At 39.3% G+C, this 72,089-nt stretch overlaps 1 pseudogene; it reads right to left on the reverse strand.

Moving 5' to 3' along the window:
* Window positions 1-24,697: 24,697 nt before the first annotated feature.
* On the reverse strand, window positions 24,698-37,755 carry LOC136330013 (small ribosomal subunit protein uS2-like; annotated as a pseudogene).
* Window positions 37,756-72,089: the final 34,334 nt, after the last annotated feature.

Raw genomic sequence — 72,089 nt, forward strand, 5'->3', positions numbered from 1 at the left:
AATACCAGAGCTGACCTCTGAACTCAATCTGCACTTGCCTATTGATGCATAAATATCTATAATATCACAGTAAATTAAATTCTATCTTAAAGGGTTTCTATTTAACAATCTGTCAGAACTTTCACAGCATTTGATTTCTGGTCTCCTCTGTCCAGTGACAGGTTTATCTCAATATGGCTTGATTAATGAGACCTTTTATTTGGTGTAAGCACAACTATTATTACCATAATCTCTTAATGCTTGCTTAGGTAACATTGAGGTCTGGCAGCAGGGATTCTCAAAACTTCCAGCTTCTTCAGCTTCACCAGACATTGGGTGAGATTAACGGGCGGGGAGACTGATGCTTTCCTAATGGGGAGTATGGTAATATTAGTGCCAGCTAAATGATATAGCACTCTGCCTGCCGGGCTTGGCCAAACTCCCTTTCAACCTCCAGGGTTTAAGAAATGTTGCCGACTTGGTGCCAAAAAATACCCCCCCTCCGCCGCCCGCCGCCTTCCTCTTCACTGCTGCCTTGTCCCTGCATGCCAGTCACTGGGGGGCGTGGCTGCCATCTCCCTTAGGAGCCGAGAAATTGCTGTGTGCACTGTGTAGCTGAGAAGTGGGATGAAATCTAAAATAAAAGAATGTATTGTAAAAGGGTGTCTTAATGAAGCCAAGGAGCCAGGCCCTAATAGCTCTTAAGAAATAGAAATGACTTTATGATGGATATTCCACAAGCAACCTTTTCAGAAAAGAAGAGTGCAATTGAATTATGTTTGTTCCTGACAAGTATTTACCCCGGAGAGGAGCTGCCATTACTGTCGGATTACCTCCTCTGCGTCCTGCTGGCTTCCAAAACGCTGGCAAAAAGGATTTCGGATTTCATATAGACTCGACGTTGTCATTCTGTTTTATTTTGCTATTAAATATTTAGTAACGTCAGAAGGGACACATTGAAAATAAAAGTGAAACATTGAAAATAAAATCTGAAACTTGTTTGTGCTGTAGAAGTTGTCTTCTCTACAGTTTTCCTATCTAGTTTTTTTTTCTGCACTGGTAAAATGATAGGCTTCTGCCATATATGATACCGTTCCTTTATTTGTTCCGCTGTCCGCCTCTAATGCTTAAAACGTCTCTCCTTTTTTCTTTCTTTGTTTTTTCAGTTTTGTGGTCACTGTAGTTTTAAGTCCAGTAAAATTCTGGAGAGTTGCTGTTATTTTTAAATTTCCTGAGGTAGGAAAGCAAACAAGATAATATTAATAAATATGGCTCAAGATCCTAACAAATAATAAAATAAAATTATATAAAAGAAACAAGTGAGTATTATTTTAATAAAAGAGCATTTGATCATTAAAATTCTTTATTAACACTTAAATATTCAAAGAGAAAACAACCTGCTGAAAACATTTTAAGAAGTATTTTATCTAGTGGACATGTTAACTTGACTATTAATTTGATGACTTGAATTTGCAATTTATTATTAAATATATGTGCTTATATAGACTTTAAAACACAGAAGTTTTCTTTCTGGAGTTTGAGTAGTGAAAAAGAAAATATTGTAGGAGGTATTTCTTTTAAAGGGATAACATCAGATTTTAATTATCAGCTTAGTTTAACTGGATTCATTATCATCAAACTGAAAAAAAGAAAATATGGTTTAACTGTACTTTCAAAATTAGATATATGGTTCAAGAATATCCATTCAATAAAATAAGAAGTACAAAACCTAGTTTAATTTAAAATAATTGATGGTGAAAGTCAATCAAAGAATTTTTAATAACAAATAATAAGAATCTTATATTCTTTCTGAAAAAAAATATAACATTTATTTGAAAAAATATATAACATTTTTCTTCATTAAAATGTTCTTTTGCAAGAAAATATAGAAACCTCTTAAATGAGATACTGGGTGGGGAAGATTATTGTAATTCTCCAACATGTTTCTCAGTTTTTAGTTTATTTCACATCAAGTTTTTTAACCTCTGACTACAAATATTGTTGTACTATGAAGACAGCAAATCCAAACAATTACATATGTAGTCCAAAGGCATACTCAAGAAAATCAATATTTGACATCTTTGCAACTCCCTCTTTGCAGTAGCGTTCAATAGCTCTTATTCATTATACACTTATATCTCTTTCAGATTCGCCTTTGTCACTAGAAACCCATTTTTTTTTTCTCCTTTGACTTCCACATAACTTCTTTGCCCTGTACTTTTACAGATGCCTTCTGGCTATAAATACTAATGAAATCTCTTTGCTTAATTCAATTTTGCTGGTACACTTACAGTTATGACCTAACTTTCCCACGAGAGAGACTGATTGAACATTCCACTACCTTATGGATGGGAGCAAACATTCTTACAGAACTGGACTGACAATTTCCATAATTATAGAATTCACAGCCTAATGACCTTAAAAAACAATAAAAAGATCTCTTGTTAATTCCATTTCTGTTACTGACATTCAAGATATTTCATTTTTCATGGGACAACAAATTTACTTTTTTATTTTCCAAAGAGCAGTCTCTCCTTTCCCCCCAGATTAAATTTTCTGAATATTGAAGTATTCCATTGAATATTTAGCATTTCCTTGTCTTTTAAAAGTTAGAATATTTATGATCCTTAGAATGCATTTGACTGATTTATAGCAATCAATTATAAGGGTACGTTTTCAAATAGCCCTTTTAAAAATGAAGAATAGAATAATTAAAAAGATCACAAGTCCTCCCTTGCATATAATTATTTCATTATTTCATTACAGTGTAGAAATTATTTTTGCTGACTGTGAGCAATTTTAATTGAGCAAGATCTGTGTTAATATATGATAGCAAGCAGTTCTTCCTAAGAAATAAGATCACTAATTGCCTAAATTTTTATTCACTGCAGTGATTCTTATGAGTCATATTGCAATATAAACCTAATCACTAGGTAGAGTAGGTACAATACCTTTTCTGTAGTGTAGATATCTTAAAAGCATAACCTGCCTGCTAATTTATTCCTTCAACAGGTTTATTGCCTTATTAAGTATTTGTTTTGTAGAAAATTCTTAATCTACTCAGTTATCACAGATAAACTATGAAAATGAAATCATAAAATTTAGACTTGAAGTCTACTAAAGCCAGCATAAATAAGCAAAGCTAAAACAGAGTCTTTGATTCTTCCTAAATACAAAAATGTTCAGGACCTTAGCATATATTCTGAAAGCTTTCAGTTTACAAATAAAGACTGCCCTTCAGGAATGAAAATCTTGAGCGTAGAAGATAGCCTGCTATTAAGTGAGGTTAAAGTAAATGTTATAATAGCCATTTTCTTGCAAATATTTACCATGCATCTTACATGTTGTAGTATGCTCGGCATATCTACATATTTTATACATACATTTTTTCTTTCTAATAAATATTTTACATATATTTATCGCTATGGAAAAATGTATAAATTATAATAAACTGCTTCAGAACTATTATCATAACAACATAGATCATTTTGGTAAAATTTGACTAAACATTTAAAGCATATTTGTGTTATATATATAGTTTATTTTTTTAATTTTTAAAAAGATTTTATTTTATTTTTTTGTATTTCTCTCTCTCTCTCTCTCTCTCTCTCTCTCTCTCTCTCTCTTTTTATTTTTCTGAAGCTGGAAATGGGGAGAGACAGACAAACTCCCGCATGCGCCTGACCGGGATCCACCCGGCATGCCCACCAGGGGCGACGCTCTGCCCACCAGGGGGCGATGCTCTGCCCCTCCGGGGCGTCGCTCTGCCGCGACCAGAGCCACTCTAGCACCTGGGGCAGAGGCCAAGGAGCCATCCCCAGCGCCCAGGCCATCTTTGCTCCAATGGAGCCTTGGCTGCAGGAGGGGAAGAGAGAGACAGATAGGAAGGAGGGGGTGGGGGTGGAGAAGCAAATGGGCGCTTCTCCTATGTGCCCTGGCCAGGAATTGAACCCGGGTCCCCCGCACGCCAGGCCGACGCTCTACTGCTGAGCCAACCAGCCAGGGCCCAGGGCCTTATTTTGAATTTAACTTTTGAAAATAGAAACAAATTATTTGAGAGACTCATATTAATTAATGAATTCATCTATTCATTCAGCAAATATTTATTAATAATTAATTTATTAATAATTCTAAATGTCTTTTTATTAAATATTCTTTTTTCAGATTTATTTATTTATTTTTAGAGAGAGAGAGAGAGAGAGAGAGCAAGAAGGAGGGAAGAGCAGAAAACATCAACTCCTATATGTGCCTTGACCAGGCAAAAGCCCAGGGTTTCAAACTGGTGACCTCAGCATTCCAGGTCGATGTTTTATCCACTGCGCAACTGCAGGTCAGGCTTAAATGTTTTAATACTACTTTCCCAAATTTTTCCAAGAGAAGTGCTAACATTGTTGCCTTCTTTGCTTGGATTTAGGTATATTCACATGCTGGTAAAAGAGGTGACCAGATTTGTCTTTAACTACCCAAAGTAGAACTTACAGAATTGTTTACAATTATAATTCTAGATTTCAACATTTAATGTGTTAGCAATGACTACAACCTTTTTGAAACCTCTAAGAAATAAGTTACTAATGTTAACAGAACAATATTCGTACTTGGAGCTTTTTCACTGGAGGTCAAGAATAATGTGTGTTATGGAGGGTAAATAAATTGTTGGCTATAGAAGGAGTTTCAGCATAGTGAAGTGGGAGGGTGATATGACTTAGAAGAATAAGAACTGTATTGTTCAGAGTCCTGGTTTCTGCTACTCCTTTTAACTGGTGGTAAGACTTTGGGCAAGTCTTAAAACCTTTCTGGACCTTAGTTTCCAGATCTGGAAAATGTGGTTAATAATCTTTACTCCAGTTTGGGCACATACAGGAACAGATCAATGTTTCTGACTGTCTGTCTCTCCCTCCCTTCCTCTCTCTCTAAAATCAATAAAATAAATTTAAAAAGAAAAAAATTAAAAATAAATATACATATTTTTTTATGGGGCAATTTGATTTTGTGCAATTTTTCTAGTTAAAAATGTAGTAGGAGACCTGGTGGAAGAGTTTGCTCATTTCTTGCACATCTACACATTGACTAATAATGATGAAAGATTTGTTGATTATCTAGTTTATCTGAGAGAGAAATGAGCCACACCATAAGAGAGGGTGGGAAATCTGGGCTCAGTGCCCAGGATTTTTCTTTGCTATTTGGATCACTGTGTTTGCTAGAATATTTAATTAATCCCACTCTTGGAATAATGCTTATTGCTGATGGCCATTGCTGAACTGAAATATTAAACCATATGTAATACATCTTCAATAAAATTTAAAAGTCCAGAAATGATGTATGTGTTTGTCTTTAATGAAAACTGACTAAAGGAATTTCAGCAAATGGATAGGCTTAATGGTAACAATTCTTTTCATTCATGTGTAAGGAATTTCAGAATTATAAAATTAAACATAGAGATTAGCACAACATTTACGGTAGGATTGTACCACCTGACCAGGTGGTGCAGTAGATAGAGTGATGGCCTGGGATGCTGAGGACCCAGGTTCAAAACCCCGAGGTCGCTGGCTTGAGCACGGGGTCACAGGCTTGAGCGTGAGATTATAGACATGACCCATGGTCACTGGCCTGAAGCCCAAGGTCACTGGCTTGAGCAAGGGGTCACTGGCTCAGCTGGAGCCCCTTGGTCAAGACACATGAAAGCAATCAGTGAACCACAAAGGTGCGGCAACTTTGAGTTGATACTTTTTATTTCTCTCCCTTCCTGTCTGTTTGTCCCTGTCTGCTCTCTCCCTACTCTCTCACTTAAAAAAAAAAAAGGTAGGATTATACCAATTCTGAAATGTATAGTTTATGTTGTTGATAAAGATTTGACTCTACTACGTCTCTGGTAAAGGCCTTTCCTGAACTTTGTTAAGACCAGTTCTTTTTGGAATACAGTTTAGCCATGGTTAGACCATCAGAGGACTCTTGTGATAGTTCTCTAAAGAGTAATTCAATAAAAGGTATGATTTTCTCTTACTATTAAACTGATACCTCAGCAAAAGGTTAGAGGACTTCTGTTGTTTGTAGTGAAATCTTATGCCAGGAGCATTAACCTTGAAGTTCTATACACTTTTCAGTTCATGCAATTATAAAAGTTATTCTATTTACCTATTTAAGAATGTGGCAAGGAGAACTTACAAATAATGGATTGATAAATATGAATGGAGGGGGAAAATCAATTTCTTTTTTTGAAAGGATAGATCCAGAATTATAATGATGGAAAAGATTCTAAGGTTTAATTATAATGTCTCTTGAGCCCTGGCCTGATGACTTGGTTGGTTAGAGCATTGTCCCAAAGCACAGAGGTTACTGGTTCAATTTCTGGTCAGGGCACAAATAGGAACAGATCGATGTTCCTCTCTCTTTCTCTCTATCCCTCCCTTTATCTCTTTCTAAAATCAATAAAGTAAACATAAAAAAAGTATCTTGAACAGGTTGGAACAGACAAATAGTATTGGAGTGTGTTTGAATAGTCAAGAAGAATAGAATATTTAAAATGAAACAGTACTTAAGAATTTGAACCCAGTGGACTTCAAACTTTGTAAAGCCTTGAGTTTCTTTATTCAAACAAAATCTTATATACAGTGTGTCCGTAAAGTCATGATGCACTTTTGAACAGTCATAGGAAAGTAACAAAAGATGATAGAAATGTGAAATCTGCACCAAATAAAAGGAAAACTCTCCCAGTTTCATACCTATTCAGTGCAGTTCAATGTGGACTCACGCACAGATCTTTTAGGGCTCCTTAGGTAGCTATCCCGTATAGCCTCTACAGACTCGTCACTGACTGATGGCCTACCAGAACGGGGTTTCTCCACCAAACTGCCGGTTTCCTTCAACTGCTTATCCCAAAGAGTAATGTTATTCCTATGTGGTGGCGCTTCGTTATAAACGCGCCGATATTCACGTTGCACTTTGGTCACGGATTCGAATTTAGCGAGCCACAGAACACATTGAACTTTCCTCTGTACCATCCACATCTCGACTGGAATGGCCATGGGCTGCTCCGCTGTATACACAGTGTTATGTCATCATCTGCGCATGTGCACATGCTGCCACATCATCCTACAGAAACTGGGAGGGTTTTCCTTTTATTTGGTGCAGATTTCACATTTCTACCATCTTTTGTTGCTTTCCTGTGACCGGTCAAAAGTGCACCATGACTTTACAGACACACTGTATATGTCATTCACCAGTGATTACCTTATGCTGTCAATTATTCTTTTTAATATACATGCTATCTTCTCAAACAAAAATAAAACAGTGAGCACAAGCAATGTCATATGTTTCTTTTCCTATATCTAGAGTCTAGCCTTGTTTGTACCTTGCAAATAGAAGCCAATCAACAGATATTTGCTAAGTCATGAATTCCACTGTTACTAGCAACATCTCTCAACTTTATTATTATTTTTAAATATTTTATTTATTGATTTTTTTAGAGAGAGAGAGACAGAGAGAGAGAGAGAAGGGGGAGGAGCAGGAAGCATCAACTCCCATATATGCCTTGATCAGGCAAGCCCAAGGTTTCGAACCGGCGATCTCAGTGTTCCAGGTCGAGGCTTTATCCCACTGCGCCACCACAGATCAGGCTCAACTTTATTTTTTATTTTCTAATTTTAAACTGTTAGCCCAAGTATAATATTTTCTTATTTATTTATTATTTTTATTATTTTTATATATTTTTGAAGTTAGAAGTGGAGAGGCAGTCAGAGAGACTCCTGCATGTGCCTGACTGGGATCCACCTGGCATGCCCACCAGGAGGCGATGCTCGGCCCATCTGGGGGGGGGTTGCTCTGTTGCAGCCAGAGCCATACTAGCACCTGAGGTGGAGGCCATGGAGCCATCCTCAGTGCTGGGGCCAACTTTGCTCCAATGGAGCCTTGGCTGCAGGAGGGGAAGAGAGAGACAGAGAGGAAGAAGAGGGGGAAGGGTGGAGAAGCAGATGGGCGCTTCTCCTGTGTGCTCTGGCCGGGAATTGAACCAGGGATTTCCTCACGCCGGGCCAATGCTCTACCACTGAGCCAACTGGCCAGGGCTAGTATAATATTTTCTATACTAATTTTCTTTGTTCTGCTGGATATAGGTTCATAAATTTGTTGAACCATAAAAGCAAAAAGCTAGCACATGTAGGTAAGAGCCATATGCATTGCTTTAATGAATAGTCATGATGACATATGGAGGACTGCCCGATAATTATTAGGTTTGATGGAGTTGCTGCCTGCCTGAATGAGTCTGTCCAGGGGCCAATTTATTGTTGCAAAATTTTGTGATGGGCTGGTCTAACTGATAAACAAAGTATATAAATGAATCAAGTTGATTCAGTAGCCTAGATAATTTGCTAGATCACATGGAAATATATTGCTTTTTAATAAGATTTGTATACTTTTTGTATGTATGTAGATTCTTATGGTACAATCTTATTAACATTTAATAAACTTCTTTTTTTTTTTGGTGTGTGTGAGACAGAGAGAGAAACAGAGAGAGGGACAGATAGGGACAGACAGACAGGAAGGAAGAGAGATGAGCAGCATCAATTAGTTGTCCTTAGTTGTTCATTGACTGCATTCCCATATGTTGCCTTGACTGGGGGGCAGGGGCTACAGCAGATCGAGTGACCCCCTTGCTCAAGCCAGTGACCTTAGACTTTAAGTCAGTGACCTTTGGGCTCAAGCCAGAGACCATGGAGTCATTTCTATAATCCCATGCTCAAGCCAGCGACCCTGTGCTCAAGCCAGATGAACTCGTGCTAAAGCGAGCAACCTCGGGGTTTCAAACCTCGGTCCTCTGCATCCCAGTCCAATGCTCTATCCACTGCGCCACTGCCTGGTCAGGCAATTTAATAAACTTCTTTAGCACAAATAAACAAAGTTATTTTTGTTCCGTTAGAGCCTATGGTACTAATTGAAAGTCATGTTAATAGTGCAATGGTGGGTGTTTTCTGGACTAACTTTTTAAAGTAATAATGTATACTCAGGTAAACAAAACCTCCAAAAATATATATAAAGTGAAAAGTAAGATTTTTTTTTGTGCCATTCGCAACTCCCTAGTACTTCTTCCTTAGCAATAAATAGTGTTATACATTTTTTGGATATTCTCTCAATATTTTTTTTTCTGAAGTTGGAAACAGGGAGGCAGGCAGACAGACTCCCGCATGGGCTCAACCGGGATCTACCCAGCATGCCCACCAGGGAGTGATGCTCTGCCCATCTTGGGGCTTCGCTCTACTGCTATCAGAGCCATTCTAGCACCTGAGGCAGAGGCCACAGAGCCATCCTCAGCACCTGGGCCAACTTTGCTCCAATGGAACGTTGGCTGCGGGAGGGGAAGAGAGAGACAGAGAGGAAGGAGAGGGGGAGGGCTGGAGAAGCAGATGGGTGCTTCTCCTGTGTGCCCTGGCCTGGAATTGAACCCGGGACTCCTGCACGCCAAGCCGATGCTCTACCACTGAGCCAACCGGCCAGGGCCTCTTTCAATAATTTTTATGTAATACACAAGCAATACCACATTTTCTTATTTTTCTGCAATTTGCTTCATTCCCTTTACAAAATGTCATAGACTTCTTTCCATATCATGTTTCCATATCAGAACATATAGTCTACCTCATTAAATATAAGTGTGCAATATTCTTCTCTATTGATATCATTATTTAACAACTTCTATAATAATGGATGTTTACCCTTAAAATCAACGCTGCAATTATCATCCTTTAAATAACATCATTTTTAATTGACTTTAATTTGTTGTGTTTACATAGTTACAAGTGTACCCCCAAATATATCTCCCCCCCTTGTTCTCCTTGATACCCCCTTTGCCCCCTCCTCCCACCGCCTTCCCCCTTCCCTCCATGATTTACTATCCTGCCCTCTATCTCTCTGTGTTATGTGTATATACTTTCAATACTGTCATTCTTCTCTTTGATCCCCTCTTCTCATCCCCTTTCCCTCTGCCTTCTTTCCTTCTGGACTCTTTGACCCCTTCTCTGCCTCTCTTCCATTCCGCAGTTCACATTGTTCATTGGATTCCTCATATGAGTGAGGTCATGTGATATTTTTTCTTCTCTGCCTGGCTTATTTCGCTTAGCATTATAGACTCCGGGTTCATCCATGTTGTTGCAAATGGTAAGATTTCTTCTTTTTCACGGCCATGTAGTATTCCATTGTGTATAGGTACCAGAACTTTTTAATCCACTAGTCCACTGACTGACACTTGGGCTGTTTCCAAATCTTGGCTATAGTAAGCAATGCTGCAATAAACATGGGGGTGCATTTCTTCTTTTGAATCAGTGATTTGTTATTCAAAGGATATATTCCTAGAAGTAGGATAGCTGGGTCAAAAGGCAGTTTGATTTTTAACTTTTTGAGAAATCTCCATACTGTTTTCCACAGTGGTTGCACAAGTCTGCATTCCCACTAGCAGTGCAGGAGAGTTCCCTTTTCTCCACACCGTTGCCAGCACTTGTTATGTGTTGTTTTGTTAATGAGCACCATTCTGACAGGTGTAAGGTGATATCTCATTATGATTTTAATTTAATTTCTCTAATGATTAGTGATGTTGAACATTTTTTCATATGCCCATTGGCCATCTGTATGTCCTCTTTGGAGAAGTGTCTATTCAGTTCTTTTGCCCAATTTTTGATTGGATCGTTTACTTTCCTGGTGTTGAGTTTTACAAGTTCTTTGTAGATTTTGGTTATTAACACCTTATCGGACGTGTTGGTGAATATGTTTTCCTACTGTGTAGGTTGTCTTTTTATTTTGTTTATGTTGTCTTTTGCTGTGCAAAGCTTTTTAGTTTGATATAGTCCCATTTGTTCATCCTGTCCTTTATTTCACTTGCCTGTGGAGATAAATCAGCAAATATATTGCTGCGAGAGATGTCGGAGAGCTTACTGCCTATGTTTTCATTCACAATGTCCATGGTTTTACGACTTACATTCAAGTTTTTTATCCATTTGAGTTTATTTTTGTAAATGGCTTAAGTTGGTGGTCTAGTTTCATTTTATTTCATATATTTGTCCAATTTTTCCAACACCATTTGTTAAAGAGATTGTCTTTACTCCGTTGTATGCTCTTATCTTCTTTGTCAAATATTAATTGACCATAAAAGTGTGGGTTTATTTCTGGGTTCTCTGTACTGTTCTATTGATCTGTATGCCTGTTCTTATGCCGGTTCCAAGCTGTTTTGATTACAATGGTCTTGTAGTGTAACTTGATATTAGGAATATGTAACTTGATATGCCTCCCACTTTGTTCTTTATTTTCAAGATTGCTGAGGCTATTTGGATTTCTTTTTGGTTCCATATAACTTTTTGGAATATTTGTTCTATATCTTTGAAGTATGACATTGGTATTTTAATAGGAATTGCACTGAATATATATTTAGCTTTGGGAAGTAAAGACATTTTAATAATGTTTAATCTTCCTATCCATGAACACAGTATATACTTCTACTTGTTTGTATCTTCCTTGATTTCTTTTATCCATGTTTTATAATTTTTCAAGTACAAGTCTTTAACCCCCTTCATTAAATTTACTCCTAGGTACTTTATTTTTTTTGGTTGCAATAGTGAAGGGAATTGTTTCCTTAATTTCTCTTTCTGACAGTTCATTGTTGGTGTATATAAATGAGACTGATTTCTGCATATTCATTTTATATCCTGCCACCTTGCTGAATTCATTTATCAGTTCCAGTAAGTTTTTTGACTGTGACTTTGGGGTTTTGTATGTACAATATCAAGTCATCAGCAAATAATGAAAATTTTACTTCTTCTTTTCCAATTTGGATGCCTTTTATTTCTTCTTCTTGTCTGATTGCTGTAGCTAAGACTTCCAGAACTATGGTGAATAAGAGCGGTGAAAGGGGGCACCCCTGCCTTGTTCCTGTTCTTAAGGGGATTGCTTTTAATTTTCTTTCATTGAATATGATGTTGGCTGTTGCTATGTCATAGATGGCCTTTCTCATGTTGAGGTATGTTCTCTGTATTTCTACTTTGCTGAGAGTTTTGATCATAAATGGGTGCTGGATTATATCAAGTGCTTTTTCTGCATCTATTGATATTGTCATGTGGTTTTTATCCTTCCTTTTGTTTATGTGATGAATCATGTTGATTGATTTGTGAATATTGTACCAGCCTTACCTCCCCAGAATAAATCCCATTTGATCATGATGTATAATTTTTTTCATGTACTGCTGGATTTGATGTGCTAATATTTTGTTGAGAATCTTAGCATCTAAATTTATTAGAGATATTAGCCTATAGTTTTCTTTCTTTGTAGTGTCTTTGCCTGGTTTTGGAATGAGGATTATGTTTGCTTCATAAAAGGAATTTGGAAGTCTTCCCTCCTCTTGATTTTTCTGAAATAGCTTGAGAAGGATAGAAGTTAGTTCTTCGAATATTTGGTAAAATTCGCCTGTGAAGCCATCAGGCCCAGGACTTTTGTTTGTTGGGAGCTTTAACTGTTTCAATCTCTTTTGGTGTAATCAGTCTATTTAGGTTTTCTGATTCTTCCGGATTGATTTTTGAATGATTATATTTTTCAAGAAAATTATCTGTTTCATCTAGATTGTCCCATTTTTGGGCATACAAAGTTCTTCATAGTATTTTCTTACAATCCTTTGAATTTTTGCTGTTTCAGTTGTTACTTCTCCACTCTCATTTCTAATTTTATTTATTTGTGCCCTCTCTCTTTTTTTCTTGGTGAGTATGGTTAAAGATTCATCAATTTTGTTTACCTTTTCAAAGAACCAGCTCTTGGTTTCATTGATTTTCTGTATTTTTTTTTTTTTGCCTCTATGTCATTTATTTCTGCTCTGATCTTTACTATTTCCTTCCCTCTACTTCCTCTGGGCTTTACTTACTGTTCTTTTTTTAGTTCTTTTAAGTACAGGGTTAAGTTGTTAATTTGAACTTTTTCTTGTTTCTTATATGCCTGTAGTGCTATGAACTTCCCTCTCAAGACTGCTTTTGTTGTGTCCCATAAATTTTGGGTTGTTGTATGTTCATTTTCATTTGTTTCAAGGAATTTTTTAATTTCTTCCTTGATCTCATTGTTAACCCATTCATTATTTAATAGCATGCTATTATTTAGCCTCCAAGTGTTTGAATGTTTTTCAGTTTTTCTATTGTAGTTGATTTCTAGTTTCATGCTGTTGTGATGGTGCTTGATATGATTTCAATTTTTTTTTTTTTTACAGAAAGAATCAGAGAGAGGGATAGACAGGGTCAGACAGGAATGAAGAGAGATGAGAAACATCAATCATTAGTTTTTCATTGTACGTTGCAACACCTTAATTGTTCATTGATTGCTTTCTCATATGTGCCTTGACCGCGGGCCTTCAGCAGACCGAGTAACCCCTTGCTCAAGCCAGCGAGCTTGGGCTCAAGCTGGTGAGCTTTTTGCTCAAATGAGATGAGCCCTCACTCAAGCTGGCGACCTTGGAATCTCAAACCTGGGTTTTCTGCATCCCAGTCTGATGCTCTATCCACTGCGCCACTGCCTGGTCAGGCGATTTCAATCTTTTTAAATTTATTAAGACTTGTTTTGTGTCCTAATATGTGGTCTATCCTAGAGAATGTACCATGAGCATTTAAAAAGAATATATATTCTGCTGTTTTAAGGTGAAAGGTTCTGAAGCTATCTATTAAATCCAATTGATCTAGTGTGTCATATAAGGCCACTGTTTTTTTGTTAATTTTTTGTCTGGAGGTTCTATCCATTGATGTTAGTGGGGTGTTAAAGTCCCTTACTATTATAGTATTTTTGTTAATCTCGCCCTTTTTGTCCATCAGAAACTGTTTTATATATTTAGGTGCTCTTATATTAGGTGCATATATATTTATAGAGTGGTACCTTGATATACAAACAGACCAACATACGAATTTTGTTTAAGATACAAGCTGTGACTCTGTCCATATTTTTGTTCAAGATCCAAGCGAAATTCCGAGATATGAGTTGTGATTTGGAAAGCTGCTGCTAGTTGGTGCGTTGGTGCATGGTCCAGTATCGGCAGTTTGATATACGAGTTGACTGACTTACGAGCTCGGTTACAGAACAAATTAAATTCGTATCTCAAGGAACCACTGTAATAGTTATATCTTCCTGTTGTAATGCAGGAAGTTGATATCTTCCTTTTATCATTATGTAGTGACCTTCTTTATCTCTTACTGTAGTCTTTGTTTTAAAGTTTATTTTGTCAGATATTAGTATTGCTATCCCTGCTTTTTTTCCTTTTGTTTGCGTGAAATATTTTTTCCATCCCTTTACTCTCAGTCTATGTATATCTTTTGTTGTGAGGTGGGTCTCTTGTAGACAGCATATGTACGTGTCCTGTTTTCTTATCCATGCAGCTACCCTATGTCTTTTGACTGGAGCTTTTAAACCATTTACATTTACGGTTATTATTAATATGTAGTTGTTTATTGCCATTTTATGCTTTAAATACATAATCCTCTTTTTCTCAGTTTCTTTTTTCTTTTGCTCTTTTTACAGCAAGCCCCTTAACATTTTCTGCAGTACTGGTTCAGTTGTAATAAATTTCCTGAGTTTTTTTTTTGTTATGTTTAGGAAGCTTTTTATTTCTCCTTCAATTTTAAATGATAATCTTGCTGGATAAAGAAGTCTTGATTGTAGGCTCTTGTTTTGCATTACTTTGACTATTTCTTGCCATTCTCTTCTGGCCTCAAGTGTTTCTGTTGAAAAGTCAGATGTCATCCTTATGGGGACTCTTCTATAGGTAATTGATTTCTTTTTTCTTGTTGCTTTAAGTATTTTTACTTTATCTTTTAACTTTGGTATTTTAATTATGATATGTCTTGATGTAGGCTTCATTGAGTTTCTCTTTACCAGAATTCTCTGTGCTTCTTGAACTTGTGTGACTTTTTCCTTCATCAAATTAGAAAAATTTTCAGCTGTGATTTCTTCAGTCAGGTTCTCTATCTCTTGTTCTTTCTCTTTTCCTCCAAGAACCCTTATGATGCGGATGTTATTTCTCTTCATATTATCACAGAGTTCTCTTATAGTTTTCTCAGACTTTTTGAGCCTCTTTTCTTTTTGCTGCTCTGTTTCTGTGTTTTTATTTATCTTGTCTTCTAAGTTACTGATTCGATCCTCTGCTTCATCCAGCCTGCTGTTGATTCCTTCTAGTGACGTCTTCATTTCTAATATTTTAATTGCCATTTCTGATTGAATCTTTTTTATGATTTCAGTGTCCTTTTTGATGCTTGCAATTTCTTTATTTAGGTGCTCATTAAGTCCATTCATTGTAGCTCTGAGATCCTTAAGCATCCTAACAATTATTTTTGTTTGTTTGTTTGTTTTTTGTTTTTTTAAAGATTATATTTATTCATTATAGAGAGGGGAGAGAGAGAGAGAGAAGGGGGGAGGAGCAGAAAGCATCAACTCCCATATGTGCCTTGACCAGGCAAGCCCAGGGTTTTGAACCAGCAACCTCAGTGTTTCCAGGTTGATGACGCTTTATCCACTGTGCCACCACAGGTCAGAACAATTATTATTTTAAACTCTGCATCTGGTAATTTGGTTTCTTCCATCTTATTTAGTTCTTTTTCTGGGGATTTCTCTTGTTGATTCATATGGATTACATTTCTTTGTCTTCCCATTTTTTCTGTTTGTAGTTTGCCAGCTTGTTAGGGTTGTGGGTCTGAGGTTGTATATGGAATGCAGCTTCTCCTCCAGGTCTTTATCCCTCAAGCCTCTGCTAGTTGCTTGGATTTTAATTCTCCATAACTAGTAGAGAGCTGTTTAAGTCTTAATTCCCCTGCTCTTTGTTTACTGAGTCCAGCAGGGAGCTTCTGTGTTTGCTGATTTGAGCAGGTAGCTTCTGTGTTTCAGACGGGGTGGGGAGTATTGAGAATAACTTTTTCTTTGGCCCCAGTTGAAACTCTATCCAGGAATGCAGTGGGTGTGATCTCTGAGATCCAGAAGGTGTGGTATGCCCAGTTATTCTCTGGGGGTTGGGCGTGTTCTCATATCAGAAGGGGTAGGTGTAGCTCAGGTTTCCCAGGAAACCTGAGTCACTTCCCCTCCCCTTTACTTTCTCTTCTGACTGGCCTCTCATGCTGATTGGAGCTGGAGAACTTTATGGAGGTGGGTCAGCTGGCTCCACGCTAGGCTTGTGCTGGATGGAGGGAGCAACCTCCCCCCCAGCTATGGCTCCCTCAGCACTGGAAAATGACTCAGCTCAGTTATTCTTCTTCTGTCCCCATTTGTGTCACTGTACCTTGATCTCCCTACTCTCCTCATGCAAGAACAGTCCTCTCAGCCCTTCTTGCCCCCAGAGTCCAAGGGAAAGTGGCTATAAGTGGTATTTTCTGTTCTGGCCCTTTAAGGCTGCAACTTCTTTGACAGCTATTTCCCACAGACAGAAATCCCACTCTTCTCCCCAATGAATGCTGTCAGGCTGTCTCCTCCAGTCTCTCGGTTTCTAGGCTGGGGCTCCAGTCCTGGGATTGAGGACCTCCGCCTCTCAAGGTCTCTCTTCTCTCAATGAGAAACCCTCTGGACTCTCAGCCTCTCCTCGCTCCTGGGAGCAGGAAAGCCCCCACCACATCCCCACACTTTCTACCAGGCTTGGTGGGTTTCTTCTGTACTCCTTAGTTTTCTAGTCCTGTTCTTATAGTCCAAAGTTGGTTTTTCATGATGACTATTCTTAAATTAATTTGTAATCCAGTTTGGTCCCAGGAGGTGGCAGTCTGTGTGTCTGCCTACTCTGTTGCCATCTTGGAATCTCTCTTAATAACATCTTTACACAGTGTTGTGATGTATCTGTAGGATAATTTTCTTGAAGTAGAATTTGGCAACAAGAATGTACATTTAAATTTTAGTTAGATATTACTGATGTCTGTTTCCTTATTTGGTGCTTTGCTATTAATTTGGTTAAAAAATGATCATTAAAAATTTTATTTGTTTATTCATTTTAGAGAGGAGAGGAGAGAGGAGAAGAGAGAGGGGGGGGGGAAAGGGGGAGGGGCAGGAAGCATCAACTCCCATATGTGCCTTGACCAGAGAAGGGCAGGATTTTGAACTGGCAACCTCAGCATTCCAGGTTGATGCTTTATCCACTGTGCCACCAACAGGTCAGGAAAAAAGAAAAAAGATCTTTTAATATATATTTATTTTTTCCTCTGCTCATTATTTCTGGAAGCTACCCACATTTCTTTTGCAGAATGATCTTTCCCAAGTTGTTGTTGGGGCTCCACCAGAAATAGACCAAGTGACTCAGTCTTTGCTAACCAGAATAACAGATATTCCTTTTGATAACTGTTTCAATCTCATTTGTTGTAATTGGTCTGCTTCAGTATTCTGGTTCTTCCAGATTGATTTTTGAAAGATTATATATTTCAAGGAATTTGTCCATTTCACCTAGGTTATCTAATATTTTGGCATACAGTTCTTTATAATACAGTGTGTTCGTAAAGGCATGGTGCACTTTTGAACGGTCACAGGAAAGTAACAAAAGACAATAGAAATGTGAAATCTACACCAAATAAAAGGAAAACTCTCCCAGTTTCATACCTATTCAGTGCAGTTTGATGTGGGCTCACGCACAGATATTTTAGGGCTCCTTAGGTAGCTATCCCGTATAGCCTCTACAGACTCTTCACTGACTGATGGCCTACCAGAACGGGGTTTCTCCACCAAACTGCTGGTTTCCTTCAACTGCTTATCCCACCGAGTAATGTTATTCCTATGTGGTGGCGCTTCCTTATAAACGCGCCGATATTCATGTTGCACTTTGGTCATGGCTTCAAATTTAGCAAGACACAGAACACACTGAACTTTCCTCTATACCGTCCACATCTCGACTGGAATGGCCATGGGCTGCTCCGCTGTATAAATGGTGTTACGTCATCATCTGTGCATGTGCACATGCTGCCACATCATCCTACAGAAACTGGGAGAGTTTTCCTTTTATTTGGTGCAAATTTCACATTTCTATCGTCTTTTTGTTGCTTTCCTGTGACCGGTCAAAAGTGCACCATGGCTTTACAGACACACTGTATTTTCTTACAATTCTTTGTATTTTTGCTATGTCAGTTGTTACTTCTTCACTCTCATTTTTAATTTTATTTGAGTCCTCTCTCTTTTTCTCTTGGTGAGTCTGGTTAAAGGTTCATTAATCTTGTTTACCTTTTCAAAGAACCAGCTCTTGGTTTCATTGATCCTCTGTATTAGTTTTTTAGCCTCTATGTCATTTATTTCCACTCTGATCTTTATTATTTCCTTCCATCTACTTCCTCTGTGCTTTACTTGCTGTTCTCTTTTTAGTTTTTTTAGATGCAGGGTTATGTTGTTAATTTGAGCTTTTTCTTGCTTCTTAAGGTATGTCTGTAATGGTATGATCTTCCCTCTCACTACTGCTTTTGCTGTGTCCCATAAATTTTCAGTTGTTGTATGTTCATTTTCATTTGTTTCAAGGACATTTTTTCATTCTTCCTTGATCTTATTGTTAACCCATTCATTATTTAATAACATGCTATTTAGCCTTCAAGTGTTTGACTGTTTTCAGGTTTTTTTAATTGTAATTGATTTCTAGTTTCATGCTATTGTGATCAGAGAAGATGCTTGATATGATTTCAATCTCCTTAAAGTTATTGAGACTTGTTTTGTGTCCTAACATGTGGTCTATCCTAGAGAATGTACCATGAGCACTTGCAAAAAATATATATTCTGCTGCTTTAGGGTGAAAGGTTCTGAAGATTTCTATTTAATCCAGTTTATCTAGTGTGTCCTTTAAGGCTACTGTTTTTTGTTAATTTTGTTTCTTGAGGATCTATCTATTGATGTTAGTGGGGTATTGAAATTCTCTACTATTAAAGTATTGCTGTTGATCTCGTCCTTTATGTCCTTCAAAATCTGCTTTATATACAGTGTGTCTGTAAAGTCATGGTGCACTTTTGACCGGTCTCAGGAAAGCAACAAAAGATGATAGAAATGTGAAATTTGCACCAAATAAAAGGAAAACCCTCCCAGTTTCTGTAGGATGATGTGGCAGCATGTGCACATGCACAGATGATGACATAAAACCGTGTATACAGCGGAGCAGCCCACGGCCATGCCATTCGAGATGTGGATGGTACAGAGGAAAGTTCAGTGTGTTCTGTGGCTTGCTAAATTTGAATCAAGTGCAACGTGAATATCGGTGCATTTATAACGAAGCACCACCACATAGGAATAACATTACTCGGTGGGATAAGCAGTTGAAGGAAACCAGCAGTTTGGTGGAGAAACCCCGTTCTGGTAGGCCATCAGTCAGCGACAAGTCTGTAGAGGCTATACGGGATAGCTACCTAAGGAGCCCTAAAAAATCTGTGCGTGAGCCCACATCGAACTGCACTGAATAGGTATGAAACTGGGAGAGTTTTCCTTTTATTTGGTGCAGATTTCACATTTCTATTGTCTTTTGTTGCCTTCCTGTGACTGGTCAAAAGTGCACCATGACTTTACAGACACACTGTATTTAGGTGCATAGATATTTATAATGGTTATATCTTCCTGTGGATTGCTCCCTTTATCATTATGTAGTGACCTTTAATCCCTTACTATAGCCTTTGTTTTAAAGTCTATTTTGTCAGATATAAGTATTGCTATCTGAGCTTTTTTTTCATTTTCATTTGCATGAAATATTTTTTTCTATCTGTTCACTTTCAGCCTATGTGTATCTTTTGTTTTGAGGTGGGTCTATTGTAGACAGCATATGTACAGGTCCTGTTTTCTTTTCTTTTTTTTCTTTTTTGTATTTTTCTGAAGCTAGAAACTGGGAGAGACAGTCAGACAGACTCCCACATATGCCCGACCGGGATCCACCTGGCACACCCACCAGGGGGCGATGCTCTGCCCATCCGGGGGGTCACTCTGCCGCGGCCAGAGCCACTCTAGCACCCGGAGCAGAAGCCAAGGAGCCATCCCCAGCGCCTGGGCTATCTTTGCTCCAATGGAGCCTCGGCTGCGGGAGGGGAAGAGAGAGACAGAGAGGAAGGAGAGGGGGAGGGGTGGAGAAGCAAATGGGTGCTTCTCCTGTGTGCCCTGGCTGGGAATTGAACCCGGAACTTCTACACGCCAGGCCGATGCTCTACCACTGAGCCAACCGGCCAGGGCCAGGTCTTGTTTTCTTATCCACACAGGTATCTTATGTCTTTTGATTGGAGCATTTAATCCATTTACATTTAAGGTTATTATTGATATGTAGTTGTTCATTGCCATTTTATTCTTTAAATCTGCATTCCTTTTTTTATAGATCTCCCCCCCTTGTTCTGTTTAAAACAGGGCCCTTAACATTTCTTGCAGCATTTGTTTGGTTGTAATGTATTCTTTGAATTGTTTTTTGTCTGGGAAGCTATTTATTTCTTCTTCAATTTTAAACAGTAGCATTGCTGGGTAAATAAGTCTTGGTTGTAGGCTCTTTTTCTGCTTTATTTTGAATATTTCTTGTCATTCCCTTCTGGCCTCAAGTGTTTCTGCTGAAAAGTCAGATGTCATCCTTATGGGTTCTTCTTTGTATGTGATTGACTGCTTTTCTCTCGCAGGTTTTAGTATTCTTTCTTTATCTCTTAGCTTTAGTATTTTAATTATGTTGTGTCTTATGGTAGGTCTCTTTGGTTTTGCCTTAATGGGATTCTCTGTACGTCTTGAAGTTGTGCGACTTTTTCCTTCATCAATTTAGGAAAGTTTTTAGCTATGATTTCTTCAATCAGGTTGTTTATCCCTTGTTCTTTCTCTTCTTTTTCAGGAACCTCTATGATGCTGATGTTGTTTCTCTTCATGTTGTCACAGAGCTCTCTTAGATTTTCCTTAGACTTTTTGATCCTTTTTTCTTTTTTGCTGTTCTGCTTCTGTGCTTTGTTTTATCTTGTCTCTAAATTGCTGATTCAATCCTCTGCTTCATCCAGCGTGGTTTTAATTCCTTTTAGTGTAGTCTTCATTTCTAATATTGTATTTGTCATTGCTGTCTGATTCTTTTTTATGGTTTCAATGTATTTTTTGATGCTTGATATCTCTTTATTTAGATGCTCATTATATCCATCCATTGTTGCTCTAAGATCCTTGAGCCACCTAACAATTATTATTCTAAATTCTGCATCTGGTATCTTGGTTATTTCCATCTCATTCAGTTCTTTTTCTAGGGTTTTCTCTTGTTGATTCATTTGGCTTGCATATTGCTGTCTTCCCATTTTGTCTTTGTATAGACTGCTCCTTTGGATGTGTTGTTTGTGTAGCTGGCTCAGTATAGGGTTGGTGCTGTCTGCCTCCAGCTTTCAGTTGTGCTGTTTCTAGATTTTCTTGGGTTGGCATCAACTGTTGTTTGTAATCTGCTGTGGGCTACTTGTCTGCTGCTACTATACTTTTTGCTATTTGTGTCAGCATTTTTTATACCTCAGCAGGTCAGGTGTGAGGTGCCCTTCCTTAAGATAGCACTTTAACTAGGATTATTAGGTCCTGAGCTGATGCTTTCTGTATCTGGCTGCTGGATGTGCCAGCCTTGGACCTCCCTGGCCAGAACATGGCACAGACCAGTGGGTGTCAGTGCTTATGACTGGCTCTTAGCAGCCTTCTTGGAGCTACAGGTGATACAGAATTTGCAGCTGCCCCTGCTGGGCCCAGATGCCATCATAAATATCAGCTGCACTCCTAGGCTGGACTTTGTCTACTCTTGGCTAGTGTGTGTGGCATGTTTATTCCTGAGGTGTGGCTGGCCTGCCGCTGCTGCCACCATGGCCTTGGGCACTCGGGCTCCTGCACCACTGGGTGCGCTGGCTTGTGAGCTGCCCTTGGGGTGTGCGAGCCACCTCGCTGTGCTCCACCCCCCATGGGCACGGGGGACACCTTGCCTTGCTGGGCTCTGCCCCTCATGGGCCATCTCTCCGGGCTCTGCCCCCCTGTGGGTGTGCAGCATGCCTCACCTGGCTCTGCTCCCCACTGCCCCATGGCTTCCCAGCTGACTACAGTGACCACCACCACCACAACCACACTTTCCCACCCTCCAGAGGCTACTCAGCAGCATGGTGGGGGGCAGTGTAGCCCAGACCTCAGCACTCGAAACCTGTGTCTCTGATGCTCCCCCTGCTTCTAAGCAACTCTTTGCACTGACTGGAGCAGTAGAGCCTCTGGTGGGTGGGGTAATTGCTTCCTTTTGCTGACTTTGGTTCTCCCAGAAAAAATGCCCACTTTAGGTTTGGGGAGTTACACAGAACAGGGGTTAGGGTGGCTGTCCCCCACAGTCTCTCCCTGTGCCTCCAAGACTATCTTCTCCTCTCGCAACTCTAGTCCTCTCGGTGCTCCCCACTTCCGGAGCCCCAGGTAAGTGGTTGTGAGTGATGTTTTCTGTGCGGTCCCTTTAAGATGGAGCCTGGGTCTAAGAGTTCTGTCTCCCTCTCACAAATAGTAACCCAGCTCTTCTTTCAGATATATACTGTCCATTTGCTTCCTCTAGTCTCTGGGGCTCCAGGCTGGGGCTCTGGTCCTGGGGCTGAGGACCCACAAATCTCCAGGCAACCCAACCCACCATGAGAGATCCTCCAGGCCTTCACTTGCTCATGAGAGTGGGGCAGCCCTTTCTGCATCTCCACCCTTCCTACCAGCTCAGTGTGGTTTCTTCAGTGATGCTTGGTTATAGATTCCTCTTAGTTTAGTCTAAAGTTGGTGTTTCAAGATGATTGTTCCTAAGTTAAGTTGTAATCCACTTTGGTTCTGGGAGGTGGGTGTTGTAACATCTGCCTACCCCGTCGCCATTTTCTCTTCCCTCCCCAGATACTCTTACTAACATTTTAAAAATTCCTTTATTATTCTTCCTAGTTGAGGTATAACTGACAAATAAAATTGTATATGTTTAAATTGCACAGTATGATGATTTGATATACATGTACACTGTGACATGATTACTACAATCAATTAAATTAGTTAATCACATCTAGCATCTCACATAGTTACCATTCCTAGTAATATTGTTGACTTAGGGGTGGACCCATGACATAAGTAGTATGAATGCCCAAAACTTGTGTGGGAACCACCATGAAGAGACACTCTCTTATTTGCTGGACAAAACCTGGGAGGATATAGGCATGAAATTGCTGAATAGCACATTGCTTTTTTGTGGTACACTAGTATAAGTAACAGAAAAGCTGAGGTGTAGAGGTAGATGGTGACTCTAAACTAGATCAGCTTTAGATGAAAGTGATGAAAATCTATATCTGGATTTTTCAGTTGCATGAACTAATACATTTTCTTTATTCTCAATGTGATTGGAGTTGGGTTTTTGGTCACTTGCATCTTTAGAGTCCTATTGGATATACATCTGTTTCTCCTAGCTCCAATACACTAGTAATTTTTAGTGATGTTAGAAGTTCCCTTTTATTGAGCATCTTTTATGTGCTAGGTACTGAACTAGATGCATGCATCATCTCATGCCCTATGATTATCTTCCAAAGGCATTATTATCCTTTTACCTTATAGAGGAGGTAAAAGAATTTCAGAGAACTTAATTGTCAAATCTAGTTGTTAAGTAGTGGAGATTTACAGTTAAATCTTCATGATTCCAAAAACCCACCTTTTATCCTCTCTGCCATTTTTTTTGCCAAGTATTAGAAGTCAGAAGCTTGAGAATATGCAGCATCAATGCTATGAATTATTTTTTCAAAGTTTTATGTAGCATGATGCTTTATATACAATATTTCAAAAACTTTTTATACATTTAAAGATCTCCAGATTCCTAAGATCTGCTTATTTTCTCCAAGCACTGTGCTGCTATGCTTGAAATTTAGTAGCTATTTAGTGAATCATGAAGTTGGTTAGGCCTGATAGGACCAAATGCGGTACTGTTTCTGGACTAAGTTAATATGAAGAAAGCAATTCATGTGATTTCTCAGGAAATTATCTTGCTTAGTAGAGTAGGATTATAACTGTATTTGATACTGATTGCTTACACAATATCATTTAGCAAACATATAATTTGAAGAATGAGTTAAAAAAAGACAAAAATCTATGACTATTTGAAATAAGGTTACATGGGCTCTTTTCCTTCAACAAGTTGTACCTAAATAACCCCTACTTAGAACGATTTTTAAATCAGGGTGGTAGTAAACATTTTCAGTTCACTCTGAATTCTCTCATTTTGTGAAGTATGTAGGACACTGCTTTGGTCTATACAGCTGCCTAACGTGCTTTCAGAACTACCCAAGTTCATCTTTATGTTTCACGTTTCAGGGTGTCAGTTGCTGCTGTAGATCCTTTTGTCTGATAGTCATGGAACTCTAGATTAGGGACGAATGCCAGTCAGCACCTAGGCTAGTGTTTTCAAAACTGTTATCTGTTATATCCCTTCTTGAGAATATTAAAAACAGATTCTTTTTTTAAAAAAAATTAAAGGCTCAGAGAGATTAAATGACTCACTTGAGGTGCCATGGATGTTTATTTCATTAGACAAAAGGCAGTAACTTTGCATTGTTCTGATTACTTATCCACAAAATCTTGATTTTTTTTCTTCTACTTAGGCATCTTTCTGCTTTTCCCCACCAACTGATTATTTTACAAAACCAGAATCCCTGAGAAGACTGCAGGGAGTCTGTATGTTCACAAGTGTGAGGGATGTATGCCCTAAATCTGGATTTTTAAAATAATGACTGTTATTAGGAAATGTGTTCTCTTTGGTCCCTCCCTAGTCCATCTCAGTCTGTTTCTTGTTTTAATCAGTAAAGTCTGATTTGCCTAATAACCTAAAGCCAAATTTGTGTCTGTGTTGTGCCTGTTCCTCTTTTTCAATCTCTTCAGGATCCCTGTAGAAGCAGAGATCAAGCATGGCCTCCCATGGGTGTTCCCAGGAGAGGGTACCACGCATGTGCAGAACTTCCTGGGCCAGCATCCACCACATCAGACCCACTGAGTGAGCCCACTTGTTGCAGGGGATGGCAATGCCCACACAGCACAGAGAAGAGTGTGACACACAGACCTGCGGTAGGTAGGCAGGTTAACAGACATAAGACACCTCTGTGAGATGCTGTGGTCAGCCCTGGGATCAGTAACCACCGGAAGACACGCTTCCTGGAACACTGCCTGGGTTCAGTCAGTGAAGGTCCTGGAGGTGAAACGTCCAGCAACAGGAGTGGCTGCACTGACAGCAGCAAACTTCAGCACAGCTCATTGGCCAGTGTTCTAGGCAATATGACCCTGAACAGCAGCCGGGTTTCCAATGGCAACAATGGCATGGGCCACCAGCAGGAGCTTCTCCCAGGTCCCCTTCACATTTATGTTGTAGATGCTGTTACTTTTCCTTTTGTAAATGTACTGTGGCATTTGGAAGTCAGGGCTGCTGCCACCTGAATGGGTTCCTGTTGCAAGGAATTTGAGGACATTCTCCTCCTTCCTGATGAAAGTTTCCCCTCAAGTTATTGTGGGAACCCAGTACAATGCCACATGGACCCCTCTCTAAGTAGTGTGCTGTGATACACCCAGAGTTTGATTATTAGTACGTTCACTCTTTGGAGGCTGGAAATCCTGAAAATTAAAGTGTTAAGGGAGGTATTATGTTGAATAAAACACCCAGGCTTAAGAACTAGTGTGCATAAGACCTCAGATTTCTTTCTGGCTCTCAATATGAGAGTTGTGATTGTTTCCCTTGCGTCATCCTCTGCATGTGGCTTTTCATCTTACATTCTGGCTTTGCTCCAGGAGATGACACTCTGCCTTATGCCAGGGACTTGATGAAAGGTCACACCCAGAATGGCCAGGCTCGGAGGAACTCCATGGTGGGATTCAAATAATTTAACAACCGGGTCTCTGCCCTAATGACCACTTTAAGTATAAAAAAATGATAAACTGAAAGGTAGTTTATTATTTCAGGTATTTAATACTTAAATAAGAACAACAAAAGAGGTACATAGAACTAGATTATGTTCTGAGAAAGAGTTTTAAAATATTAATGAAGAAATATTAAATAATACCTGACAAAAAAACAATACAAGTTGTTACCCCCAGGTTGTTTGGCTCTTTTTCTCTTTACGTCAGTGGTTCTCAAACTTTTTGAAGTCGGGGCACATTAAAATCCTATAAATAATTGTAGGTGCACTATATATAAATTTCTGAGAAATATGTTATAATAATTAAGTCATATATTAAAAAAAATAAAGTCTAAGTGTGCTTTTATGGTAATTAAACAAAATAAATGTGGCAAAATTAAATTTATTCTGACATTAAAAACATTTTTTAATAAGAGTTTTTTTTAAATTTTATTTATTCATATTTTAGAGAGAGGAGACAGAGAAAGAGAAGGGGGGAGGAGCAGAAAGCATCAACTCTCATATGTGCCTTGACCAGGCAAGCCTGGGGATTTGAACTGGTGACCTCAGTGTTCCAGGTTGATGCTTTTACCCACTGTGCCACTGCAGGTCAGGCCTAAAAAACATTCTTATGTTACATTTTTTGAGTTATGATTTTTAGAATTCATAAAAAAGAGGAGTTAAAAAATAAAAATACGACAAAAAAGTTATCTTTTTTATATATAGAGATACATTCTTAGTAAGATTTAGTAAATTCGGCATGTCCTGGCGGGAATGTGTTAAGTTTTTTCATTCTTGTATTTAAGAGAAACATAAGCCTGATGTGTCCTAGCGATTTCTTCAATGTTTGGGTATATATTTGAAAGGGAAACTCTCATTTCCTCATCAAGACATTGAAGAATTCCTCTCTTTTTATTCTTAATTTTGTTGAGGGTAGAAAATCCTAACTCACATAAATAGGATGTTGAAAACTGTAGTCAAGTGTTCAAAGCTTTTTTAGATCTTGCCACATATTCTTTTTTTTAATAGAAATCCAAAAGGCTTCAAGAGACAATTCCTTATGTTTAATCATCAATCCAAAACCCCCACTATACATATCATCTTAACTTTACACCAAACAAAGGATAGAAGAAACTTGCCTCCAGTCTTTCCGGGGAACATGGGGAGTAGTGTGAACAATCTAGCATCACAGCTTAACAGCCTTTTGCAACCTAATCAGGCAAGTGAGGTGGGGGTTGGGCAGACTGTCAGTTTACAGCCAATTCCCCACACCTCTGTTCCCCAAAAATCTAAATTCCAAAAACCCTATTGGTTTTTTGGTCCCCAACAGGCACAATATTTCTCTGGAATACCATAGGGCACACCTGGAAATCTTCTAGGATGCACCAGTGTGCCCTGGCACACACTTTGAGAACCACTGCTTAATGTTATATGTTTGTTTACTTAAGTAACAGATGTGAGGAAATTAAAATGTAGTATTTCATCATGAGTTTTATGAAATGAATAAATAAATGTTATGAGCATAGTTCTGTCAAATTTTTTTTTCATCTATGGGCTGAATGAACATTACTACATCACTTAGAACACACTGTTGAACAGATGAATGTTAACAAAAAGTAAGGAATGTGAATTTGTAATTTCCACATTGGGCAACTGCCCAGGTGCTCGCCTTAGAGAGAACCCTGATTGCAAGTGCCGTTTTAACAACCAGTTTGTGGAACTCAACAAAATGTTAGTTATCGGTTCTGCAGAACTGGTGCGAACCAGCTGAATCCCACCACTAGAAGAACTCACTTAAGAGTGTGAATCCCTAACTATATTTTTAGTGCTCCACCTCTGTGGGGTAAAAGCAAGAGTGGAAAATTGCTGATGGCCTTAAAATTTAGAGTTTGTCCTGATAATATAAGGGCTTTTTTTTTTGCTCTGACTTGCTATAACTAAGAGTGAGTTTTTGTCATTTCTCCACTGGAAAACAAGAAAGGGATTTATGATGAATGATTGTTAAGTAGAGTGATCTGGACTCATTCTTTCAAGCCTAGTGAGACCCATCCTCACCTTTTCTTTTAAATTGATTTTTAGAGAGAGAGGAAGCAGACATTTACTGAGCCTCAGCTCCGTACAAAGCATAAAGGAGCTGTTTTCTAGAGCTTTAATGGAGTCTGTGGAGATGCAGCATCCAATATAATAACCATTATCTGCGAGTGGCAGTTTAAGTTTAAATTAATTAAAATGAAATGAAATAAAGATTTTATTTCCTCAATTGTACTAGCCGTATTCCCAGTGCTCTGTAGCCACATGTGGCTGCTGATTGCTGTATCAGCACAGATATAGAACATTTCCGTCACTGTGGAACATTCTATTGGATAATGCAGTTATAGAGTTTCAATTATTTAGAACTATAACTCTCCACTTGTCTTTCATTTATAAAATAGTCAAAAACTCATGTCTTTCAATGAGAACTTTTTTTTTTAGTGATTCGAACAACATTTATTGAATTTTACTGTTAGGTATACAGAAAATAAAATATATTTCTTGTCCTTTGTGCTCAGGAACTTAAAATATATTGAGGAAAGTTGGCACCTAATACAACTAATGAGATGGCAAGGCAGGAGATGCAGCGCGATGTAATAGAGGCATAGTCAAGCCACAAGGGACCAATGCAAGGAGCGATGTATTTCTGCTCTGCACCAGACCTTCCTTTGGAGGGTGGCATCTAGAGAAAGGAAAGGACAACAGATGACAGAAAGTCATTTTAGGTGCCAAGGGAATAACATGAGTCAAGACAGACACGGGATAGGGAAAGCAGCTGAGACTAAGGCAGGTAATGGAGCATGTAGAGATAAAGAACATACACCCTGGGGACAGACTGCCTGGGCTCGGAACCTGACTTTGCCTCCTGACAGCAAGTACTGTAAATTCATCTTTCTAAGTCTCAGTTTCTTTATCTGTAGTTTAGAGCTCATAATAGGAGCCACCCAACAGGGCATCGGTAAGGATTAAATGAGATGATGTATTTAGAGACTTTGCTCAGTGACTGGTTCATAGCAGGCCAATGAGAGGAGGACCTGAGAGAAAGAGACGTGCAAATAACAAAGTCTCCAAATAGTGGCTGAAATAATATAGAAAATAATTTCTCATTCAGTGAAAAACCTGGAGGTAAGCAATCCAGGACTAGTATGGTGGCTGTTTCACAAAGTCCTCAGGGACACAATTCCTTTTGGCTTTATGCTTCACTTGTCCCTAGGGTATGGTGTTTGTCATCATGGTTCATGACGGAACTTCAGTCGTGACATTCATGTTTCAATCAGCAGGATGAGGTACACGTCCTTTGACTCTGAAGGTTCCCAGAAGTTGCCACCTGACATTTAGCATTTGCATCCCATTGAATTGGTCACATCTAGCTACAGGGGAAACTCAGAAACATACACTTTATTCTGGGTGGCTTTGTTTCCAGCTAAAAATTTTATTACTAATAGAAAAGGTGGGGAATGGACAAGAGGAAATTAGCAGTCTCTGTTAAAATGAGAAATATAGTGGAAGCCAGATTACAGAGGTCTTTAATGCAGTCTGAGGGGTGTGGACTTTACTGCTTGGGCTTTGTGGAGCCATTGATACTTTCAATGTAGGAAGTTGACACAGTGAGAGACTGTTCATGGTAATGGAGTCTGACATTGTACCTCAAATCAGCAATACTCACCTCAGCAATATTTGGATACTTTCAAGAACAGTTACTTTCAGTGAAAAATAAAAAATAATCTCCCCACACCCCAGTCTTCATACATTTTTTTTTTTTTTTTGACAGAGATGGAGAGAGAGTCAGAGAGAGGGATAGGTAGGGATAGACCGTCAGGAAGGGAGAGAGATGAGAAGCATCAATTATTTTTCGTTGGCACTTTAGTTGTTCATTGATTGCTTTCTCATATGTGCCTTGACCAGGGGGCTACAGCAGACTGAGTGACACCTTGCTCAAGCCAGCGACCTTGGGTCCAAGCTGGTGAGCTTTGCTCAAACCAGATGAACCTCGAGGTCTTGAACCTGGGTCCTCCGCATCCCAGTCCGGCAGTCTATTACTGCGCCACTGCCTGGTCAGGCCATACACTCTTTTCTACTCTTTTTCTACTTTAAGGAAGGGAAAAGGCAACCTGAGGGGAGGGAATGGGGGAAGGCAACCCTTCCCCCTGGCAGCTCTCCTTTAGACTTCCTCTGGTGTGTCATTGAGCTTCCCAAATGTGCTGAGAATGGAAATTAATTCTTTCTCTGGGGTGGGCAGTGCCAAGTAGAGGGAATTAGTATGTTACTATCAAGGTGGTGTGGTTGCTCTACCAGGCATCCCCAAACTACGGCCCGCGGGCCACATGCAGCCCCCTGAGGCCATTTATCCGGCCCCTGCCGCACTTCCAGAAGGGGCACCTCTTTCATTGGTGGTCAGTGAGAGGAGCACTGTATGTGGCGGCCCTCCAACAGTCTGAGGGACAGTGAACTGGCCCCCTGTGTAAAAAGTTTGGGGACCCCTGCCACACCTGCACTGTTGACGGTGTGCCCTACTAGATTCTAAGCAGCTTGAGGACAGAGTTTAGGTCCTACTTGAGTCTATATCCTCAGTGGTTAACACGGTGCCTCATGCAAGGCATACATAAGGTTACCAAATATCTGGATAAATGCTGAGCATGTGAATGTTGGCTAGATTGTGTTGGCTTTAAAGCAGCTGTCCTGGAGCTCAAGTCCTCGTGCTGTTGATTGTTGCTGAGTTTGTAGTGAAAGATTTTCAGCCAAAGGCTGAAAGAAAGACTTGTGAAGTGAAGACATAGCCGTGTTCACCTGGAATACAGTTCTGCTCGGAGTGCACTGGACAGCGAAACAGTGAGATCAGGTCAAATAATTTGTTAAATCCTGAAGTCTACTCTCTCCTCTTACTTTGCCTTTATTTTCTAGGCACTGAGGTTTACTAAGACAATAAAACATATATTGAATTTGTATGTCTATAAAACATATCCTGAGGTAAGCCCTTCTGACAATATTTTTATTTTATTTTATTTCTTTTTAAATTAAATTTAATGGGGTGACATTGGTCAGCAGGATTGTATAGGTTTTAGGTGTACAGATATCTCTATGGTACATGATCTGTATATTGCGTTGTGTGCCCATCACCCGAAGTCAAACCACCTTCTGTCACCATATATTTATTTGGTCCCCTTTACCCACAACCAGCCCCCTACTCTCCTCCCTCCGTTAACCACCATACTATTGTTTGTGTCTATGAGTCTCAGTTTTATATCTCATATATGAGTGAAATCAAACGGTTCTTAGCTTTTTCTGATTGTCTTATTTCGCTTAGCATATCTTCAAGGTCTATCAAGGGCAGTATTTCCTCTTTTCCGGACAAGATTTTTAAATCAACAAATATTTCCTGAGTATGTGTGAAATATCATGGTGAGGGTCATGAGAAATAAAAGTAAATAAGTAAAAGAATCATCCCTTGCTTTTAAGGAATTTGCAATCAACAGACACTGTGCTAGGTTGTAAGAATCCAAATATGGTCAACTAGGCTTCTACCCACCAGAGGCTTACTGTGGGGTATGAACAGCAGACAGACAAACAGATGATTACCTGCACTGTGATCTAGTGTTTGATCCCTTCTTAGGGCCAAATATTCATATTTTGGTAAGCAATTTGAAGAAATTGTACATTTGAGTTTTTGTAAAATCTATGGACACATTCTCATTAACTAGTTTGCATAATATTTTTGGGGAGTTGGATCTATTTCAGGAGTGGCAATGATATGACATACAACCAGGGGGGCAAAAAGAGGGTGGCTCATTTTGAGGTGACATTAAATTATCTTCTGACACCAGCTGTATCTTTTTTATAACAGAAAATGGAAACAACTCTGTCCTTGACCTTCAAAAAGAAATTGACTTACCTAGCTTAACTATTCAAACAAACAACTGTGTACTCTCTTCAATTCCTATGATGATTTTGATTTAGTATAAATGGCTGAATTTAATGAACTAAATTATGCTATTTAAATGCATTTTGTGAATGGTATTGTAGTTTGTTACAAAGCATTATGTCTATGCTAAATTGTGCTGTAAATGATATGGTATGGAACATATGTGCTGTATTCATAATTTAACTGTTGCTATGGAGTGCCTTCTTGGATAGGACATAGTGAAAAAGAAGTCTTTATTTACCTGGTGAAATGAAGGTGATATCTCAGCAAATCACTAGGTCTTGCTGACCTTGGCAGAATTACAATACTAATATTTTCACATGGATGAACTGTTCTTGAACAATTACTCTAATGTATACGTTAGAAATAGGCTTTGCATTAAAGCTGGGCATATATGGTATATCTTCTCTTTCCATTTTTTTTTCTCCTTCAACAAACATTTACTGCAGTCATTGCAAAGATAATTCTACCTCCATTAAGGTTCATGTTTTCTCCTGGCCTCTCAAATAGGAATGGTAATAGACTACAAAGGCTTGTCCTGCAGTTAAACTGGTGGTCTCTGAAAGGACTTGCATTAGATAATATCCTGCTTTTCCTCTTTGTGAATAATTTAAGAAGTAAAAAAAAAGTGCAGAAAATATGTCAGTCAAAATTCCATTACTATTACCGATACGGACTAAGTTGGCTCAGGATGGGAGCCAAATGGGCTTTCTAACAAATCCTGACATTACGTACACTTATCCACTAGGTCCTGCGTTTCCTTATATGCCTAGGTAGAATTTTAACATGAAGAGCAAAGAATTTGTGCTTTCTGTGGACAGATTCACCTCACGAGAAAGAAGAGTTGAGCCAGTTGGAGCATGCCTAGTTATTCTTTATAAATTTTAGCCATTAGCCATGGCCAGTTGGCTCAGTGGTAGAGTGTTGCCCCAGTGAATAGAAGTCCTGGGTTCAATTCCCAGTCAAGGCACACAGTAGAAGCAACCATCTGCTTCTTTACTCCACCCCCTTCTCACTCTCTATCTCTCTCTTTCCCTGCTGTAGCCATAGGTTGGCCCTGGGCACTGAGGATGGCTTCACGGGCTCATGTTGAGTGCTAAAAATAGCTCAGTTGCTGAGCAATGGAGCAATGGCCCCAGATGGGCAGAGCATCACCTTATAGGGGGCTTGCCTGGTGGATGCATGTGGGAGTCTATTTCTCTGTCTCCTGCTTCTCTCTTAAAAAAATTTTTTTTTAGCAATTAAAGTCTAATGATTAAGGGGAAAAGAGAGATGCCTTGACTCTCTACATAAAGCGAAATACTGCCTGACCTGTGGTGGCACAGTGGGATAAAGCGTTGACCTGGGATGCTGAGGTTGCCTGTTCGATACCCTGGGCTTGCCTGGTCAAGGCACATTGATGCTTCCTGCTCCTCCCCTTTCTCTCTCTCTCTCTCTCCCTGCTCTGAAAATTGAATAAATAAAATCTTATTAAAAAAATTTAAGCCTGACCTGGTGGTGGTGCAGTGGATAGAACGTCGGACTGGGATGCGGAAGGACCCAGGTTCAAGACCCCGAGGTCGCCAGCTTGAGTGCGGGCTCATCTGGTTTGAGCGAGGCTCACCAGCTTGGACCCAAGGTCGCTGGCTCCAGCAAGGGGTTGCTCAGCCTGCTGAAGGCCCGCGGTCAAGGCACATGTGAGAAAGCAATCAATGAACAACTAAGGTGTTGCAACGCGCAATGAAAAACTAATGATTGATGCTTCTCATCTCTCTCTGTTACTGTCTGTCTGTCCCTGTCTATCCCTCTCTCTGACTCTCTGTCTCTGTAAAAAATAAATAAATAAATAAAATTAAAAAAAAAAAAAAGAAAAAAAATTTAAAATGAAATATTAAAAATAAGAAAAAAAACACTCCCCAATAAGTGGAATTATTTTTAAAAGTAGAATTTTAAACAAAGGAATTAGTTCAAAAGTTTATTGCTAGGGAGAAATCCACAGGATTTGTTACACATTTATGATGCTGTTTCCATTTTTCCCCTCTGAGGGTTATTTCATAATAGCAACATTTCTGTTATTTGATGAAAAATGAAGAGACAGAAGCTTTCAAGGCAGCCACAACGATAAGTTCCGGAAAAATTGCTAGAAATGTAAGTGGTCATTCTCAGTACTTCAGTGCTGGCCCCTGTACTACAAGACTGAGAGTTAAGAGACTTTGGTTCTAAGAGGAGTTTCATGATCATTAGCTCAGTCTTAGGTAGCTTGGGCTGCCGTAGAAGCATACTGTAGACTGGTTGGCTTAAAAAACAGACATTTATTTTCTCCCAGTTCTGGATACGATGAGTTCCCAATTAGAGTTCCAGCATGGATGGGTTCTGGCGAGGACTTCCTTTCTGGTTTGTAGGCAGCCACCATTTGCTGTGCTCACATGTCTTCTTTGTGTTTACTCAGAGAGACTGAATGGACATTCTTCTTATAAGGACACTAATCCTATCATATCTGGGCCCCACCCTTCTGACCTCATTTAATTTTAAATGCTTCCTTATAAGACCCTTTCTCTAAACAGTCATATTCCAAGTCAGGGCTTCAACATAGGAATTGTGGAGGGGAGGAGAGGCACAGTTCAGGCTATAGCAAGGTCATGGTGTGACCAGGCTAATAATTTCTTTCTTTTTCCTCTTTGCTTAATCCCTCTACATTTTTAGGCAAGAGATTCTATCTGATTTTTCCTTCCTATGAATGAGAGTTCATGCCTTATTTTACCTCTTAAGGTTGCCAGTGACACTATGAATGTTTATACATTGAAATGTTTAAAGTACCACGCATAGATCATTATTTTTTATTCATTTCTGAATCTAACAGTTACTGAGGGTAGGCTTTTCTTGTTATTTAGCTATCCCTAGATTTTTTTTTTCTTACCTGAGTGCTTCTGGATGACCGATAGAAAAGTTGGGTAATGACAACTGTGTTAAGAAAACATCTCTTGGAGGTAGAAAATTGCATGAAGTGGGAATTTCATGACAAGAAATGTTGATTTTTCTATAATGATTTCAAACATTTAGAACTAGATTTTGCAACCATCCAATCCTCTGGCAAGAAATAAGAGGTCAGTTTTACTTTAATTATGTTTTTGAGGTAGAGTTTTTGGATCAAATGCAGGAAAGTTTAGGAGAAGAAAGAAATCTACAGAGGCCCATTTCTAATTGGAGTACAAAAGAAGATTATGATGTAGACACTGGACAGAGAACATTAAGCAGTTTTCTCCTTTTAAAGAGATTGCTTCTGAATTTAGCAACTTAAGAGTTAGGTGTAGGCAAATGACTAGACTATTAATTGTGATTCATTGCTGTAAGAATTAGTTTTAGTTATTTTTCTGTGCTGTATTGGGCATTTTTCAAAGAGTGATTCATTTAGCATGTTTCTTGGCAGTATTCTTTCTATATTATTTTAAAAACATCAGTAAATGATAAAACTAATACTTTAAAATATTGTAATGGCATTAAAAAATTGAACTTGAAGCTCATCTATTTGTTCTTTCTTTGGATTATAGCACAAAGAGTTGCTTTGGGAATAGGGACAATATGATTCTTTTTTTTATAAATAAATTTTTATTACTTTTAATGGGGTGACATCAATAAATCAGGGTACATATATTCAAAGAAAACATGTCCAGGTTATCTTGTCATTCAATTATGTTGCATACCCAGCACCCAAAGTCAGATTGTCCTCCGTCACCTTCTGTCTAGTTTTCTTTGTGCCCCTCCCCTCCCCCTTTCCCTCCCCCTCCCCATTACCACCACACTTTGTCCATGTCTCTTGGTCTCATGTTTATGTCCCACCTACATATGGAATCCTGCAGTTCTCGTTTTTTTCTGATTCACTCACTTCACTCCGTATAATGTTATCAAGATCCCACCATTTTGTTGTAAATGATCTGATGTCATCATTTCTTATGGCTGAGCAGTATACCATAGTGCAGGCATCCCCAAACTACGGTCAGCGGGCCGCATGTGGCCCCCCGAGGCCATTTATCCGGCCCCCCACCGCACTCCCGGAAGGGGCACCTCTTTCATTGGTGGTCAGTGAGAGGAGCACTGTATGTGGCAGCCCTCCAACGGTCTGAGGGACAGTGAACTGGCCCCCTGTGTAAAAAGTTTGGGGACCTCTGCTAGTGTATATGTGCCACATCTTCTTTATCCAGTCCTCTATTTTTTTTTTTTACAGTGATTAAGGTCTTTATGCAAACTCTTGGCCAATACAGCAAGAATCCATAAAAGAGTAGTGTCCTTAACATGTTCACCAAGTCCAAGTTGGCACCAACACCATTCCAAATCCCTGAAAATGCAACGCAACCCCAGTTCAGTACATTAGGAGCTGTCACAAGGAGCAGGAGTCCAGGAAAAGTCTGCATGAAACTGGAATTGTTGTCATAATTCTATACTTTGCAGCTCACGTCCAAGTCCCAATGACCACTGCTTCTAGCTGGTAATGATTCAGGTATATTGGAAAAGACATCTGTAGCATGTGTGGAGATGGAGCTTCTGTTCTCCTCTGCCTGGAGAGATGAGACCAGGTTGTTTTTCCCTGGAGCTCTGCGACTGTGGCTTGGTAAAGAGAACCTTGGGATACACTAAGCTGGGCGGCAAAGGTAGATTCATAATAGAAGTTGGCAAAGGGAGAAAGAGAGCTCTAAATTAGGAGTAGGTCCCAGCCTGAAATATCAGTGGGGCACTGAGGTAGGAGGAATAAAGGAAACACTATATGTTAAACAAAGCAGCAGAAAATGGGACTATCAACACCCACAACAGAGATCTTCGAGAGAAGAATAAAAAACCTGACTATTCAGGCAAAACATAGTTAAGTGGCCTTTGTGCGAATGAGATCAGTTTACCTGCTTCTTGGAAGAAATACCCTAGGCTCGTCCACAGTGTTGTAGATGTGGCCGACGGCCCTGGGCAGCTTCAGCCTTGAGTGGCAAACCCCAGCATTCTGGGCAAAGTTAGGTCATAGGTGGCTGGAGCAGGGCTGGAAGAGACTGAACCCTCCCTTAGAGGAGTGAGGGGGAAGCCTACCTTCCAGTGTCCCTTTTTCCTCACAGCAAAGGCATATAAGCCTGGCAGGTTTTAACTCAATGACCTTCCTATTCACTATTGAAGCAGGACCCAGATGGAATCCTATGAGACCCCTTTGGGGCATTGGAGCCTTTAAGGGCATATCCTAAAAGCTGGTAGTTCACCTGATCTCTATTGGGCTCTTTCTGCCTCTTGGTACCTTAAAAGCCATGCTCAGAAGATCTCACTGAGGGGTTTGAGGATCCCCATCTGTCTATATAAACCTTTTCCGTGTATCTGGAGCTATTTGGAAAAAGACAAAACAGTGTTATTAGCTGGATCAAATAAAGGAAGGTAGAAGTTTGCAGGAGAAAAAGATTTGGCATCTCCTGTTCATCAGCATTCAAAAGAAATTTAAAAATTTTTAAGTAAAAAGTATGATATGGTAGACCTGTAGGAGTTCCAGGATATGACTCCCCCCTTTTAAATATTTTAAAATTGACCTTAAAATATTTGCTGGGTATACCTTAATAATACCTTGACTTTAATGATTATAAGAAATACCCATAATTCAAAAGGTTTGACAAAATACAGTAAATGCTTTTGCTACATATGCAGGAGCATTGTCAGTTTAACCAGTTTAGGAAATCCAATAAGAGAACAATGCATACAGACAATGAGCTATAACATGCTTAGCAGCCTCTCCTGTTCTGACAGAGGTTACTATAAATCCAGAATAGGTATCCATAGAACGTGGACATAGGACTGTTTTCCAAATGAAGGTATATGAGTAACATCCATTTGCCAAAGTTGTCCTGGTAGGAGTCCTTGAGTGTTAACTCCAAATGAAGGGACATATTGTAGTATAGGACCCCTTGGACAGTATTTACCAATCTCCTGTACTGCTTCCTGAGAAAGTTGAAGCTGTTTACACAGGGCTGCAGCGTTCTGGTGATGAATAGTATGAGACTGAATTGCTTGATCTATCATGGTTGCTCCAAATAATCTTCTTTTGGGTAGCTTAATCAACAAGGTCATTCTCTTGTGCTAAAACTCCAGGGAGCATGGAGTGAGCTCGAGTATGTCCTATTGTTTTATGGAGCTCTATGTTGACGACAATATGATTCTTATCAGGAATGTGAATCTGTTTGGTAATACAAGCTGCAAGTTGAATGTTTGAGCTGGTGTGTGAGAACAACTGATAACTAGAGAAGCTTCCAGGACTTTTCTTTGTGATTAGCCACTGTAAATGGGTACTGGCGGGGCAAACAGGTAGACATCAGTTATGACTATGGAATTTCCCATATCAACATCATGGAGTTATAACTTCAGAGGTTTTACATTTTTTTTGGAATGCCAGAAACATTGAATTTTGGTTATTCTCCAGGTTGGGGCTGACACAGTTAAGAATCAGAGACTTGGAGAATCAAAGTCTATAAAGTGGCATGAACTCTTGAGACAAAGCCATGCTTGAGATGAAAAACCAAAACCAAGAAATAGTAAGTGAGTGGTTCAAAGCCACTCAACAATTTAGTCACAGGACCAGTACTACCCTAGGTCTTCTTCCAGTCCAATATTTCCTATATATAATACAATAAAGGGACAGGTTCTTATAGTCATCCTATGGGGAAATTAAGGCAAAAGAATATCCTTGGATGACCACAAAGTGTTTAGGATTATAGAATTAGATCTTGTGAATGTTGTGAAAGACTTAAAGATTAGATCTTTAAATGCTACCTAATCCACTCTCCTGTACAACACTTGAATCCAGTCTGCAAAATCCCTGTCAAATGGTCAATGTTTGCACACTTAGAGTGATGAGACACTATATCTTTGATCTTTGTTTAGCTCAGATTCTTGAATGTTTAGTTTTATATTGGGCTTAATTGGTCTTCCTGTAATTTCAACTTGTAGGTTTTAGTTTTGCTTTCTGGTGATTTAAAAACCTTACAGTTAACCATGGGAGTTTTATCCTTTACCCCCTTTCATGTGTATTATCTTCATCTTAGTTTCAGTACTCTGTGTTTTTTGGTAGGGCATACTAAAAAGTTCACTGCACCAATCAAATCTATTAATATGCTTGCTACGAAGTATTTCAAGTTCATTGTGTAGATCGGGCCTGAGCAATCTTTTTTTTTTTTTTTTTTTGTGAGCAGTCTTAAAAAAAAAAAAGGCAATGATTATACTTCATTTAGGCCAATTTGATTTCCTTGAGGTTCTTGCAAATGCTGGTTTTAATGTGGGTTTCATTAGGACCAACATAATCTATTTGACCAAGGTGATTTAACACGTTTTGCCTTTAAGTTTTTGTTGTTGTTGTTTTTTTAGGACCAGAGCAACTTTTAGTCTAGGGCTAATTTGCTCCTACTACTGAGACAATATCCTCTGAGTTCTCTACCTGTTGCCTTATATAGATGAGGTGTTTTACGAATTTTTGAAAAAATTTAAACTCAGTGGTTCTTTCTCCAACCTTGGGTAGTTGTCTCATATGCATGTGCTGACCAACACTGGGCAGAAGACTTGACGGGTACCCTCTGCACATCTTCAGAGTTCTTTTCTTAGGTTCGGTGGTAACTCTCTGCTCCCTAGTACTCTGTTCTGTGAATTCTAGCCACCTTGTCTTCCCCAAATTCTCAACTCTGCCTCTCAACTCAGGGAGCCCACCTGATTCATTTCCCCTTCTCTCAGGGATCATTGTCCTGCACTGCCTGTTGTCCAGTGTCTGAAACCTATTATTTTTTTTATAGTTGTCCGTTTTGTTTTTTTTTTCCATTCTAGCCAGAAATGGCATCCTAAAAGTCAATATATTTTGGGATCTTGCATGAGACAAATGGTTTCCACCTTTCTCTCAGTGTACCCTAAAAAAGGTTAATACACTGTATTTAAAGGCATTTATATGAACAATTGAAATCTTTCTTTGGGGAAATTAAAACAACACAACTTGATTGCATGATTTCATATTTTGCAGATGTTAATATTTAATCATATGCAGAGCCATTTAGCTTAAGTGCATTAATGTAACTCATTTAAAAGAGGCCAGTAATTGTCCTATTAACTCCCAGACTGGATGTTATCTGCTCTGTCCTGCTGGTAAAGCCAGAGGGGGACTCTTCTATTGGCACCCACAGAGATTGCTCTGATCTGTTGAAAATCCTGTTAAAATCTAATTACTTGGGAGAATCAGCCAGGGAATATCTAATGAGCTCTAGGAAACCCACTAGAAGAAATTCTGTGTTATTAATGAGTGAAATGTCTTCTGTCTTTCAATTATACTGATACCACATGAACATAATTGCTGCCTTATAAAATGTGACCCTTGTTTGTTGTCCTTTAGTTGTGTATCATGAATTTTTTGATCATTTGAAAGTAGCTTAATTTCCCATGAAGGAGAAATGACGGTGTAAAGCTTAAATATCTGTATTTGATTTCCTCATGAATATGTGATAACATGGTATCAAATGCTTAAAAAAGAAAAAAAATGCTTAGAAAAGTATGTGTGTTATTTAGTAAAACCATTCCACAGGTGTGAAAAACTCACTGATGAAAAGACGTTGAATTGTGAATATAGAATGAAAAAAATTTCCAGCAAGAAACTCTAAAAAAAAAAATTGTTCTCTGAGATCATCTTGAAAATATTGCCAAAAGAAATTGATATCTTAAATTCGCCTGACCAGGCGGTGGCACAGTGGATAGAGTGTCGGACTGGGATGTGAAGGACCCAGGTTCGAGACCCCGAGGTTGCCAGTTTGAGCACGGGCTCATCTGGTTTGAGCAAAAAGCTCACCAGCTTGGAGCCAAGGTCGATGGCTCGAGCAAGGGGTTACTCGGTCTGCTGAAGGCCCGCGGTCAAGGCACATATGAGAAAACAGTCAATGAACAACTAAGGTGTCGCAATGAAAAACTGATGATTGATGCTTCTCATCTCTCTTTGTTCCTGTCTGTCTGTCCCTATCTATCCCTCTTTCTGACTCTTTCTCTCTCTCTTTCTGTAAAAAAAGAAAAAGAAAATTTATTTAACTCACTTATTTTGTAAATATAATAAGACTCAGTGTAGTTTATGTTGTCTTCTCTCTTTAACAATTAACATTATCATTTTCATATCCAACCTTTCTTTGTATGTTGGGGAATAAGTTCGTAGCATTTTTATATTTTCTTTTATTTTACAATGATTTGTTTGCTGTTTGGCAAAGGGTAAGTATTCATTTGATAAAACTCTTTCTGCTCTACAAAACTATGTTAATTGTATTTTTAAGTTATTTAATTTTTTATTAGTTTTGAGGCTTAGAAATGGAATACCCAGGAGGCAAAAATCAACATTTTCGACACCTGCTCTTCTTTGCTTTTCATCAAGGTCAAAAGCTGCCGAAGCAGCCCGGGACATTTGCGACGTGTATGGAGACGGTGTCATAGGTGAGTCTACAGCACGGAAATGGTTTGCAAAGTTCAAAAATGGCGACTTTGACGTCGATGACATGTGCCACAGCAGAAGGCCTTCTGAATTCGATGAAGAACGGTCGCCAAACCAGTCGTGAATTGGCGGAAAAAATGAACTGCGATCATAAAACGATTCTCAATCACCTTCATTCAATGGGATTTACCGAAAAATTGGGAGCCTGGGTGCCTCACGAGCTCAACGAAAAAAACAAAGAAAGTCGCCTTCAAATTGCTTCTGAGCATCTCATCTCGCCCGCCATCGAGCAACATGTGGTCATAAACAGCGCTTTTTGTACCGAATCATCATGGAAGATGAGAAATGGTGCCTATACATCAATATGAAGCAAAGAAAGGAGTGAGTGGCTCCAGGAGATACGCCAAAGCCGAGAGTCAAGCTGGACCTTCATCCAAAGAAGATCATGATATGTGTTTGGTGGGACTGGGAGGGCATGGTGCACTGGGAAATGCTCGAAAAGAATGCCATGGTCAACAAGGAGCTCTACATTGCCCAGCTACACCGCGTGAATGAGGCTATTCGACTGAAAAGACCTGATCGACATGGTCAAACCATACTCCTTCACGACAACGCCAGGCCCCATGTTGCACAAGTCGTCAAAGCCGCACTCCAAGAGCTCGAATGGGAGGTCCTTCAGCATCCGCCGTATTCTCCAGACCTTGCACCGACCGATTACCATCATTTCCGCTCCCTGTCAAACCATATGAAGGGCGTTACCTTCGATAACAAAGAGGTCCTTAAAAACTGGCTCAACAACTTCTTTGACACCAGACCAGGCGATTTTTGGCGGAACGGCATCAACAAATTGGTCGAGAGGTGGGAAGAGGTTGTAAACAGCAACGGCTAATATATAATTGATTAACTTATTGGTATAATTATTGTTTTTTGTTTAAATAAAAGTCTTCGGTAAAAACGCTACGAACTTATTCCCCAACCCAATATTTTAATTTGTTGACTTTCCACTTCTCTTTGTTTAGGACTTAGTTTTCTTAAAATTGAATGTTTAGTTATGACTATGGGCTTTGGACTCAGATAATAACCTGAAGTATTTAAATCCTGGTTTTTCTATTTATAACAAATTTCTTAATCTTCTGAGTCTCAGTTTCCATTTCTATCCAATGGGGATATTAATATGTGCAGTACTGCATAAAGTTGTGAGGATTTTGTGAAGTAAAGCATATGAAGTGCTTAGTACAGTATCAGCCTAAAGAGGCTATAGTTATTATTTTTGAAGACTAATTAAGATTTGGAATATGGAAAAATTGTGATATCTAAGATTCATTAAAAACTAATGTAGGGTAAATTTCTATTATCCTAATATATTTCTATCATCATGTTCATATTTAATTTGTTGAAAAAATTAAAAGGGGCCTATTTTTAGTAGCATGTCGGTGAACTTAATTCCAAAGTTTATCAAGTTTTTAGTCAATGTGTCATTTTATAGCATGGATTAATTTCAGCAGATGACACCAGAAACAAAATGTGGTTTGATGATACATTACTTAGAAAAATACCTGTCTTAGTGATAAATTATTTTTGGAAATTTATATAAAATTTTAATGACTGAGGAGAAAAAAAGACTATTACGTATTATTTCAACAATTAACAATGTAACTATTATTTAGAATTATTATCTGGCCTATAGAACTCTGGCAGTTGAAATACTTAAATTGACAGTGCTTTTATTTCAATCATTTGATAATGTTATAATTAGATTTTCTCTTTTGCATAAAATATAGGTTAAAACATTTTTTAATTAGGCCCTGGGCAGTTGGCTCAATGGATAGAACGTTGGCGCAGCATGTGGACGTCCCACGTTTGATTCCTGGTTAGGGCACACAGAAGAAGTGACCATCTGCTTCTCTTCTCCACCCTCTCCCCCTTATCTTCTTCTTCCCCTCCTGCAGCCAGTAGCTTGATTGGTTCCATGATCGGCCCCAGACAGGGATTGCTGGGTGGATCCTGGTTGGAGTGCATACGGGAGTCTGTCCCACTATCTCTCCTCCTATCACTTAAAAAAAAAACCCAACATTTTTAAATTAGACTATTTGGAAGTTAATATACAAGGAAACTTATAAAATGATTCTTGTATATTATAACTGGACAAAAATGTAGAATTATTATAATGATGTTTTTACTTAAAGTAGGCTGTTTTTTACTTAAAATCTTTTCTTATACAATTCATTAATTCTCACAACAATTTTATGAAATAGTTATACTGTACTATATTATAGAACATAAAAGGAAACAGAATTTTTGTATACACATAGCTCTGATTATATTTCTAGTACAAAAGATATACATACAAACAAAATGTACAAATTAGGATGTTTCAATAAAAGAATATTTAAATACAGGGTTAGTCAAAAGTAGGTTTACAGTTGTGAGTATGCCAAAGTTTATTCTTATATTATTGTTTATTAATTATTATATTATTTTTCCTGTGAACAACTATAAACTTACTTTTGCCCAACCCTGTACTTAAAATAATTTTCTAATTTTTTGTTAATTTAATCTTTTACATGGATTTTGTTTTTTGGAAAAACTCAGAGATAATGGCGTTATTTGGTAGGGGAAGATGTTAGAATAGATGAATTTTATGATGACTTGTGATATTTATTAAAAGTTTATGTATAATAAATAAGCATGGTGAACATATTTTATCTGGCAGGAATTATTATTCTATAATCAAGGAGTAAATATCAGCTAATTTTTCATTCAACAAATATTTATTTGCGGGCTTATTAGCTGGAGTGGGACCATAACATTGAAGAAGACAGGCAGGGAAGAAGAATTAGCAGATTCATTATTAAAGCTAATATTTTGCCACAATGTCAGTTCATGAAACTGTTCAGTCAGCTGAAAAATTCCTGGCAGAAAGTGCTTTGGTTGTTGGTGTTAGCGTATGAAACTACTGACCAAGCCTGGCTTTGCTGGGTATTCAGATACTACATAACTTGACTAAGTTAGCATATCCTCTTTAAACAGTTTCCATTGAAAAACAGAAATAAACACTTCAGCTTGATAACAGAAGTAAAAGTTAGAAAGAGGTAGTCTTACATCTTTTGTCCTGTGCCTTTGCACGGTTAAACTCTCTGCTTGGCAAACTTCAAATATACAAATCTCTGTGAAGCATGTGACATTGCTCCCCCCCCCGCCCCCCCCCCCCACACTTCTACACTCTGCCTGGCATGTATGTGGTAGGTGCTCAATGAGTGCCATTGAATTAGTATACTTAGCCTGACCCATGGTGGCCCTGTGGCTAAAGCGTCAACCTGGAATGCTGAGGTTGCTGGTTCAAACCCCCGGCTTGTTCAGTTAGGGCACATATGAGAAGCAACAACTATGAGTTGATGCTTCCCACTCTTACCCCCCTTTCTCTCTCTCTCTCTCTCACAAGAAAAATAGAATTAGTATAATTAATAATGCTATTACACTATTAGATTATATTCTTAGTTCTGTTGTTGATTTTTCTGTGATAATCTGGCATAAAGCCAAAACACAGTACTTTTAAATTTTCCTATATAAAAATAAACATACGTGTTCCAAAAGCCTGATTAAAATATACTGAGGATGGTGAGACATTAGTTTGAATTATATGGAATTGTGGTATTTGATCACCTATTAACTTACAAACATAAAAATTTTTATTTGATTCCATTTTTCTTGTTCATTTTGTTCATTAGACAGACTCAGACATGAAGAGCAGGTTGACAGCTGTCGGGGGTGAAAATTGGGTGAGGAAGGTGGAGGGATAGAGCAAGAAAGGACAAAAAACCTCTCGTGTACACAGACAACAGTGTGGTGATTGCCCAGGGGTTGAAGGAGGAGGCTCTGGGGGGATAGATGGTGATGGATTAAGACCTGACAGGGGGAGAGGGGAGGTGAACACACAATATTGTGTATAGAGATTTGTTGAAGAATTGGGCACCTAAAATGTATATACAGTAATTATGTTAACTTGTGTGATCCTAATAAATTTAATTAAAAGTTTTATCTGACTCAACTTTTTTTCCCCAATTTTAAATCATTTTTATTTTTCAGTTACAATTGACATGCATTATTGTATTAGTTTCAGGTGTACAATCTAGCAATTAGACATTACATAATTTACTAAGCCATCATCCTGATAAATCTCACACCCATCAGACACCAGTCATAGTTATTAGAATATTATTGACTATATTCCCTATGCTACACTTTGCAGTCCCAGGACTGTTCTGTAACAATCAGTTTGTACTTCTTCTTTTTTCCCCAAGTTGTACTCCTTAACCCCTTCACCTCTTTAACCCTTCCACCTCCCCCTCCCCCCATCTGGCAACCATCAAAATATTCTCTGTATCAATGAGTCTATTTCTGTTCTGCTTGTTCATTTAAAAAATTTTTTTAGATTCAATTGTCAATAGATATATATTCATTACCATTTTATTCTTTATATTTCTCTCTCTCTCTCTCTCTCTCTCTTTTTTTGACATAGACAGGGACAGATAGGGACAGACATACAGGAAGGGAGGGAGTTGAGAAGTATAAATTCTTCATTGTGGCACCTTAGTAGTTCACTGATTGCTTTCTTTTTTTTTTTTAATTTTTTAATTTTTTATTTATTCATTTTAGAGGAAGGAGAGAGAGAAAGAGGAGAGACAGAGAGAGAGAGAAGTGGGGGAGGAGCTGGAAGCATCAACTCCCATATGTGCCTTGACCAGGCAAGCCCAGGGTTTCGAACCAGCGACCTCAGCATTTCCAGGTTGACGCTCTATCCACTGCGCCACCACAGGTCAGGCTGATTGCTTTCTCATATATGCCCTGAACGAGGGGCTACAACAGAGCAAGTGACCCCTTGCTCAAGCAGCAACTTTGGGCTCAAGTCAGTGACTTTGGGCTTCAAGCTAGCGACCTTTGGGCTCAAGCCAGTGACTATGTGGTCATATCTCTAATCCCACGCTCAAGCCAGTGAACTCATGAGTTCAAGCCAGCGACCTCAGAGCCTTGAACCTGGGTCCTCTGCATCCCAGTCCAATGCTCTATCCACTCTATCCAAAGAGCCACTACCTGGTTATGCTCTTTTTTAATCTTCTTAAAGAAGACCCTTTAACATTTCATGTAATACTAGTTTGGTGGTGATAAACTCCTTTGCTTTTTCTTGTTTGGGAAACTATTCTAAAAGAATGGAAACATCCTTCCATTTTCAATGGGATGGATTTACTACCATGTTGATCAGCTGCAAGAACTGGCTAGGACCATCAACCACTGTTCTGTGATCACCCTGGAGGATCAATTGTTCAGAGACTCACCCCACAGAGCAGGACTTACTTCAGTGGGGCTCTGTTACCCACAGAGTTTTCCCTCCTTGAGTGTGTCACATGAGGAAGTGGTTGGGTGGTGATGCTTGGACATGGCCTGAAGCTGTCCCCCAGGTGTGCAGGCTCTGGGGCCTCTTGTGAGGTGCATGCCAAGGTCAGCTGCTGCCTGTGTCCTGCTCGGGGGCCCCCCAGCATGAGCTGTAAAGTGGTCTGCAGATGGCTGCTACTTGTACTGGGCTTGGAGGTGCACATGTGAGGCCAAGCTGCAAACCAAAGCCAGCTGCCATTTGTGCTGGGCCTGGGGCCACTTAGCAAGTGGTACAGGGCATGTTGAGGCCGGATGATTTTTGATTGTTTGAGAGATTTTAGGAAAATCTGAAGCATCAGCCAAGACAGGCCATTTGTATGTAAAAGTCACTGGCAACACCTTGGGTGGTCCCTAAAGTTGGGTGGGTAGGGCACAGGGAATCATCAAGGTAGGGTAAACAGTGTAAGCCTGGGAAATGGAGTCTCAGGTGTGGTACCCACCTGCCACCTCTTTGGGGGTAAGAAGGGCTCTTCAAAGGAACAATGGCCTCTACCTGCACTTTTGTCTGGAAGAAAGCTGCCACCCAGCTTTTGCCCTGAGGTGGGACAATTCAGTTGCTCCCCATAGTTCTCTGACATCCTTCAAGCTGCTGCCTCAGTTCTGAAGCTCAGAGGCAGTGAGTCTGTGTAAGTCCACGTACGGGCCCTTTAAGAGGAACTGCCTTTGGCTCTAGCAGCACTCTGTCTCCCTCAGCCTCAGTACCCACCGGTTGTTACAATCGGAAGCTAGGAGAACTTCTCTTCCTGGCACTGGAACCCTGGGCTGGGGGGCCTGGTATGGGGCTGGGACCCCTCATGCATCAGGGGTACCTCTGCAGCCAACATACCCCTCCCAATTTTTGTCTGTCACACATGAGTATGAGACCAGCCCATTCCACGTCTCTGCTCCTCCTACCAGTCTCAATGTTGGCTTCTTCTTTAATTCCTTAGTTGTAGGGTTTCCATACAGCCAAATCAGGCAATTCTGAATGATGATTATTCTGTAGTTTAGTTGCAATTTTGATGTGTGGTTGAGGGAGGAGGCAAATACTGTGTTAATTCCTAAGCTGGTTTTAACTCGACCAAAAATGTAATATAATTATCCAAATAATCACAACTCCAAATTTGTTAATTATATCACTGCTTATAATTTTATTTCTCCCTTTCTATCTATTTATATTTTGCCTCAATTGATGGTTTTGGCCCCGCTATCTTCACTGAATTATATTTTATTACAAAAAATTAATTGCATAATATATCTGTCACTCCAAATAGTAAATACATCCTTTTTAATGTTAGTGAGCCTCGAGTCCACTAGGCTAGATCTAGCAAGCAGCATTATTTGACTTCTTTAAGGACTTTTAGGTTTCACCACATACTGGGTATTATCTAACTTCCAAACTTAGTTACAGTTTTAAAAAATATCAGTTTCTTTCAATATTATAAAGCTCATATAAAACAAATTTTTATTGCTTTTGAAAATTTAGAAGAGTTCATTAGTCTATAATTTAAAAATAATTTCTGTACTTACTCTGAAAACTAAAATTTTAAGCCCTGGTCCACTGATATCTGATTTATTTATATTAATATAATACTGTGAGTAAACTTATAATCTGCACAAAATTCAGTTATGACAAAATATCTTTCTCTTCAAAAATTACAGTTTACCTCTGAAGAAACTGGATATTCTAAAAGTTACCTATTTCTGAAAAGGCCACAGATGATCATTCTTTCCTTTTTTAAGTATAAAGCAATTCACTGAATGAGCTAAAGCTCCCCTAAGGTAGAGCTGGAGCTGCTCTCTGTTTTACAGCTTTTAAGGAAAGGCAACATAATTTAATTTGTCCAACAGAGGGCTTCTGGAAAGATGGCTAGAGAAGAGAGCCGTAATCTGGTTCTTTACGCAAATACCATGAAGCCCTTATAGCGCCTGATCAGTGAATACAGGAGCCCTGAGCAGGTAATACAGATGAATGGTCCCCAGGTTCAGGGCCTGTGAGAGCGCTTTCATTGGTTAACAGTAAAATGAGAAAAATAATGACAATACAAATTTTCCATAAAGCTAAATTTAGTGAATTGAAAGAACTGTTTATGTTCACGAAGGAAACTTTTTTAGAGCAGTTTTAGGTTCACCGGAAAATTAAGAGGAAGGATAAGAGATTTTCCATATGTTCCCTGCTCCCCAATATGCACAGCCTCCCCCATTATCAGCAGCCCCCCATCCAAGTGAAACATTTGTTACACTTGGTAAACCTACACTGACGAATCTTTATCATTCCAAGTCCATAGTTTATATTGGGGTTCACTCTTGGTCTTGTGTATTCTGTGTGTTTGGACATATGTATAATGACGTATACCTGCCACTACAGAATCATACAGAATATTTTCACAACCTTAAAAGTCCTCTGTGTGCCTCTTTCCCCCCCTCCCCCTGCAATCATTAATCCTTTTACTGTCTCTATAGTTTCATATTTTCTATATTGTCATATAGTTGGAGTCATATAGTATGTAGTATGCCTTTTCAGATTGTTTTACTTAGTAATATGCATTTAAGTTTTTTTAATGTAACATAGCCTATCTTTTTAATTACTTTAATTATTTTTTAAAATTATTTTTGTTTATTTATTCATTTTAGAGAAGAGAGACAGAGAGAGAAAGAGAGAGAAAGAGAGAGAAGGGGGGAGGAGCAGGAAGCATCGACTCCCATATGTGCCTTGACCTGGCAAGCCCAGGGTTTTGAACCGGCGACCTCAGTGTTCCAGGTCAACGCTTGATCCACTGTGTCACCACAGGTCAGACTAACATAGCCTATCTTTTATGAAGTTATAGTCAAGGACTTATTTAGTGTTCCTAGTTGTCAAAATAGTTAGTAATCCTATGTGACTCCCTGAAATAGTTTTTGAAATATAAAAATCTTGAAAACATCTATTTTATGTACTTGTTTTCTCACTTTGTTAAATGGAGGTAATGCTTTTTATTTCGGGGGATCAGTGTGAGGATTTTATGAGATACATAGGTGGAAGTGCTTGGGATGGTACCTGGTACTCTGTGGGTGCTTCCCACTTGAGTCCAATTTGAAACTCTGATGTTGGCCCCAGTTTTCATCCACTTTTCCTTTGTAGGAGAGTGGAAATGATAAGTTCAAGTTGGAACGTTACTTGACACATGGTAGATGCCAAATAAATATTTTCTGAGCCTGTGGGACACTAAAGGAGAAGAGTATCGTAGGTAGATGGGTATGAGGGCCAAGAGTTCTAGAATGAGATATAGACAGGCACGCAGGAGGGCACAAATGTAACTGACATCAAGTAAGTATGAAGATAAGAGGCCCTGGGGAGCATTGTCATGATCTGAAAGCTCATGAAGCTGTGTCGCCTCTCCAACATACATGCAAAGGAAGCATGAAGGTCAGGACATCTTTCACTGTCTTCATAGTGGTTGTTTCTACCATGTTGCTCTTAATTTAGGGGGGCTTCCTCTTCTAGATAAAATGTGAACGTGTTTGGACTCCTCTTGTTAAATCTTTATTCATTCCAGAGCTAGAATCTCTTTTCATGTGCGGGCTTAGCCATTCTGGGTGCTGTTGGCACTAGAGATAACCCTTTAGGGTAAAAAAATATGTCAGAACTAAGAGATTCTATCAGGGCTATTGAATTAAGTTGGATTATTCCCTGGTACCTGGTACTAAGTACACTCTTCTCTGAAGAATGCCCCCTCCCAATGAGGAAAGCATACCCTCTCTGATGGAGTGCACAGCTTGAAAAGAGATGCATGTGGGAAGGTAAGGGAGAAAGGAGGCCCTAGCCTAGCCACCCAGAACGAGTGGAGCCAGCCTGGCAGTCCATGGTACGACAGATGATGCAGCCACATCACTCTCACACCCAGCAGATGCAAGGTGTTCTTACTCCTTACCTTTGTGCAGCCTGGCCTTTGTTCCCAGCTGTTTGGCAGTTGGTAGGACTTGTCTCTGTTTGCAGTACCCTCCCCATTTCATCCCAAGGGACACATTTACTCCACGAACCTCACCCTCACACTCTGGGTCAGCCTGTTTGCTTGAATAGTTCTAAAGTTTTATATGCTTAATTTTAAATTTTGGACTTTTTGTTCTTGGGAATGGGCATCGGCTAAGCGGTGAAGTTGGCAAAGTTCACTGTCTACACTCCGGCACTGTTTCTGTGGCCCTTTCTCCCTGGTTCCCTGATGCTTCCCTTTTTCAAGAGACTGTCTGCCATATTTATGCAGTCCCTGTGATAATAGAGGTCAGGCAGATAGTATGATAAATCAATAAGTTACAGTGTTTATAATAAATGCAACTTCCTTACATCCCTAAAAGCTAATCTGTACCCTTTCCTTATAGTTTAAATGTAGCTGTTTATCCTTAAATTTAAGTCTACATCCTCTATTTATGCTCTGGGTCACCTTTCCTCCTTCTCTCTTAGGTTTCTTGCTTTATCATCCATGTCCTCTTTCTCCTGTCCTTTCATTCTCTTCCTCTCTTAAAAAGTCCGAGTTCTAACTTGGTTTCGCCTCCTGTTTACTGTGTGAACTTTCAACTTTCTGGGCTGTCATTTTCTCATCTGTAGAATGAAAGAGCTGGATTAGATGATCTCTAAACTCCTCTTGGTCTCTAACTCATGAGGCTGAGGTTTATCATTGTAGTCTCACATATCAACCTACCAGTCTTAGTGATAAATCATTATTGGAATATTATATACTAATGATTAAAGTGCAAAAGGACTACTGCATATTATTTCAACAATTAGCAATGTAATTTTTATTGAAAATTATAGAAGTTGGAGGAGAAATTTTCTGGCCTCTAGAATTCGAGAGATATTTGAACTGACAACACCTTTCAGGCGCTTCCTACTTTAATATTGTTCTGGTTCTTCTTAGAAAGCAACCTGATTTTGGAGCTCCCTTTACATTATACCATCATTGATTTGTAAAACTTTTGCATATTTCCTCTCGTGTTAATCAGAACTGTACTCATTGCAAGAAAAAGAAACCCAATTCAAACCAACTATAGGAAAAGGATCTTCCAGTGGAGTAGCTAGTTTCTAAGCGTAGATGGCTCAAACCAGGTCATAAGCTTATTGCTGTACACATAATAGTTTGATGAAAATGTTCAGGGGTGGCCTTTTATGTGGTGATGGAGGGCGTCAAGACTATTTCACTTCTAGCTTGCTACTCCTAGGGCCTCAGAGTCTTCTGCTGAACTCTCTCTATCTGGCCAACAGAGTGGGGAAGAGCCTAGAGGGTCACTGCCACTGGCCGGAGTTCAGCTACAGTTATCTGCAAGGAAGGCAGAAATAGTCTCATTGTGTGATCAGAGGGAAGAAGGACTAGTTTTGACAAGCACATGGCCATCTCTATTACACTCCTTTTTTATTTTTATTTTAAAGTTTTTTTTTAAATGGGAGACAGAGACAGAGAGAGACAGATGGACAGGAAGGGAGAGAAATGAGACGCATCAACTCATAGTTGCAGCACCTTAGTTATTCATTGATTGCTTTCTCATTCGCACCTTGATGGGGGGGGGCTACAGCTGAGTCAGTGACATTTTGCTCAAGCCAGAGATCTTGGGCTCAAGCCAGTGACCATCAGATCATGTCTATGATCCCATGCTAAAGCTAGTGTCCCTGTACTCAAACCAGATGAGTGCACACTCAAGCTGGTGACCTTGTGGTTTCAAACCTGGGTCCTCTGCATCCCAGGCTGATTCTCTATCCACTGCACCGCTTGGTCAAGCTACACTCCCTTTTTTCTGTTGGCTCTATTGTCTCTCTTCTGTCATCCTTTACCAAGTTCTCTCCATGGGGGAGAAAAATGGCTGCAGACAACCACAGATTTAAATCCTCGCTAGTTGTGCTTGCTTCAGCAGCACAAACACTACAAGGATGACATGCAAATTTGTGAAGCATTCCATATTTTTTAAACTCTCTGATATCTCTTGTAGCAATGTTTTTGCTGATATATCTACACAGGCAAGTGAAATAAAGGACAAAGTAAACAAATAAGACTATAGCAAACTAAAAAGCTTTTGTACAGCAAAAGACACCATTAACAAAATAAAAAGACAATCCACACAATGGGAGAATATATTCACCAATACATCTGATAAGGGGTTAATAACCAAAATTTATAAAGAACTTCTAAAACTCAACACCAGGAAGGTAAACAATCCAATTTAAAAATGGGCAAAAGAACTGAACAGACACTTCTCCAAAGAGGACATACAGATGGCCAATAGGCATATGAAAAAATGTTCAATGCCACTAATCATCAGAGAAATGTAAATTAAAACCACAATGAGATACCACCTCACACCTGTCAGAATGGCGCTCATTAACAAATCAACACACAAATCCTGGGAAGAATGTGGAGAAAAGGGAACCCTCCTGCACTGCTGGTGGGAATGCAGACTTGTGCAGCCACTGTGGAAAACAGTATGGTGTTTCCTCAAATAATTAAAAATGGAGCTAGCTGCCTTTTGATCTAGCTATCCCATGATTAGGAATATATCCTAAGAATACCAAATCAGTGATTCAAAAGAAGAAATGCACCTCCATGTTTATTGCAGCATTGTTTACAATAGCCAAGATTTGGAAACAGCTCAATTGTTCATCAGTGGATGAGTGGATTAAAAAGCTGTGGTACAGCCTGACCAGGCGGTGGCACAGTGGATAGAGTGTCAGACTGGGATACAGAGGACCCAGGTTCAAAACCTCAAGGTTGCCAGCTTGAGTGCGGGCTCATCTGGTTTGAGCAAGCCTCACCAGCTTGAGCCCAAGGTCGCTGGCTTGAGCAAGGGATCACTGGGTCTACTGTAGCAGCCCCCCTCGTCAAGGCACATATGAGAAAGCAATCAATGAACAACTAAGGTTCCACATTGAAGAATTAAAGCTTCTCATCTCTCTCCCTTCTGGTCTGTCTGTCCCTATCTGTCCTTCTCTCTGTCTCTGTCACAAAAAAAACAAAACCAAAAACAAAGAAAAAAAACCATATGGTACATATATACAATGGAATACTATGCGGCCATGAAAAAGAAGGAAATCTTACCTTTTGCGGTGGCATGGGTGGACCTGGAGAATATTATGCTAAGTCAGCGGTTCTCAACCTGTGGGTCGCGACCCCAGCGGGGGTCAAACGACCAAAACACAGGGGTCGCCTAAAGCCATCGTAAATATTTTATTTAAAAATGTATTGTATAATAAATATGTATTTTTCGATGGCTTTAGGTGACCCCTGTGTTTTAGTCGTTCGACCCCCACTGGGGTCGCGGCCCACAGGTTGAGAACTGCTGTGCTAAGTGAAATAAGTCAGGCAGAGAAAGACAAGTATCATATGATCGCACTTATATGTGGAATCTAGGGAACAAAGTGAGCTGAGGAACGAAATAGAGGCAGAGGCAGGGTCACAAGGACCAGAGGGACAGCTGTCAGAGGGAAGGGGGATGAGAGTATGGGATCAGAGAAGGTGAAGGAATTAGTCAAATTTTATATACATAATACAGATAACAGGACAGCAAATCCCAGAGGAAAGGGTGTGGGAGTTAGGAGGAGGGGGGGCAAAAGGGGTGTAAATAAGGACACGGGGGTGGGGAGTGAGGGTGTTATATTCAGTGGGACACTTGAATCCATGTTAACACAGTAAATTAAAATTAATAAAAATAAATAAATAAATAAATAAATATAAATAAATAAGCCCTCCCTAATTAACCTTCTGAAAGAGACCATTTTTCTTTAACTCCAGCAGAAAAACCCCATTTGTGGCTATTTGAGGCTAATGGAAAGAGTCCTACTAGTTAGCCAGGCTGGTTGTTTGCTCCTCTAGCATCATCCCTACCCAAACTGCATGAGTGGGTTATCCCAGCAAAGAAGAGTTCTGTAACCAAAAATATAAGGTTGCTGCATTTACAAAAACCAAGAGATGTATGTTAGCTTCCTCTTAGGGGCAATGCTTATTTTAATTATTTAAAAAAGATTTTATTTATTGATTTTAGAGAGAGGTTAGAGAGAGAGAAGGAGTTGGGGGAGGAGTGGGAAGTATCAACTCATTCGATTTCTCATATGTGCCTTGACCAGGCAAGCCTGGTTTTCAAACTGGCAACCTCCCAGGTCAATGCTCTATCCATTGTGCCACCACAGATCGGCTGCTTATTTTAATCTTGTTAAAAATTTTTTTCAGTACTCATGTCTTGATAATTTGTAAAATGTCTCTTTTTCTTTCTTCTTCCTGCTGATTTCCTTGCTTGTCATTTACACTAATATGTGAATGTATTGCTTTTTTACCAAATGAGTACAGATAGGAATAATATATTTGAGTAGATGTGTGCCAATGTTATTATACAAAATGTTCCCAGAGGTACTGTTGCCAAGACAAGTCTGTTTAGATTATGTCCACGTAAAGAGAAGAGGGTAATGCTTATCTCATAGGAATTAATTTCTTAGATATTTTAGACCCTTGGAAGGGGAAGATGCTTTAGGCTGAGTTGCTGCTCTGAAGCCTTCAAACAGACCTCATAGTGACTCCCTATAGATGAAGGGGCTGTGAGAGTTGTTTCTGTGTCTGTGCACCAGCTGCACTGCGAGACCCCATTGCTATAGGGAGGAAGTTGACTTGGGGAGTCTGATGAGACCTATGAGCAGAGGGATGAGTTCTTAACACTCAAACAGAAATAGAATATTTGGCTAACAAGCCTTCAGAGGGTAGGGAGACTGGAATTGATGACCCTGAATGGACCCTAGAACTTAGAAGTTCTTATATTCACAAGCTAGACAAACTCCTTCTCGGGCCCAGATATGTGGTAAAGAAGCTTGGCATCTTCTGGAAAATAAAATCCCAAGCTTGTACTATGTGTATGTGTGTCAACCAAATTTATTTTACTTGTGTGATATAGGAGTCATAATCTATGAATTAGTCCAGGGCCATTAATAGCATAGAGAAAAACATGTTTGCAGAAACAAGCCTGAAAATACTGTGTATCTTCCATACTTCCATAACCCAGGATACCTCTGCCTGCCTGAATAAATAAACTCTTTTGAAAGTGGAATAGAAAAAAAATTACAAACCATATAAAGGAAAAGCCCCCATAAAGGTGAAGCAGCAGGTGCAACCAGAAATAATGGAATAATTTGAGAAAAATTATAAAATAATTAAGTTTTTTAATGATTTAAAATATAAAAGGAAGAATGCAATCTATACTGAAATAAGAGCATTGTATAGAAAATGAGCAGATGACAAAATATGTACAAGATCTATATGAAGAAAACTACAAGATCTTGATAAGCCTGACCAGGCAGTGGTGCAGTGGATAGAGCATTGGAGTGGGATGCAGGACCCAGGTTCGAAACCCCAGGGTTGCCACCTTGAGTGCAGGCTCATCCGGCATGAGTGCGGGGTCTTTGGCTAGAGTGTGGGATCATAGACATGACCCTATTGTTGCTGGCTTGAGCCTAAAGTCACTGGCTTAAGCAAGACGTCATTCAGTCTGCTGCAGCCCCCTGGCCAAGGCACATATGAGAAAGCAATCGATGAACAACTAAGGTGCCGCAACAAAGACTTAATGCTTCTCATCTCTCTCCCTTCCTGTGTGTCTTTATCTGTCCCTCTCTCTGTCTCTCTTTCTCTGTCTCTGTCACAGGAAACAAAAAAGATTTTGATGAAACAAGAACTAATAAATGAATTTAGCAATGTTGTCAGATACAAAATCAGAACACAAATCTCAGATGTATTTCTATACACTAACAACAAACAATTGAAAAGGAAATTAAGAAAATTTTATTTATGATAGCATCAAAAAGAATAGAATACTTAGGAATAAACCTAACCAAGGAGCTAAAAGACTTATATACTAAAAACTGCAAAACATTGCTGAAAAAATTAAAGACAAAAAATAAAAAATATCCTGTATTCAATGTTTAGGAGACTTAATACTGTTAAGGTGTTCATACCACCCAAAGTAACTACTGATTCAATGCGATCCCTATTAAAATCCCAATGGTATTTTTTCCAACATAGAAAAACTCACCCTAATACTCATATGGAATCTCAAGGGACACTGAATTGAATTTGCATTTCCTGATTTCAAAACATATTATAAAGCCTCAGTAATCAAAACAGTGTGGTACTGGCATAAAGACAGACAAAGAGACCAATGAAACAAAATAGAAAGTTCAAAAATAAACCCTCATGTCAAATGATCTTCAACAGGGTACCAAGGAACCTTAAATGCATATTCTTAAGTGAAAGAAACCAACCTGAAAAATTATACTTTCTGTATGAGTCCTATTTTATGACATGCTGGTGAAAACTGAACTATGGAGGAAGTAAAAGACTCAGAGGTTGCCATAGTTAAGGAAGTTGAGAGGAATGAACAGGTGGAGCAAAGAGAATTTTTAGATCAGTGCAACTATTCTCTATGATGAATATATGTCATCATACTTTTGTTTAAATACAGCATATAAAAAAGCAAGAGTGAACCCTAATATAAACTATGGATGCTAGGTGATAATGATGAGTCAGTGGAGGTTCATTGATTGTAACAAACGTACCACTCTGGTGCTGGTACGTGGACAATGGAGGAGGCTGGGAGTGGGGAAGGGCATAGGGCATGTGGGAACTCCCTCTACTTTCTTCTCAATTTTGATGTGAACCTAAAATTCTAAATATAGTCTATTTTTAAAAAGCAGGTATTTTGAAAACAAATATTATAGAACTTATAGAAATGAAAAGCTACATGGATGGTGGTAGCCATTACCATATTCACTAATATTGTTTTTCTGGGTACATGGGAAGCCATACTTCCCAGTGCCCTTGTAATTGGACATCACCATGTAACTAGTTTTGGCCCATTGACTCAGAGAGGAAATCATGTTTGGGTTCAAAGTCTTTAATTGCCAGTGCTTGTTGACCAAAGAAGCCACTTATTTGAGGTAGTGAAGTCTCTGTCATCTCACGTATGGGGTCACATCATGCCTATCTTGTCCCCACTTTTTATATTCTCATTTTCCAGTGGCCTTGCAGCCTGGATGACCATGAGACTTGTTTTGACCAATGAGATGTAAGACAATGCCTGATGGAGAGCTTTTGGAAACATTTTTCTTCTTAGACAAAATAGAAGAGCTTGACGAGGAAAGAGCCTTTTATGCCCTTGTTTTCTTCTTGTAAGAATGATGTGAGGATGTTATGTTTGGTACAGTGACATCTGTATCTTGTGACCAAGTATGAGGACCAAAGAGAGTGAGGGACAAAAAAAAATAGAGACTGTGTCTTATATGACCCCATTGAGCTACTTCTGTAAACTTTCAACCCTGGAGCACCTAACTTTTAGACATCTAGTTTTATAAGATAAGTAAAGGTCTTTATTGCTTAAGTCACTAATAATGAGATATTCTGATACATTCCACATTGTTTTCAAGCATACATGTAATATTTTTAAAAAGGCCCATACTGTGCTAGAAGAAAGTTGAACATATTCTAAAGGACCAAAACCATACAGAATACACTTTCCAGTAATGTAATGTAATACCACACAATACAAAAAATACAGTGGTGCCTTGAGATACAAACAGACCAACATACAAATTTTTAAGATACGAGCTGCGACTCGGTTCATATTTTTGTTTGAGATCCAAGTGAAATTCTGAGATATGAGTCATGATTCGGGAAGCTGCCGCTAGTTGGCATGTTGGCGCATGGGTCTAGTATCCACAGTTTGATATATGAGTTGAATGATTTACGAGCTTGGTTACAGAACAAATTAAATTTGTATACCACTGTATATTATTATATTGTAAAATGAATATCATGAGACTGTGTAAAAATTGTTATGTTTTGGCATCTAAAAACATACTTCTAAATACAGAATGGGGCAAGGATAGGTTTATAGTTCATGTGAAAAATAATAGAATAAATAATAATACAAGAATAAACTGTTTTGTGTACTTACAACTGTAAACCTACTTTTGCCTGACCTTGTACAGAGCTCTAAGAAGAAATTATGGTAGGAACTATGGAGTATTTAAATAACAGTGAGAGGCCCTGGCTGATTGGCTCAGCGGTGGAGCATCGGCCTGGCGTGTGGAGGTCCTGGGTTCTATTCCTGATTAGGGCACATAGGAGAGGCGCCTATCTGCTTCTCCACCCTTCCCCATCTCCTTCCTCTCTGTCTCTCTCTTCCCCTCTCACAGCCAAGGCTCCATTGGAGCAAAGTTGGTTCGAGCGCTGAGGATGGCTCTGATTGCAGCAGAGCAATGCCCCAGATGGGCAGAGCATCGCCCCCTGGTGGGCATGCCAGGTGGATCCCCAGCGGGGCACATACGAGTCTGACTGCCTCCTCGCTTCTGACTTCGGGAAAAAAAATACAGTGAGAGCACTACGTATCAAAACATATAGCAATACAAACATACTTAGAGAAAAATTTATAGCTTAAATGCATGTATTAGCAAATAGAAAATATTAAAAATTAATGATTCCTTGCAGTATTTATCTTTCTCTGTTTGGCTTTTTTTGACTTAGACGAATATCCTCTGGGTTCATCCATGTTGTCACAAATGTCAGATTTTCTTCTTTCTTTAAGGATGAATGATATTTCTTGCACACATATGCACATTTTTTTTTTTTTTCTTTCCATTTTCCTGAAGCTGGAAACAGGGAGAGACAGTCAGACAGACTCCCGCATGCGCCCGACCGGGATCCACCCGGCACGCCCACCAGGGGCCACGCTCTGCCCACCAGGGGGCGATGCTCTGCCCATCCTGGGCGTCGCCATATTGCGACCAGAGCCACTCTAGCGCCTGAGGCAGAGGCCACAGAGCCATCCCCAGCGCCCGGGCCATCTTTGCTCCAATGGAGCCTTGGCTGCGGGAGGGGAAGAGAGAGACAGAGAGGAAAGCGCGGCGGAGGGGTGGAGAAGCAAATGGGCGCTTCTCCTGTGTGCCCTGGCCGGGAATCGAACCCGGGTCCTCCGCACGCTAGGCCGACGCTCTACCGCTGAGCCAACCGGCCAGGGCGTATGCACATTTTTTTATCCACTTATTCATCAGACTCTTAGGTTGTTTCCATACTTTGGCTATTGTGAATAATACAGCAATGAACATAGAAATAGAGATATCTCTTCAATATAATGGTTTTGTTTACTTATACTCAGAAGTGGAATTGCTGGATTATATGGGAGTTTCAGTTTTAACTTATTGAAGGAAACTCCATATTATTTTCCTGGATGATCCATCCACGTTTTGTTTTTTGTTTTTTCAATGAAATCACTTGTCTGATAGCTGCCATTTATTGGATTTTTAATATTTGTGCTTAGAGATTAAGAGCATCTTAATGAATTATCACAAGCACCCTGTAGACGTATCATTATCCCCACTAAATAGATGAGGAAACCAAGACTCAGAAAGACTCAATCAGTGTCTTAAGATCACATAACTAGTAAATGATGGAGTCAGAATTTTAACATACCATCACACCTATACCTTATCTTTAAGGTTCCTTGAAGGGTAAAGTGATACTTTAGCGTTGGTGAGCTAGAGTTTCCTGATTGAATTTTGTACTAAGACTGGCAGATATAATGAATAGGCACTTCTTCCACAGTAAGAGTTTTCACAGTACAAGTAGGATATATGGAGATACAGTAATTAGAGAACATGATTTGTATCCCATGCAGCTGTTGGCGATACATCAGTTGCAGGAGGAAGGTTGCTGTTCACACAGCACTAGGAACACATGCATGTTTGTTTTGAGTGGCTGGCTGTTCATCTGACAACTTATTCTTGTGGTTCTTTTTGGCAGTTATGAACTGTGCTACTATTTATTTTGATTTTGTGCTGTAAAAAATACTAACTTCTTAACAGTTTATGCCTTATTCTTCAATTATTAATAATATTTAAAATCTCATTTATTTTTATTTAGTCTCACATGTTTAAAATTTGTTTAATGATGATTTGATCAACTAATGTAATTTTCACTTTCAAAACTGAACTATACTGCCTGACCAGGCAGTGGCGCAGTGGATAGAGTGTCGGACTGGGATGCGGAAGACCCAGGTTCGAGACCCCGAGGTCACCAGCTTGAGCGTGGGCTCATTTGGTTTGAACAAAAATTCACCAGCTTGGACCCAAGGTCGCTGGCTCAAGCAAGGGGTTACTCCATCTGCTGAAGGCCCGTGGTCAAGGCACATATGAGAATGCAATCAATGAACAACTAAGGTGTCGCAATGCGCAACGAAAAACTAATGATTGATGCTTCTCATCTCTTCGTTCCTGTCTGTCTGTCCCTGTCTTTCCCTCACTCTGACTCTCTCTCTGTCTCTGTAAAAAACAAAACAAAAAACTGAAATATACAATGCATGATAAATTTCTTTTCCCGCCCTTGATGCTAGGAACTTAAAACTCTGCAAATGCTCTCTTTTCCCATTGACACTATTGTTTTTTACAGTGATTTCTTAAATGAAATCAGTTTCATAGTAATGTAAATATTGTACACTTACAGAAGAAAAGCTGTACTTCAGGAAAAACACACATCAAATACAGGCGAAGAAAGGCCTCATTTCTTGTGAAAACCATGTGTGATTCTTTTCAGAAGTATTTTTTAAAGTTCCTACGTTCAGAGGTCTGGTGAAAATCTTATTCTAACCATAGGTTTTTTTGGAAAATAAGTTTGCTATAGTTTTGGAGGTTCCCTTAAAATGTTAATTTGAGCTCTTATCAGAGTTAAGATAAAACATTTTTATAAGGGGGAAATTTTTATGCTTTCTCTTTATGAGACTAATCAACAAACATAGGTATCTCTCAAAAATGAGAATCTCTCAATATGAATGTATAACTCAATGTGTCTACTTCTCTTCAAGTAGTGAATAAAATTCTGAAAGCCAGAATTATGAAAATGAGAGCATTCTTAGTCATGCCTAGGCCCTTTGGCTTATCTTATTACATCATGTAAGTGAATCCCAGCAAGCAGACCTACCTTTACATGGAAAACTTTGAACACAGTGTCTTGTGTCAACAGTCTATGTGATTATGAGTACAGAGTGAGAAGGGGTCGCAGATAATTGCATGTGGATTGTGATGGGGAGTGGGAGAACAGGACTTCCCTTTGCAGGGTGGGCAAACGTGAAATGTTATGATTGCTCTCAGCATGCCAGGACACCACTATCACAATGCTGTCTACAGGGATTTTGTAGAATACAGAAAAGGGAGCTACAGAGACACTATTCTTCACCGTTCCCCATATTTTTTTCTGTCAAATAATTAACATCTTCTAGGTAATTTTATTCAGGAAGGAATGTCCATCACACTTGCAATACTTAATTTTGACTCCAAACAAATGATGGCACCATCTTCACAGCTTTGCCCTCAGTCCTTTAGCCTGGGAATGATTTCAGATACCTCATTGCCTGTCCCTCCTGACTATGTTTAGACTTTTTGCAAATCTCTTGTTCAAGTTCTAAGCTGTACTTTGTCCAGTCTTGGCCACTTCTTGTGGTGCCTTGTAGTTCCCAGAATTCCCGTGTTTCAAAGTGCAGGAGAACCTGCGAATGGTCTTAACTGTTGATCACAACTAGAGAGATGGGAAAAGAATAAAGAGGAAAAAGCATGAGCTTTTAGGGTTTTTTATGTGGAGACCAGCACAGAGGGACTTACTGTTCTATCATTTCTTATGCACAATGCCTTGCCCAGCACCTATCATATAGCAGGTCCTCAAAAATGCTCGTTTGGTTCTACTCACCTATGTGGCTCTTTATGGCTTTCATGATCCCCTTAGAATCTTACTCTAACCCTGTAAGCCAGGACAGGTTGTATTATTTTCATTTCTAGGATGAAGAAACAGTTCTGAAGGAGATTATATAACTTCCCAAGGTCACCCAGTAAAGAAGTATTGGTTTTTTTATGACTTCTGTGATTTCTCCTAATAAAGTAGACATCAAATAAATAAACGGAATGAAAGAATATGGGCCCTGACTGGTTTGCGCAGTGGTAGAGTATCAGCCCGGCATGTGAATGTCCTGGGTTTGATTCCTGGTAAAGGCACACAGGAGAAGTGACTATCTGCTTCTTCCTCCCTCCTCCTTTCTTTCCCCTTCTCCTGCAGGCAGGGCTTAATTAGAGCAAGTTGACCCTGGGTGCTGAGGATGGCTCCATGGCCTCCACCTCAGGCACTAAGAAGAGCTTGATTGCTGAGCAATGGAGCAACACCCCAGATGGGCAGAGTATCACCCCCTAGTGGGCTTGCCAGGTGGATCCTGGTTGGGGTGCATGTGAAAGTCTGTCTCTCTGCCTCCCCTCCTCTCACTGAATAATAAAAAAAGAAAGGAAAAGGAAGAAACACTATGTAGTAAGTCAGTAAGGTTCACTATATGTTTCCATCATTCCTTGAGTTTATAAATATTTTCTCTTTTCACTCATCCATTCAAAAGATATTTATGGAATGACTGTTACTTACCAAGCACTATTCTGGGCTTGATTCCTGGTGAATAAAAAAGATGAAAATACTTCCTCTGGTAACCACTTCACCTTTGTCTATGTCCATGAGTCTCAGTTTTATATCCCATCTATGTGTGAAATCATACAGTTCTTAGCTTTCTCTGATTTACTTATTTCATTTAGCATAATATTACAGAGTCTTTTAACATGCTGTTCTTTCAGTGAACAAAAAAGATGAAAGTCCTTGCCTCAGGCTCTGGCCAGGTAGCTCAGTTGGTTAGAGCATCATCCTGATATACAGCTTTGATGCCCGGTCAAGACACATAAAAGAATCCATCAATAAATACATGAATAAGTCAAACAACAAATCAATGTTTCTCTCTCTCTCTTTCTCAAATCAATAAGTAATAAAAATTTTTTTTAAAAAATCTCTGCCTTCTTCGTTTTCAGTATTGCTTACTAAGCTGTAAATGCCTGCTAACTTGCTTTATTCATTACCAGAATAAGTTGATTGATGTATTAATTCAGTCAATAAATATTAATCGAGCAGTTATTATGTGCCAGGCACTGTGATAGGTAGGTGCTGAGAAAAAGGAGGGGAGCAACAACAGGCACAAACCTTGCTCTTATGGAGCTTGTAGTTCACTAAAAGAGCCAATTTCAAATAAGGAGTGCCAGGCCTAAGGAGATGTTCATGGTACTATGAGAACATAAAATGAAGGATTTGACCAAGGGAGGACAGGAAGACTTCCCTTCAAAAGTACTGATTAAGCTGAGGTAAGAGTTAAGTAGATGAAAAGGCAGAAGGAACAGCATGTTAAAAGACTCTGTAATATTATGCTAAATGAAATAAGTAAATCAGAGAAAGCTAAGAACTGTATGATTTCACACATAGATGGGATATAAAACTGAGACTCATGGACATAGATAAAAGTGAAGTGGTTACCAGAGGGAGGGGGTAGGGATGTGGGGAGTAAAGGGAGACAAATATAAGTTGGCAGAAAAGGATTTGATTTGGGGTGGTGTCGGGCACACAATGCAACCAACAGTTCAAATGCTATATAGAGATGTTCACCGGAAACCTATGTATTCTTATTGATCAATGTCACCCCATTAAATTTAATCTACAAATTAAAAAAAAAAGACTCTTTAGTAGGAGAGGGACCGTGATACTCACAAAGAAGCTAAAAGAATGTGATGTGGTTGAAGCAAAGAGAGAAAAGGGATTGATGAGGCTTGAGAAGTAGGTAGGATCAGACCAGGTAGGCTCTTATAGTCCATATTTAAGAATTGGGTCTTTATCTTTATAATTATTAGAAGTTACTGAAATGTTTTAAGCATGAGGAGTGACAGGACCAGATTTGGGTTTTGAAAAGATCACAGTTACTACAGGGGCCAAGAGTGGGATGTGGGTAATCTAGTTAACTGGTTATGGTCGTAGTCCATGCAAGTGATGATGAAATGATTCCATCTTGGACCAGAGTAGAAGCAGTGGAAATGGAGACAAATGGATGGATTCGAGATAAAAATGACAGGACTTAGTGTTGGATTGAATGTGGACAGTGATGGAGAGCGTGTGTGAAGGAGGACTTCCTTGAAGCATAAGCTGAATCCTGTTCGGTGAAGTATCTCTCGCTCCGAGCACAGTGTGTGGCACATAGGAGGTACTTCTAGACCAAGTGGGACTAGAACAAAGTTACACGACTTCCAATGTAATTTATTGCTCTGTCCCTACAGTTGGAGTTTCACACTTTTGTTAATTTAGGACATTTTAGGTGAAACTAAGTACCCATTATTAGGGTTGGTGGCTAGTCAGAGGTGAGGGCCAGAGTTGGGGATGCCAGGGGGGAGGACAGAGGAAATGGAATTATAAAAGATACTTCCTATTGGGCGTTCACTTGTTTTTCAGTAAAAACGGCTATTTCTGCAGTTTTTAGGTGATAACATTTATTCTAAAATATATACAGGTATATTGAGCACAGAAACTTATGTTTGTATTTTCAGATTTTTTTCTTTTAAATTTCTAATTTGAGCTTCATAATAACCCTAAAAGATGGACAGGGCAAGGATTATTTTTTCTCACTGAAGAAATTGCGGCTCAGAGGATTTTGTATTCAGCACTAGTAGGCAGAACTTTCATCCATATCTTTGAATTCCAAGTTCAACGTGCTTTTCACTAGGCTACATGCAGTATAGACTCTGCTTTTGGTACGTTTAAACTTGGAAATAAATTTACTACAGCAGTATGAAAAATGGCTTGTGGACATTTAAGGAGTTCGTAAAGACCTAGTGATCGTGCATTTCGTGAAATCATGTACTTGTATTCCCCTTGGAGTTGATTTGGATTTTCAGAAACATTGGTTGGTTCTCCCAAGCAGAGCATTTGTATGGCATGTTGTGAGTAAACCAGGTTTATAAATAGCCTCTTGCAGAGCACATTGTTAGGCTTTCTTTCAAAAGTTTTAGATTCAGAAATTCTCTTCTAAGCAGATATTACTGTCAGTGAAAGAACTGAGCGGTAGGAGTCGGAAACAAAAGGATCTTTGGCAAATTTTCAACTTCTCTCGACAGTGCTCTACCTTGTCATTGCTTTTCCCCTGGCCCCTCCGAGATTTCTACAGCAGACTGACCTTTCCCCCGGACAAGGCAGTCTGCCGTTCACCAGCATCTGTTGCCTCCCAGGACTGGCAGAGGTGGGAAGGCTGTAGATATATTGTGATGAATCGGGCCTGTAAGTGTGCTAGCAACTCAATCTGCTGCCACCTAGAGATCCACACATTTTAATTATGGGTTTAGTTTCTTAGGCTTTGGAATTACAGTCTCTACGTGCATCCCTGCTTTGCACATTCAGGAATATGTTCTCTCAGTTTGTGAGAATTTATGTGCACAATTCCCATTAGCATTAATGGGAGTTTCAAATATAAATCGCCGAATGTCAAAATGCGAGTATACCCTTTAGTTTCAGGAATGAATGAACCCCATCTCTCTCTCCTTCCGGATCTTCTTTCCAGGCCATCTTCAGAATTTCTTGGCAAGTTTTTGACCATCCAGTAGTTGGTTTGTGGGGTATATCTTAAGTATTGCACAAAATCATTTTGTTTTATTTAGTTTATAAAGATGATTTTCAGTAAATGCATAGGATATTTATGTGTTTACTTTAGGAGATTCTTCCAATACTTTATTAAAGCTAATTATTTTATTATTAGAACACCATAAAATATGCAAAGCACCACTTTCATTCTACTAACATTTATTGAATTGCTACCATATATCAGGTACTGTGCTAAGATCTAGGAAAACCAAGAGATACAAATGTCTTCTTTAATGAGGAAGACAGATATAAAAACATACACCGTGACTACATTTAATTGTACATTTGAAAGCTGCTCAGAGAGTAGATCTTAAAAGTAATCACAAGTATTTTTTAACTATGTATGGTGACAGATGTTAACTAGACTTATTGTGGTGTTAATTTTACCATATATACTAATACTGAATTATGCTGTAGACCTGAAGCTAATATAATGTTATATATCAGTTATATCTAAATTTAAAAAATTGAAAACAAACAACAATAAATTTTATAATACAAAGCAATTAAAAAGAATAAGTACAGAGTCTTGAGAACAATGAGGAGAGTATGTACTTTGGGGGGGTGTCTGGCTTTTATTTTCACTTAGCATAATTATTCTGAGATTAATCTACTTTGTTGTGTGTATGAATAATTCCTTTTTATTGCTGAGTAGTATTTAATTGTGTGGATATACTACACTTTGTTTATACTACACCTGCTGTGAGCATTTTGGATATTGCCGATGAAGCTGTTATGGACTGTAGTGTACTGTCACTGTATAGACACGTACTGTAATTTCTCTTGGGGGAATACTTACTGCAAAACCTGGGTCACATGGTAAGGGTGTTTTTAACTTTTTAGGAAACAAGGAAACAATTTTACATTTGTATCAGCCGTGTATGAGAGTTCTAATTGCTCAACATTTCATAAAGACTTGTGTTGATTAGTCTTTCCATCTTAGCTATTCTAATAGGTGTGTAGTGGTATCTTATTGAGATATGGATCAAAATTTATTATTATTTTTATCATAAGGATGCACAATTGTTTCAGCACCACAGTTGAGAGGTCTTTGTGTTATATTTGCTGTAGTAGTAGCTCTGCACACCCACACCTTTTCTTCTCCCCCTTCCGTAACCAGCAGGTTGGAATAGACAAGTAGCTGACTAGGATTTGGAGAGTGCATGGTGAATAGGTAGGATTAGCTCTGTGGAACAACTGAACATGGAACGTATATCACCATTTCCAGCCTTGAAGAGGTAATAGACTTGGGATATTTAGGGATAAAAGTTACCATTTCTTTTGCTTCCTTTTTCCCTGGTGTAATTACGTATTTGCCCTTTTTTTGGAATCCTCTCCTACCACTGTCTCCTCACTTTTCTTAACCAGAAAAAACTATCAGAAAGATAAAAGACCATTAGGGGATGCTCTGAGGATTTTGTTAAGTGGTGGATGTGTGTTATATAAACTTGTATCTCATTCCCCTCATCTCAGACACTCTGATTACTAATCACAGTATTTGCGATATTGCTCTTTCTAATATAGATACTATTAGGGTTTTTATTACAGCTAACCTCAATATTTTGGATTACTCCTACTACTTGTACTAGTATTTTGCCTTTCTTCTATGGAGCAGAGTGCCAATGGAAGTATTGACAGTCTTTTCTTAGGAGCAGGGACTTTCGACCTTGAAAGCGATGTCTAGCAATGAGGCACACTGATACACACTTGCTATTTTTTTTAATTAAGTGGGAGCAGGAGAGGCAGAAAGACAGACTTCTGCATGCTCCTGGAGGGTGATCCACCCTGCAATCCCCCTATGAGGCTTACTCTGCCCATCTGGGGCTTGCTCAGCTATTGCTTAGCAATCTGAGCTATGTTTAGCACCTGAGGCAGGAGATCAAGGAGCCATCCTCACTGCTGGGGGCCAACTCACTAGAGCCAATCAAGTCCTGACTATGGGAGGGGAGGGGGAGAGGGAGAGGGGAAGAAGCAGATAGTCACTTCTCCTGTGTGCCCTGACCGGGAATTGAATGGGGACATCCACATGCTCGCACAGACACTCTACCATTGAGCCAACTACCAGGGCCGCACTTGCTATTTGGGTAACCTTGAGAATGTGCTACGTGCCAGGCATAGTTACAAATGCTAGAGGTACAGTCAGAAGTGGATTAAGGTCAGTTGAGGCCCCGAGTGCAGAAGAAAATATTAGGCCCCTAAAAAACAGAGACAGGAAAAATAAAAATACATGTTAACCATGTTTTTAAATAAATAAAAAATATTATGTACTATTAATGTCAAAATTGCACATACAAAATCAAACTTGGTGTAATTAGAAAAAACTGTAAAGTTGGTGTTTTGCGGGGCCCTTCAGAAGTCGGGGCCCAGGGCACATGCCCGGTGCACCCACCATTAAATCCGCCTCTGGGTACAGTAAAGCAGTGAATAAAATAGACAAAGCTCCTATCTTCCTGTAGCTTATATTGAAATGGGCAGACAGATAACAAACAAATAAATATATAAGTCAGGTAAAAGTGCTGAGGAACAGGAAATAGAGTGAGAGAGGTAGGGAGTACTGGAAGTAGGGGTGGGTGAGTTACTTCCAGATCACTTATATAACATGGTCTCTAAAAGGCAATTTTAAAGCAGAACTAAACAGATGAGAGGTCCAGTAGGGGAAGAATATTCCAGGAATAGGGAGCAGCAAGTTTAAAAGCCCTGTGGCAGAAGTGTGCTTGAGTATATGAGAAACACCAAGAAGGGAGAAGCAAAGAGCCGGTGGTAAAAGTGATAGTAGCCTGACCAGGTGGTGGCGCAGTGGATAGAGTGTCGGACTGGGGTGTGGAAGACCCAGGTTCGAGACCCCAAGGTCACCAGCTTGAGCATGAGCTCATCTAGTTTGAGCAAAACTCACCAGCTTGGACCCAAGGTCACTGGCTTGAGCAAGGGGTTCCTCGGTCTGCTGAAGGCCCGCTGTCAAGGCACGTATGAGAAAGCAATCAATGAATAACTAAGGTGTCGCAACGAAAAACTAATGATTGATGCTTCTCATCTCTCTCTGTTCCTGTCTGTCTGTCCCTATCTATCCCTCTCTCTGACTCTCTCTCTGTCTCTGTAAAAAAAAAAAAATTGATAGGAGATAAAAACCAGATTATGAGAAATCTTTTATAATTTTGGATTTTCAAGACAACTTTATTAAGATATAATTGCATACCATAAAATTCACTTTTTAATAGTATATAATTTAGTGTTTTTTAGAATATTAACAGTGTTGTACGACCTTCACCACTGTCTAATTCCAGAATATTTCATCACCTCATGAAGAAACCCCATACAATTAACAGTCACTTCCATTCCTCCTCCCCCTCTCCCAACTTCTGGCAGCAACTCCTCTATTTGCTGTCCAGAATAGATTGGCCTATTTTGGACATTTCACATAAATTAAGTAATATAATATGTGGTCTTTTGTGTCTGCCTTCTTCACTTAGCATAATGTTTTCATTGTCCATCTATATTGTAGCACGTGTCAGTCCTTCATTGATTTTTGTGTTCAAATAACATTCCATTATATAGATATATACCACATTTGTATATTATTTATCAGTTGGGAAACATTTAGATTGTGTCCATTTTTTAGCTATTATGAATAATGCTGTTATAAACATTTATGTACAAATTTTTGTGTGTACATATGTTTTCATTTTTCTCGGATATATACCTGGGATCAGAGTTTCTGGATTAAATGGTAACTCTGTGTTTAACCTTTTGAAGAACTGTCAGCCTATTTTCCAAAGGGGGCTGCACCATTGTAAATTTTCAAATACTTTTCCTACTTTAAAATTGATTTTTAAGTGGTTGAATTATAAATGTCTTTTATATTTTAGATACGTCTTTTATCAGCTATGTGATTTGCAAATATTTTCTCTGTATGAGGGTCCCAATTTCTCCATGTCTTCATAAACACTTGTTCCTTTTAAAAAAAGAAATTTCTATTTATTGATTTTTAGCAAGAGAAAAAAGAGAGAGACAGAAATACAGGAACATAGATCTGTTGCTGTATGTGCCCTGACTGGGGATCGAGCCAGCAACCTCTGTGCTTTGGGACAATGCTCTAAACCAGGGGTCCCCAAACTTTTTACACAGGGGGCCAGTTCACTGTCCCTCAGACTGTTGGAGGGCCGGACTATAAAAAAAAACTATGAACAAATCCCTATGTACACTGCACATATCTTATTTTAAAGTAAAAAAACAAAACGGGAACAAATACAATATTTAAAATAAAAGAACAAGTAAATTTCAATCAACAAACTGACCAATATTTCAATGGGAATTATGCTCCTCTCACTGACCACCAATGAAACAGGTGCCCCTTCCCGAAGTGCGGTGGGGGCCGGATAAATGGCCTCAGGGGGCCACATGTGGCCCGCGGGGCCGTAGTTTGGGGACCCCTGCTCTAAACAACCAAGCTATCTGGCCAGGATGACACTTGTTCTTATCTATCTTTTTAATCACAGAAATCCTAGTGGTTGTGAACCTCATGGTGGTTTTGATATGCATTTTCCTAATGACTAATAATTTTGAACACCTTTTTGTGAAAGCTTATTGGCCATTTGTATATTTTATTTTCTCTTTCCCTTCCCTCCCTCCCTCCCTCCCTCCCTCCCTCCCTCCCTCCCTCCCTCCCTCCCTTCCTTCCTTTCTTTTTTTTTGCGCACGAGAGAGAGAGACATAGAGATAGAGAGAGGGACAGTAAGGGAGAGAGATGAGAAGCATCAACTCATCTTAGTCACTTTAGTTGTTCATTGATTGCTTTCTCATATGTGCCTTAACCTGGGGGCTCCAACTGACACCTTGCTCAAGCCAGCAATTTTGGGCTCAGGCCAGTGACCTTGGGCTTCAAGCCAGCGACCTTGGGCTTCTAGTCAGCAACTTTTGGGCCCAAACCAGCAACCATGGGGTCATGTCTATGATCCCATGCTCAAGCCAGTGATCCTGCACTCAATCTGGTGAGCCCACGCTCAAGCCATTGACCTCGGGGTTTTGAACCTGGGTCCTCAGAATCCCAGGTCGATGTTGTATCCACTGTACCACCACCTGATCAGAAATTTGTGAATTTTCTTTGGAAAAATGTTTATTCAAATCCTTTTCCTATTTTAAAATTAATTTTTAAATGGTTGAATCATAAGTGTCTTTTATATTTTAGATATGTATGTTATCAGCTATGCAATTTGCAAATACTTTCTCTCAGTCTGTGGGTTGTCTTTTCACTTTCTTTTTTTTTATTTTTCTGAAGTGAAAAGCAGGGAGGCAGACAGACTCCCATATGCACCCAACTGGGATCCACCTTGCATGCCCACTAGGGGGCAATGCTTTGCCTATCTGGGCTGTTGCTCTGATGCGACTGGAGCCATTCTAGCGCCTGAGGCAGAGGCCATGGAGGCATCCTCAGTGCCTGGGCCAGACCCTGGCTGGTTGGCTCAGTGGTAGAGCATCGGCCTGGCGTGCAGGAGTTCTGGGTTCGATTTCTGGCCAGGGCACACAGGAGAAGCGCCCATCTGCTTCTCCACCCCTCCCCCTCTCCTTCCTCTCTGTCTCTCTCTTCCCCTCCCGCAGCCAAGGCTCCACTGGAGCAAAGTCTTTTTACTTTCTTGATTGTATCTTTTAAAGAGCAAAAGTTTTTAATTTTGATGTAGTTCAAAATTTTTTATCTTTCTTTTGTCACTTGGCACTTTTGGCATTAGATCTAAGAAACTACTTCCTAAAGGAAGGTCATGAAAATTCATGCTTATATATTTTTTCTATGAGTTTTGGTTCTTACAATTAGGTCTGTGATCCATTTTGAGTTCATTTTTGTATATGATGTGAGGTAAGGGTCCAACTTCATTTTTTGCACATGGTGATATCCTGTTGGCTGAGCACCATTTGTTGAAAAGACTATTCTGTCTCCAATGAATTATTTTGTCATCCTTACCAAACATCAGTTGATCATAGATTTATTTCTAGAGTCTTAATTC

The sequence above is a fragment of the Saccopteryx bilineata genome, chromosome 3 (genome assembly GCF_036850765.1).
Source record: "Saccopteryx bilineata isolate mSacBil1 chromosome 3, mSacBil1_pri_phased_curated, whole genome shotgun sequence".
In the NCBI taxonomy this organism is placed as follows: domain Eukaryota; kingdom Metazoa; phylum Chordata; class Mammalia; order Chiroptera; family Emballonuridae; genus Saccopteryx; species Saccopteryx bilineata.